The sequence below is a fragment of the Simochromis diagramma genome, unplaced genomic scaffold (assembly GCF_900408965.1).
Source record: "Simochromis diagramma unplaced genomic scaffold, fSimDia1.1 OVJJ01000421.1, whole genome shotgun sequence".
Classification (NCBI taxonomy): domain Eukaryota; kingdom Metazoa; phylum Chordata; class Actinopteri; order Cichliformes; family Cichlidae; genus Simochromis; species Simochromis diagramma.
In genome coordinates this window covers 6,898,158-6,965,957 of record NW_024387250.1, presented here as the reverse complement: position 1 = coordinate 6,965,957, position 67,800 = coordinate 6,898,158, and the positions used below count along the sequence as shown (strand labels likewise).

Below are 67,800 nucleotides of genomic sequence, written 5' to 3'. Positions count from 1 at the left end.
GGTGACTTTCCTTCTCTTCTGCCTCAGATCTCCCCCCCCCCCGGACCTGCGACCTCCCTGCCGTGTGAGTGTGAGCAAAGAAGACGTGAGCGAGTGTGAGAGAGCTTCCTTGTGATTCCCCGGAGTTTTGGATCCCTTCACTGTACATATATTGCACTGGCACTGTAAATAAACTACACCTTGGAGACACCTAACCGCTCTGCGTTTGAGTCCCTGTAACCAGATCGTGACATCTACATATTATACATATATCTATGCATTTCATTTTGTTTGACAGGTTTTAATCAGGTTGTTGTTATTTATTTCTTAGTTGCATTGCAGCATGTGACAATTAAAAGTTACACTTTAGCTGTTAGCAGTGGCTCATTCTCAAAGTAGCCATTCATTTAACCCAAATCCTCGAATCTCTCATATCCTATTTATGTTCCTCCATCTATACTCTTACTCTTTGATTTCATCTTCCTTCATCTCTTTCTCACTTCTCTACAGCTGGTGCTCCAGCAGCAGCCTTCTGTGACTGTTGTGGTCGCAAATTTTGAAGCCATCATGATAACCTTATCTTCACCAGCGATTTGGAGGTCCAGCTTTTTTTTCTTTTTCTTTTTTTTTTAGATCCAATTAAAATCAATGCATTGAAAATGATTCTGTGGAAAAAGATTAGTATTCTTGGAACAGTTTAATACACTGCATCATATGAACAGGAGGAAAAATACATACAAACATTTTACCTGAGAATTAAATAGCAGAAAGCAAGCAAAGCAAAACCCCAGGGTGTACAGGTTTAAGCGCATGCAGATTGGGACCAACCCCACCGGACAGATAGCAGTAAAAAAGCTCAGAGGGTTTTCCCAGGTCCTCTTTTAAAGGTGCCAGTAGTCCCACCTCCTGCTGCTGAGTAAGTTTCCCATGCGCCCAAAAACAGTAGGTGCAGGGTCAAGTATGGGCCAGGGCCATTTCCCAGAGGGGCACCCTTAGGCTACGTTCACACTGCAGGTCTTAATGCTCAATTCCGATTTTTTGATCAAATCCGATTTTTTTTGTCTGCTCGTTCACACTACAAATAAAATGCGACAGCAAACGCGCTCTAGTGTGAACGCTCAAAGCGGCCCGCATGCGCAAAAGAAGCCGTCACACACAACGCGCTCTGTTTAGACCCGGAGCAAACAATATTGTTTGACTGATGGCCCTTAATATAAAGACTTCGGACTTTACGTTTCCCAATTTTTGCTTTAAGTTATTTTGTTATTTACATAATAATGTAAATAACCTAATAATTATCCTTATTGCTGTTTTAGAGAGGAGCGGTGCTTCAAAGGATAGCTGCAGATTTCTGTCAGAATCTCCAGATTATGTACAAATAAAATGTTAACGTTTCTCCAACGTTGTCTTCCCAGCAGTTTCACCGGATGGCCAGGATGCGTTCGCGATGTCGTCTCGGGCGCTGATAATTGGCGTCTGTCTTGTGTCGGTGACGTAAAAGACGGATTTAATGCGACATGACCATTCACACAGCAGTCGCTTTCTGAATCATCGGATATGTACCACATACGAAAGTGACCCAGATTGGATTTGAAAATATCGGATTTGTGCCGTTCACACTGTCATACCATGATCGGATATGGGTCGCATAGGGTCAAAAAAATCGGATTTGATGCGCTTTCGCCTGCAGTGGGAACGTAGCCTAAGTTTAACCCTTTGCTTTGTCTTCTGACAGTAGGTCACAACATAGTGTGGTGGCAGATTTCTTTTCTCATGTATTAATCACATATTTCAACTATATCGCTTTAGTATAGTAAGAGTACTCCTGTCACCAGTTTGTTTGCATGAGTGTGATCATAAGTGGGGTCCAAGTTTTGCACCTTCACAGCAGACTCATTTTCCTCTTGAGGACTCTGGACATCCTGTTGCAGATGAGGTGACGGTTGGTCGGAGCTTTTCTTAGACTGAACAGTTAAAGATCTGCTAATAATTGATCTGCTGTGGAATGTTCTTTGTTTAAGAGTGTCTGTGTCTGCGTATAAGATGTAAGGGCAGTGGCCACAATTCAGAGATGGTCCTGCTGTTTCACTGGGATGTTCTCTCCACACTGCAATGTGTTTATTAAACCCAACTCAAATCAAGCTCACTGGTTGTGTTGCAGGTTATTGTTAAATTTTCCACAACAATAGTCAAAGGTCACACATTAGTACAGCAAATAGCATAGTTTCTTGTGATAATCTTACGATATACATGTGTATAATCGTAAGATTATCACAAGAAACTATGCTATTTGCTGTACTATACCCTGTTGCTGTACTATACCCATATATTTGATGTAGTTAGGTGAAGTATTATACACATGTATAATACTTCACCTAACTACATCAAATATATGGGTTAAATGCTTTATATAGTGATTAACACTCCAGTGTGGGTTAATATATATTGTTTGTTCGTGTGTGTGTGTGTACTTGATCACATAATCTTTACAGTGATTTCATGATGTTGTTTTCAGTATCTCTGTTACCATGTTACTATTTTCTAAGAGACATGTTTTTGAATGTGCTGCATGAAAAACGTTTATTGTGCGTGGGTGCGTGTCAAGGAAAAACATCTCGTGCCTAAGACTCTACATACAAAGTTACAGTATATGTTCAATGCAGATATATAGTGTATATAGGTATACATGTCATACAAAAATCCACCACGTTATGAGACCTTGTTACGAGGTGTTACTGGTACTACTGTTCACCATGCGGTAACAGCCCCACAGCTAACAAGTCGGTAAATTTGACACACTATTATTAGCTTACTTTTTGTTGTTTTCTCTCAGTTTTCAAGCTCCACCTTTTCGCCACTTCTTCCAAACTAAAGTTTTCCTACAACGTGCATAAGCGCACAGTGAAGATAGGGGAGGGGCTGGTCCTTTGTCAGCTCACTTTTGTGAAGTGTTTTACATAGGAGGAAGAGTGATTGCAACTGCAGTGGCAGTGACATACTTAGGGTTGAAAAATAGGAAGTTTATACGGTTTTGTCTGCTCACTTATCAATATGGCTCTCTGTCTAAGGGTTATTTATATCATCACTGGACTAACAGGTATGTGGCAGGGGCTTTTAAAAATTGCTTAGCATCTCTGTTGATTTTCAATTTCCAATAGCATAAATATTTGTAATAGCCTAGCAATAGAGATTTTATTTTATTAGCAAAACATTTAATTCTGAAAACATGTAGATAATCAAAAGAACTATTCTATTAAAATGTGCATTTGTTTCTTTGCAGGAGTTCACAGCATAACTACAGTCAGTGAAGTATCAGTGAAAACTGGGAAATCTATCTCCATCCCATGTCTCTATGAGTCCAAATACAAAAACCATGTGAAGTACTTGTGTGAAGGATCTAAATGGAGATCCTGCAGCGATGTAGTAAAAACAAACACAGCAGACCCTTCAGGAAAATATTCAATCTCTGATGATAAAAACCAATTTATTTTTACTGTAACTATAAACAATCTGACAAATGAAAACACTGATTACTGGTGTGTGGTGGAGATTAATAATGGACCGGATTATGGAGAGAATTTTCAACTGTCAGTTACCAGTGGTGAGGTTCCATCTTTGTTAACATTTTAAAGTTGTTGTTATTAAAAGTTAATAGAAATAGACGTGAAGTCTAAATTGCCAATGGTTTTTCACATCTGTAATTTTTGTCCTTCTATCCACTCATTACTTTATTTATTTTAATGTTTGTCCTTGAAGGGACCCCCAGTCTCTATGTGGATCATCAGAGGATTACAGGATATATTGGAGAAAGCACAACTATTAGATGTCACCACAGTTACTCTGGAGAAATGAAGTGGTGCAGGCTGGGCAGGAACTGTGTGACAGGATCATCTGGATCCATAGATGGAACAACAGTGACCACTTATATGAGAGACCCAAATGTTTTCACAGTGACAATGAGTGAACTACAGTCAGAGGACAGTGGCTGGTATTGGTGTGCTGAAGGGGACATTCAGATACCAGTATATTTAACTGTTACTGAGAAACCAATCACCAGTGAGTACTGCAAGTAATTATGAACTTGACACATGTATCAATTCCAGCCATTTATAAATGTTAGTACTCTCAGAGATATTAGGTCAATCATTGTTACAGTACTCTAGTACTGACTGTTGTTTTGTTGAATTATAGCTACTGCCCATACTTTTACTGGAGATGGAACAGTTACCACATTAAAAAATAAACAACAAAGGTCAGATATGTTTTATATTTGCAGTAGATTTAGCGACAGAACTGTTCTTTTGTCTAAAAATCTTTTACAGCTGAATATAATTGTTGTGCTAAACTAAATTATGTGTTCTCAAACTGCATGTTGCAGAGCTTCATTTGACCTCAAGACCCTCATCATCCGTCTGAGTGTGTTGATCTTTATTGTAATTGTGGTGTTGTTCATCTGGTTAATACTGAGACACAGTAAGTCTTGTTAAACTTTGATTGAAATCCAAACAATATTTACTTCAAAATCTTGAAACTGCATTAGGATTTATTCTGCATTGTTAACATAGAGTCTGTAACAGGTGCTTTGTTTTTTTGTAGAGCAGAGAAAAGCAGACTCATCAGCCACAGCAATGGTAAGTTATATTGATTTGTGTTCATCTGGACACAGCGTCCAGATTCAACTCTCTGGGATAATCTCCATATTATAAACTCTCCTTTAAGGCTCTGTATGAAAAGAGTTTGGAGTAACCAGGCTGACACCTTTCAATCTTTCACTAAATTACATTTTGTTTATCCTACACAGGTGGACCAGGAAGTAATATACGCCAATGTGGGAAACATTAGATGACTCTGCGGTGGTTGGATGCATCAGCAGGGATGATGAGACAGAGTACCGGGCTGTGGTCGACTCCTTTGTCACGTGTTGTGAGCAGAATCATCTGCAGCTCAACGTGGCAAAGACCAAGGAATTGATAGTGGACTTCAGGAAGACCAGGAAACACTTGACCCCTGTTTCAATCCAGGGGGTCAGTGTTGACATTGTGGAGGACTATAAATACCTTGGAGTACACATTGAAAATAAACTGGACTGGGCTAAAAACACCACAGCACTTTACAGGAAGGGCCAGAGTCGTCTCTATTTTTTGAGGCGACTGAGGTCCTTCAACATCTGCCAGAAAATGCTCAGGATTTTCTACGAGTCTGTTGTGGCCAGTGCGATCCTCTATGCTGTTGCATGCTGGGGGAGCAGGCTGAGGGTAGCAGATGCCAACAGACTCAATAAACTAATCTGTAAGGCCAGTGATGTTGTGGGAATGGAGCTGGACTCCCTCAAGGTGGTGTCGGAGAGGCGGATGTTGTCCAAAATAAAGACAATGTTGGATAACACCTCCCACCCACTCCATGACATGCTGGTCAGTCACAGGAGCACGTTCAGTGAGAGACTGAGATTACCGAAAAGCACCACTGAACGACACAGGAAATCTTTCCTGCCTGTGGCCTTCCCCCAGGGATCAATAAAGTATTCTGATTCTGATTAGAAGAAAATCACCCGAGGTAACCCTAACATACTACAACTATACATTTGTATTTGAGTATAAGCAGACTTTAACTTTTTTTTTCTTAAAGAATGACACGACTGTAAAGTGTTCTGTTTCCACTCCTTTTGTTTGTTCAGTTGTTACCATAAAGAAACAAGAGGGTAAATATTAAAAGACCTGAAACCAAACACACACGATTTCCCACATACTGTTTCTCTCTTTTCAAGTTATGTTGCTCATTGTCCTCATAAGACATGATTCGCTTTAAATTTGGTCACCTTGGTCTTTGCTTTTTCTTTCTAATCGTCATATTTGTTTCTGTTCTCAGGGTGAGGCAAAAGACACAGAAGTTACATGCAGCACATTAGCCAATCACTACTGAAATCTTTAAATATTAGAACTTTTGGCCTTTCTATCATTTTTATATCTACCTTTACTGGTGTTTTTGCAGGATATATGCTGCAATGTTTTCTTTTACTGTCAGCAGATCAATCACCGAGCCATTCAGTATTCCTGCATTTTAGAAAGATTTGCATTCTCCAAAGAGCTCACTGAACTGGTCCAGTAATGGCATTGTAACAGGACTGTAACTGACTGTTGCAACAAGTCCGTTTGTGAAATTTCTTCTCGCCTCGATCTTCCACAATCAACTCTAAGTTATGTTATTGCAACATGGAAAGATTTTGGAACCACAGCATCTCAGCAATGTATTGGTAGTACATGTAAAGTTACAGAGGAAGATTGCTGAGTGCTGAGGGATATAAGGTATTATCAATGTTTTGTTGACTTAAAACTCCAAGCCTGCTCTGACATCACCAAAAACCTTTTGCCAGGAGCTTCAAGGCATGGGTTTCTATTTTTCTGACCAGGGTTCTGAGTTTTCTTGGGTTTAAGTATAATTTTTGTTTCTTATTTCTCATGGATCATGTTTTTTGTGTCTTGTTTGCCTTGTCTGTGAAGGTTCTCAGTCATCCAGGTCATCGTAGTCAAAGGAGCTTGCAAAGAAAAGCGTCTGGACTTCTTTAAGTTGCTTGAAGACGTTTCACCTCTCATCCGAGAAGCTTCTTGGATGAGAGGTGAAACGTCTTCAAGCAACTTAAAGAAGTCCAGACACTTTTCTTTGCAAGCTTCTTGTTTGCCTTGTTTAGAGTTTTTGCTTTAATTTAGTTCATTATGTTGTAAGACTAGTTTATCTTTGATAAACTAGTCTTGATTGATTCCTTTCTTCCTGTTCATCCAATCCCTTCCTGTGTTTCCATGTCTTGCTAAGTCTCTGTCCCATTTTATTTACTTCCTGTTTTCCTTGTAATTGTGTGTGTGTTTAGATTTATGGACATTGTTTTCTGCCATTCAGTTTGTTTTGTGTGTGCCATAAACACATTCCTAAACTTTGTGGAAAAAAAACGTTGGAACACCAGCAAAAACCAGTGCATAGTTGCAATATTTTGTCCCGTCTTGTTGACATGTTTGCGTTTGATAACTTACTGCTTTTATTGTGTTAAAGTTTTTTTTCTTTTTTTATCATATGGACTGTCTTTATGTCCTCGTGTACATTGGTCACATAGCTTTTTCAGAAAACAAATCATTACCTAATGTAAACAGATGATGCTTAAGGGAAAAAATGTGAATATATAGATGAGCAGGGAAATAGTTGATTGTTTCATTCTTTTTTCATTCCTTTAGAATGATGAATGTTCTCTCTGTCGCCTCTAAAATTTTGGTTTTTAAACAAGAACTCAAATTTTCATTTGTGACTGATGGAGCATTTACTATTTACCAGTTCTGGTATTATAATTACAGATAAGCTAACATGGGATGATATTCATTGATAAGACATTCATTGCTAAGCTGTTTTTATGGGTATGTAATTAGACTTAATTTATTCTCACTACCTGTTAAAGCATACAAAACTGGAAGGATATATAATTGATTTTTTGTCATTTTTTACACATGTATAATCTCATATTTATGTTGTCTTTTTTATCATTAAAGATTTATGGATACATCTGGTTTGAAAAAAGAAAAGAAAAGCAGCCAATATCCAAAGAAAATATTAAAACGACCTTCAAGCGGCCTGAAGTACTCAAGATCATTAAAAAAAAAAGTCTGGAAGCAAAATACAAAGAAATAAGCAGTGACTCAAAACTTTTGCACACAAGTATGTAAAACTAATATTTAGACCTCGAGCTAATATTTATGCCACATAGGGAGAATCTCTCCAAACCCTCAGAACAACAGTTGTCTCGAATTTTTCCACAGTTACAGTTTCTGTAACCAGCATCTGCTTCAACAAATCTAATACTTTTATTGAATATCACACTCACTAGCTGATAGGTACATTTATGCATATCATAAAAAGAAAATGATAAAAAGAATTTTTTTTAATATGTTGCTTGGCTACTCATTCAATGTTCAATGTTGATTCACACACAAGGAGGCAGGCTTTATCCAGTGCAAAGAAGGGCAGGGTGTGTATGTGTGTGTGTGTGTGTGTCCATGCTCAACTTGTTGACAAACTTTGCAAGCTCTGACATCTAATTCAGTGTCACAGCGTTCAACTTACTTGGACTGTTGCTTCACCCTAACCCAGGAGTGTTAATTTCAAGAATACCACTGGTTAGTGCTCATTTTTGTAAATATTTTAAATAACTATAAATTTTTTTATGACAAAGCACAAAACAAAGTTTTATTTTATTTTTTAAAGGCTGAATATGCTCTTTTTCTTCAGAATATGGAATAAATGCGAAGACTGACTTTTCAATACATTTTCCACTTATTACTCTATTTATTTTGATTTTATTTATGTATTTATTTATTCTTAATTGATTTAATTTGTATTTATTTGTTTATTTTCATTAAAGGTACCACCAGTCTCTATGTGGATCATCAGACAATTACAGGATATTTGGGAGAAAGCATAACTATTAGATGCCACCACAGTAACTCTGTTCAGTGGCTTTAGTGTAATAAATGAACATCATAAACACAAACATTGTCAAGAGAAGTGGCACGGAGAGACATTGATGTTTCCCTGGATTACCTGTCATCACATCTGTGAGACGGTAAAAGTTTTTGAGTATGTGCATTTGGTGATAGTAAATCATCTTTTTTCTTAATCATAAATATAATTAAGTTATGTTTAATTGATATGGTGAATGAGAAATGAGGGTTGACTAATGAAAATTATGTTAATGTCTAGATTTTCTGTGCATAGACATGATCCAGCTTCGACCGTAGCAGAGAAATGTGTCACCAATTCAATATTATATATGATTCCTAATAAGAGAAATGGTATTAAGCATGATGTACTCGTTCACCAAAGAAACATTATTCATATGTGATTTTGCTGACAGTTAATTCTGCTTAATTGCTTCATACTGATCAGAATATCATCAGGTATAAGTTTTTCATATATATCGGATAAGACGATATCATTTAAATGATGATATTCCTCTGTATTTGAATTAACGAGAGATTATGTGAAAATAGATGTTCATGTGAGAATGAGCTAATGTGAAGTATACAGTATTCATCTGTGACTGATTGTTCATATGGAACAGAATTTTTTATGTTAAGAATGACATAGAAGAGAACAAAATGTAATTAAGTGATTTTATTGTTTTAAACTACGTATGTGGAAAAGTCAGATAGAGAAAAGATGATAAGGTGTAGCTGGGGATCGGTTGTTGTCAGTAAGGTAAATTTGATGTCACAATAGGTTAGGGCTGCACGAGTTTGCATAAAATGAGAATCACGATTTTTTTGGCTTAGAATTGAGATCACAATTCTCTCACGATTTTCTTTTCCAGTATAAATATTTATTGCACTTATTAACTGCACATCAACTTCGTAACAGTTGAGATTGAACATAAAAACAATAAATAAAAATAAAAACAACAAATGTCTCACATTTAGTCGTTGCCGCAAAATGTTGCACTGCTTGAAATTCTGTCTCCACCGTTGCTCGACAGTGCATGTATAGAGCAGGTAGTGCAACAATAGAAAAATAGTTGCGGGACGGCACTGTGTAGCGTTTGTCTAGGGTGTTGATCATTTTCCTAAATCCCTCGTTTTGCAGTGTTGATGGGAGCCATATCTTTGGTCAGGTGATAAGTGATAGCCTCGGTAATTTCTTTGTGCCTGCGGGAGTTCGACGGGTATGGGGAAGCGCTGTATAAGGTTCCCGTTATTGACGTTTGGGTGGTTGACCGGGACGGATTTTCTCCTGTCACTTGCTCGTCATCCCTGACGTGCTCTCCATTGTTTTTTCCCTGCTAATTTTAGCAGCCAGCTTCTGTACCGCGTGTTATAAGGCTCCGCCCTTGTCATTTGTTGAGCAGGAAGAGTGAGCGCTTGTTTTCATGCAGATTATGTCCCGGATCAAAATGCGGTACAATCGTCGTCGTCTTTTTTCTCTCTTTTTTGAAAAAATCGTTGTCATTTGGAAACGAGATCGCACATAAGTATGAATTGAGATCGCGATTTTCTAACGATTAATCGTGCAGCCCTACAATAGGTGATTATTATTTGATTCTGTTCTTGTTTTTCTCTGGCTAAATTGCTTTAATAAAATATCCTCCATTAAAGAAGTCTAAGTTGTGGACATTCCCTTTTTAACACTTTGTGAAACAGTAAGGGGAAAAACCCGAGTATTAATCCATTTTAGTGTGAGTCAGACTACTTGTTCTTTTTATTAAGAAGAATTATCATAAAAGAATTACAAAAATTTGAAAAGTCAATACCTACATTTTAAAATATTCAGTTAACAATCACTCAAAACAAATGTGACTTATTATAAATAATAATACATCTGAGAAACATTTTATAGATACGTGTTATTATCCATCTATCTTATGTATGAAATATTTTTGAGTTGTGTTATTATTTTTTGAAGCCTACAGTGGCTGTTTTACTGTAAGTCTGCTGTATATTTTGATGATGCCTCACCTGTATGATCCACTTTAAATGCTTGAATTATTTCATAACCATATTTGTTCAACGATTCAATGATTCAAGGAAGCTGTATTGTCATTCGCATCACATGTTTACATGAGGTAGAACGAAACTACGTACACACGGTTCCTGAGCGAAAAGAAACAGAATTTTAAAAAAAAAACAGATTAAAACAAAAATAATAACAGAAAACAATGAATAACAATAAAATAACAATAACAATATAAAACCGAATAACAAGTAATAAAGTAATACAAATAAATAGAGTGCAACAACCTGAGTACTAGTATGGAGTATAGGTATAAATACTTTAGCAGCAAAAGGGAATAATGACCAGCATTGATAAGGTGACGATGTCAGTAAGTGTCAGTAGTGATTAAGGAGCTATAATAACAGTTCTTGTCCATTATGCATTAAGAAGTCTCACAGCTTCTGAAATAAAGCTGTTTCTCAGTCTGGTAGTTTTGCATTTAAAGCTCCTCAGCCTCCTGCCTGAGAGGAACGGGACACAGAGTGGGCGTGCTGGGTGAGTGGGCTCCTTCATGATACAGGTAGCCCTCTTCCTGCATTTGCATAGAGCATAGAACACTCTCCACTAGTGATGTTTGATTCGTGAACGAATCGTTCAATACTCGAGAATCACTTTACTGACTCATGAATCATGATTCACAAGCCCAACTTTTCATTAATGAGCATCTGACACGAAAAAACGCAGACATCGCGAGGAAGGCAAGGCAACTGAAGAAGAACGGTAAAATACAACATACATGGGTAACAAATTGCAAGATTTACTTATTTCACACAGGAACAATATGAAAAAAAATCAACCTAGACGGGAAGCTCACTTAATTAATTCACTAATTAATTAACCAATTGCCAATTGATAATGTGAGTGAAAACAAATTTTTGGGAGTCGTAATTGATAACAAAATTTCATGGAAACCACACGTCAGACACATAAAAACCAAAATTTCCAGAAGCCTCGCAGTTTTGAACAAAGTGAAACCATACCTTGATAAAGATGCACTTCGTACTCTGTACTGTACCCTGGTTCTTCCATATCTTACATATTGTGTGGAAGTGTGGGGAAACACATATAAAAATACAACTAATCCATTAGTCACAGTACAGAAACGAGCACTGCGTATTATTCACAAGGCTGGTTATCTAGATCATGCTCACAAACTCTTTCTTCAGGCAAAGTTACTTAAATTCCAGGATCTGGTTAATTACAATACAGCTATAATCTTATACAAAGCCTTTAATAAACTTCTACCTACAAATTTACAAATTATATTTGAAATTCGAGAAAGGGTTTATAATGTGAGAGGCTTCGGGGAATTCAAATTACCCAGAACTCGAACAACCCATAAAGGTTTTTGTGTGTCTGTATGTGGTGTGAAAATCTGGAACAGTCTGAGTTTACAACTTAAATGCAAAAATATTCATAGATTTAAATTCCTCTACAAACAGTTGGTCTGGTCACAGTATAATCAATGATGGTTTTAGTGTGTTCTGTAATGTCTGTTCTCTTACCATTGCTGGTATGGATTACAAAAAAAAAAAAAAAGTGTGTGCATATGTATGTATATTTGTGTGTAGATATATATGTATGTATGTATATGTATGTGTGTTTGTCACTATGTAATTATTATTGCCTGTTACCTGTGGTAACGCAATTTATAATTATTATATATTCTGTATTTAGTTATGATGGTTCTAATTGTTGTTGCGAGCTGCCGTTGAGATGCTTGCATGTGCCCGGGGCTGTTGATGGTTTGTTTGGTTGTAACGATGGGCGTAGCTGTGGGAAGCTTATTGTTTTTTGTTGATGAATGAGTATAGGGGTGGGATTTAATAAGTTCTCTTCGTCCCACTCCTTTTCAGGTAATTTTTGTTTTGTGCACTTTATGTTCAATATATTGTAACGATGGTTAAGTGTTATTGTACAGTGACATGTTGGTGATCTCTGCACACTGTTGTTGTTCCTTTAAGATTCATGTTTGGTTGTGGTACAGGAAGGGGAGGGGGGACCTGGTTGTTTTTTGTGTGTGTGTGCCAGGCTGGAGAGAGGAGTTGTACGAGGGCGCTCTCCCCGGAGTTAGCAACCCGCTTGCTTATGTGCCGAATAAACGGACAAACTGAGACCCAACCGTCTGGTTCTTGTGAATGTTACATTGGTGTCAGAAGTGAAGAAAGAAAAAAGAACCCCAGAACGCCCGACACCCTGTTGCTGGCGACGCTTGCCGTGACGAGACGAGGATGTTGCCGGGCAAGATTAAGAAGGAGAGGGAGGTTCGTCCGCGCTCGCCCGCCCATGGAATGAGGGAAACGGCGCTGCGGCTGTCTGCCGAGGCTGGATTTTCTCCAGGTTTGACTAGGCTCGGGAACTGTTCGCACAGCGGCCGCGATTCCGGCGGGAAGGAGTCGATCTCGCTTGGCGCGCCGTCACGTGATGTAAACAAACATGGCGGCGCCCAGCAAGCTGCAGCGAATATAAAAATGCCTAAGTTCAGCGGAAAGACGCCATGGGAAGTGTTTATCGCACAGTTCGAGCTGTTAGCTGTCGCAGCTGGCTGGTCTGAGGAACATAAAGCTCTCCAATTGGCTTTGTGCCTGTGTGAGGATGCAGCTGCATGCCTGCTGCTGCTGACCGAGGAGCAGAGGGGAGATTATAATGCTCTGGTCGGAGCACTTCAGAGGCGCTTCGGGCAGTATAACCAACCAGTGCTGCTGAGGTCGGAGTTCCACAACAGACGCAGATTGCCAGGCGAGCCCCTCCACATTTTGGCCCATGAAATCGAGTGCCTTGCCGGAGGGCGTATGACAGCATGCCACCATCAGTGCAAGCGGAGTTAGCTCGGGACCAGTTCCTGCAGGCCCTGAGCCCTAAAGAGCTCCGTATGCAAACTCAGCTTGCTCGGCCGGCCACACTCAGTGCAGCCCTGGAGCTAGCGTTGGAGAGGGAGATGCTTGCAGGATCCTCTGGGGGCGCTGATGACGCACACGTGGTGAGGGCTGTGTCAGCACCTGTGGAACAGATGGAGACGCCAGCGGGCTTATGCAGTTTGGTGCAGGCGGCTTCGCTGCAGTCACCTTCCCCTCGGGCTGGCCCACACCGCCGACCACAGAGCTGCTGGGGATGTGGACAACCCGGACACCTCATCAGGCAGTGCCCCAAGCTTGCAGCGGTTCAGGGAAACGCCCACGGGCCCGTGTAGGCGGGAGTACACGGGCCTGGGAGAACGACATCCCCACGCCACCGCCACCTCCACCCGGTGCGGCCATCGCTGTGGGCTGGACCCAGGTTGGCGGCTTTTGCCATGTTACAGTGACGATCGCGGGGGTGTCCTGTACGGCCCTGCTGGACACGGGGTCCAATGCAACGCTGGTCCGACCCGATATTGTCCCAACCGGAGCTGCTGTGCAACCGACTAATGTGCAACTTAAGACTGTGACCGGTGATCTGGCCCCAATGAGAGGGAGGGGAGTGTTCCAGTTCAAGGTGGGGGACCTCGGTGTGTCTTATGCTGCCTGGGTGGCTGACGTGCAGGACGCCTGCATCCTTGGGCTGGATTTTTTACGAGCCATTGGCGGTGTACTGGACTTAGGCAAAGGCTTCCTCGTAATCCCTGATGGGAAGAAGGTGCCGCTTATTCCTCCCCCGGTCTGCACAGCATCTACCGCGGCGTCCACCTCCACCGCAGAGACCCCTGCAGACCCGCCAGCAGAACAGCGAGCGGAGGAGGAGGAGGAGGAGAGGCTCTTAGCAGTGAGGAGTATCTGGTCAAAGAACTGTGAGGGGCTGACTCCACAGCAGCAAGAGAGTCTATGGCAGGTACTAAAAGAGTTTAGTGACATTTTTGCCCTGAAAGAAAGTGATGTTGGCTTGACACACTTGGTAGAGCACGTCATTGAGACCGGGGATGCCCAGCCTATTAAAGTGCGCCCACGCTGCCTGCCCCTGGCCCATCAGGAGGCTGCGGACAGAGAGTTTTGTGAAATGATGAAGGCGGGCATCATAGAGCCATCTGATAGCCCGTGGGCCTCCGCGGTGGTGATGGTGCCTAAGAAAAAAAGTCCTAGGATGCGTTTCTGTGTGGACTACAGACCACTCAACAAAGTGACGAAGAAGGACTCTTACCCCCTTCCCAGGATTGATGAGTCTCTAGACTTAGTAGCCAGGTCCTCCTGGTTCTCCACCCTGGACCTGCGGAGTGGCTACTGGCAGGTGCCACTGTCCCCGGAATCCAGACCGAAGACAGCCTTCTGCACTAACAGGGGACTATGGCAGTTCAAAGTCCTGAGCTTTGGTCTTTGCAACGCTCCTGCGACCTTCGAGAGGCTTATGGACAGTGTGCTGGCTGGCGTCCCACGGCAACGGTGTCTGGTTTACCTGGATGACCTTCTAGTGCACAGGAGCTCCTTTGATGCTGCCCTGGATGCCCTGAGACAAGTGTTGGAGAGGGTGGCGGCTGCAGGCCTGAAGCTGCACCCCGACAAGTGCCACTTCATGAGGAGGGAGGTGGAGTTTCTGGGCCACAAGCTGGGTCGTGAGGGCATCAGCACGTTGGAGGAAAAAATTCACACCATTACCGAGTGGCCCACACCAGCAGACCAGAAACAGCTCAAAAGCTTCCTAGGACTGGCGTCTTATTACAGGAGGTTTGTGAAGGGCTTTTCCTCCATAGCCGCACCACTCTTCCACCTGCTGCAGAAGGACCGTGACTTCATCTGGACCCGGGACTGTCAGCAGGCGTTCGACACCCTCCGCAGATCGCTGACAGAGTCCCCAGTCCTTGCCCCCCCTGACCCCGCCCTGCCTTTTGTCCTGGACACTGACGCAAGTAATGTGGGGCTGGGAGCAGTGTTGTCGCAGGTTGGGCCGGAAGGGGAGAAGGTGGTGGCGTACTTCAGCCGGGTCCTGAACAGGAGTGAGCGACGCTACTGTGTCACACGACGAGAGCTGTTGGCTGTGGTGGCGGGGGTGAGACACTTTAAGTACTACCTGTGCGGCACAGCATTTGTTATCAGAACTGATCATGCTGCCCTTCAGTGGCTGATGTCTTTCAGGGAGCCAGAGGGACAGGTGGCTCGCTGGCTGGAGGAGCTCCAAGCCTTCAATTTCACTGTGGAGCACAGAGCAGGGACGCACCATTCTAACGCAGACGCCCTCTCTCGCCGCCCATGTGCTGCAGCTGGCTGCCGTTACTGTGAGAAGCGAGACGAAATAGAGCGGGAACTCACGACAATAGACGGAGCAGCACAGCTCGCCTGCAGGGCTCTTCTGGTGGTGGATGCAGCGGAGTGGAGGGCACGGCAGGAACAAGACACGGACCTGCTGCCGGTCCTGCAGTGGCTGGAGAAGGGGGAGCAACCCCTTTGGGATGAGGTCACTGGGTTTTCCATCTGTACCAGGGGGCTATGGGCCAAGTTTGCAGCTCTCAGGCTGAAGGAGGGGGTGTTGGAGCGTGCCTGGAAGGATCCTGCCACGGGGGAGGAGAGGTGGCAGGTTGTGGTGCCAAGGTCGCTGAGGCCAGCTGTGCTGGAAGCCTGCCATGGGAGCACTGGCTCCGGCCACTTTGGGGTCTCCAAGACTCTCCGCCGCCTCCGCCAGGGCTATTACTGGGGTCAACAGCGGAGGGACGTGGAGGATTTCTGCCGCAGCTGTGATGCATGTTCCTCACACAAAGGGCCACAGGACCAGTCCCGGGCTCAGCTTCAGCAGCAACCAGCAGGAGCCCCAATGGAGCGAGTAGCTGTGGACGTCATGGGCCCATTTCCTCGCACAGACAGAGGAAACCGCTATGTTCTTGTGGCAATGGACTATTTTACCAAGTGGCCGGAAGCATACGCCATCCCAGATCAGGAGGCTGAGACTGTCGCTGATGTATTAGTGGAGGGGATGTTCAGCCGCTTTGGAACAGCAGAGACCCTCCACAGTGACCAGGGGCGTAACTTTGAGTCAAAGGTATTTGCTGCCATGTGCGAACGCCTTGGGATTAGGAAGACCCGCACCACCCCACTTCACCCCCAAAGCGATGGGCTGGTGGAAAGGTTTAACAGGACACTGGCCCAGCAGCTAGCCATCCTTACCTCAGAACACCAACGGGACTGGGATTACCATCTTCCCCTTACCCTCATGGCCTACAGGTCGGCAGTACAGGACTCCACCCAATGTACGCCTGCCCTGCTCATGTTAGGGAGAGAGCTGAGAACTCCTGCAGAGTTGGCTTTTGGGAAGCCCCCGGACGCGCCAGAGGCACCACCGGGCCGGGACTACGCAAGGAAGCTGCAGGACCGGCTGGATTCTGCACATTCCTACGCCCGAGAGCAGCTGGCGAAGGCAGGCCTGCGCCAAAAGAGGAATTACGACATCACCACTAAGGGGAGGCACTTCCATGCTGGGGAGCTGGTGTGGGTCTACAGCCCAAAGAGGAAGAAGGGACGGTGTCCTAAACTGGATAGCAGCTGGGTGGGGCCTTGCAGCGTCCTAGAGCGAGTAGGAGAGGTTGTTTACAGGGTGCAGTTGCCTCCTAGGGGGAGGATAGTAGCGCTGCACAGAGACCGGATGGCCCCCTACAGAGGGCAGTCCCTCCCCTCCTTTCCAGAGGGACGTGTACAGAGCGTCCGTGACCCTGCTCAGAGGGACCCCCGACCGGGGCTGCGTTCCCCTCCCTCGGACTCTCCACCCCAAAGCCCCGAAGCTCCGCGTCCACCTCAGGGGCTCAGGAGGTCAAGGAGGGAACGTAGGCTACCACCCCGCCTCAGAGACTGTGTCGTTCCCTCGGGGACGAGGAACTTATTGCTGGGGGGGCAGTGTAACGATGGTTAAGTGTTATTGTACAGTGACATGTTGGTGATCTCTGCACACTGTTGTTGTTCCTTTAAGATTCATGTTTGGTTGTGGTACAGGAAGGGGAGGGGGGACCTGGTTTTTTTTTGTGTGTGTGTGTGCCAGGCTGGAGAGAGGAGTTGTACGAGGGCGCTCTCCCCGGAGTTAGCAACCCGCTTGCTTATGTGCCGAATAAACGGACAAACTGAGACCCAACCGTCTGGTTCTTGTGAATGTTACAATATGTATTTTGTTGTGCCTGAAATGAATAAATAAATGAATGAATGAAAAAAAAAAATATATATATATATCTAGCTTATAATTAAAATTGTGTGTGTGGGGGGGGGGGGGGGGGGGGGGGGACGACACAACAGCCAGTTTCGTAACAAAAGCATTTCTACTCTGAACTGGAAGAAAAAACCCTGAGTAGAAGCTCACATCAAGAAAATAGCTCCTCGGTTCAGAGTAGCATCGCTCTGTTAACATGCTAACAACACATTTGATCTACTCACCCCCTCCCTTCCTGTGCTGAATCATAGAGCAAACGAATCACTCACTCACTCACTAACCCCCTCCCTCCTGTGCTGAATCATAGAGCGAACAATCAATCAGCTCTCTGCCCTTTACCAATCCAGCCACGGGCCCATCCATCTGGCCCATCAAGACTCACTCTCATTTCATCAGTCCATAAAACCTTAGAAAAACCAGTCTTGAGATATTTCTTGGCCCAGTCTTGACGTTTCAGCTTGTGTGTCTTGTTCAGTGGTGGTCGTCTTTCAGCCTTTCTTACCTTGGCCATGTCTCTGAGTATTGCACACCTTGTGCTTTTGGGCACTCCAGTGATGTTGCAGCTCTGAAATATGGCCAAACTGGTGGCAAGTGGCATCTTGGCAGCTGCACGCTTGACTTTTCTCAGTTCATGGGCAGTTATTTTGCGCCTTGGTTTTTCCACATGCTTCTTGCGACCCTGTTGACTATTTTGAATGAAACGCTTGATTGTTCGATGATCACGCTTCGGAAGCTTTGCAATTTTGAGACTGCTGCATCCCTCTGCAAGATATCTCACTATTTTTGACTTTTCTGAGCCTGTCAAGTCCTTCTTTTGACCCATTTTGCCAAAGGAAAGGACGTTGCCTAATAATTATGCACACCTGATATAGGGTGTTAATGTCATTAGACCACACCCCTTATCATTACAGAGATGCACATCACCTAATATGCTTAATTGGTAGTAGGCTTTCGAGCCTATACAGCTTGGAGTAAGACAACATGCATGAAGAGGATGAAGTGGACAAAATACTCATTTGCTTAATAATTCTGCACTCCCTGTATTTGATATGAAACATACGTCAGAGACATTATCCTAAACTGGACTAACAAAGGATCATGAGTACACCATGAAACATACATTACATAGCGTAATGCTAAAGTTCATTGATCATTTTAATCATAAACTTGTTGTTGAAATATTTTTACTGAACATGCAAACATCTGCTGATGAAAATGTGTTGATTTATTGGTCTGTTATGAAGCTATTGCTATTTCTAATGTGTTTTATCACTTTCTGATGTTTTATTAATTAAACAATACATGTATTGTTGTGTTATCTGTAGCTATAGTATTTATATATATTTATTTATAGTATAGCAAATATATTTAATTATTACTGTTTAAAACACTAATATGTGACATGTATTAGTAGTGATGTTGTGCTGAGGGTTAAAATGCCTTTTTGTCTTTTGGTAACTACAAAATGACAAACCATTAATATATGTCTATGCTGTGCTCGTATTTATTTTACCCTACTCAAATTCAATTTATGATGCATTTTATTTTGAAAGATTTAAAATGGTTTTTTAAAGAACCACTCAAAAAAAGGTTCTTTAAAATGGTTCTTTAAAGAACCATTTTTAAAAAGGTTCTTTGAAAAACCATTAAAGGTGCCCCAAAGAACCATTTCTTGATGGTTCTTTGGGGCACCTTTAAAGGTTCTTCAATGAACCACTGAAAGAAATGGTTCTTCAAAGAACCATTGTTTGAAAGGTTCTTTGTGGCACCAAAAAAGGTTCTTCTATGGCATCAGTCTAAAGAACCACTTTTGGTTCCAGTTGGCACCTTTATTTTTCTGAGTGTAAAGAACAAAAATCACTCAAGAAATCTCATCCTCGTCACCAAGATTGTTGTGGAAAAATACACTGAGCATCGACCCAAACTGACTCAGATTTATCGAAAGAAACTTCAAACCTCTGCAAAAGGATCAACACAGCACCAACGGGGTTCGTACCAGCACTGACAAACAGGCAAAATAATAACAGCTCCTCTATAGCCATACAGATACAGTGAAACTGAAAGTGTTTTTGAATTTTATTTTCTGTAACTCATTTGATTTATTTAATAAATTAAATATTATAGTTTAGAGGCCGTTCTAATCTGATATTCCATTCTAGGCAAATTGACAGCAAATAAAACTAAGTACACTTTTAAAACTTTTTTATTATTATTAATTTTTATTTGAATTCAATTCAATTTTATTTATATAGCGCCTAATCACAACAACAGTTGCCTCAAGGCGCTTTCTATTGTAAGGTAGACCCTACAATAGTACAGAACCCAACAATCATATGACCCCCTATGAGCAAGCACTTTGGCGACAGTGGGAAGGAAAAACTCCCTTTTAACAGGAAGAAACCTCCAGCAGAACCAGGCTCAGGGAGGGGCGGCCATCTGCTGCGACCGGTTGGGGTGAGAGAAGGAAGACGGAATAAAGGACAGAAAAATGCTATAATGTAATGTGGTGAAATTATTATCAACCAGGTGGTTCATGAGACAATTATTTTAAATTAGTCTGGTTTTAACATTAACAATGAAGAATTATAATAAAAATGTAATGCATCTAGGCTACGTCCACATGTACCCAGGTATTTTTGAAAACGCAGCTTTTTAGATGCAGGTGTCAGGTAAACATTAACGTGTTCGTGAGAAAACCCTAGAGAAGAAATTAGGTCTCTTCAATGGGGCATTTCTTTTGAAACTTTTGACAATCACGTTGTCAATATTGTCTTGGCCATTAAACATTAACTCCAGGACAGTGTTTGGATTTTTCCACTTTTGCCGGAGTTCATTGTACACTTTCACACTGACTTCTTCAGTGTTCTCTAAGGACATTTTCAGGTTTTGGGACAAAATTTTAGCCAAAATCCTGTGGGTAAACCTTTTCATGATGGCTTTATCTGCACCTGGAGGCAATTTCCTTGCCTCATTTGCGTTGCTTATAGCGTGCAGAACCAAATCTTTAGTGAAGCTTTCAACAACTTTTACGTACTCTTCTCGGTTTTTATATATACTGAGTACTCTTTTTGGTAAGGCCAACAGGTGTTTTGTAAATGTTGGGACAGTAATATCGTCAAGCTGTTCCCTCAGACATAAAATCAAATACTTCTCCTTGCAGTTATGTGCTTTGCAAAGATTGGTGAAAATGTCCTTGTTTATATTGGTCAGCGTTTTTGGGGATAGATCCAAATCTTTCTCGTCAATCTGAGGCCAGATTTTTTCAAGCAGACGATTGCTGTTGGAGTCCAGAGTCGAGCACCGTGTGAAGTCCTTGTATTTAGACGAGGCTTTGCTTGTGGCCTCTGAAACTACCAACTGAATAACTTTAGAAACACAAATCTTTTCTTCAGACAGATAATCAGATGCCAGAGTGACATCATAAGAACCAATATCTGAATCGCCATTACCGACTGACACATGTATAGCATTCTTCACAGGCTTTTCCAGGGGGAAAGCTTCTATGTTGTCCAAGTCTTTTGAGTAGTTTTTCTTCAAACAGCTCTTCTTCGGTTCTACTGTGGCTGCGGTGAGGGTTTGAGGAGGAAACATCTGGGACGACACAGACGCTTCTTCCTCAGATGACTCACAGCTGAAACCTATTAAAATATCTGGATATACGCAAGGTGGTGCAGGTACACGATGCAGTGTTAGAATTTCTCTGTTTTCACTGTCATCTGTGGATGTTTCATCAAGACTGCTCTCCTCTGCAGTCAAATGCAGCTTGAGGTTTTCTGAGTCTGAAGAGTCCTCCAGTCCTGGAGTTTCTGTTTCTTCTTTATCACAGTGGTCATCTACAGAAATTTCTTTCGGGATGCTGTCCTTTGCTCCTGTTTCTTCTGTTTGCTCAGGGGACTCTGTTTGCACTGAGTGAAGAGAGAGCTCATTATTCTGCGTGGACACTGGATATCCCTTCTCCACGGTTGTGTCCATTGCATCCACTAACATGGATGCAACGGCTGCGGTTTGGATTTGAGGGGGAAACATCTGGGACGACACAGACGCTTCTTCCTCAGATGACTCACAGCTGAAACCTATTAAAATATCTGGATATATGCAAGGTGGTGCAGGTACACGATGCAGTGTTAGAATTTCTCTGTTTTCACTGTCATCTGTGGATGTTTCATCAAGACTGCTCTCCTCTGCAGTCAAATACAGCTTGCGGTTTTCTGAGTCTGAAGAGTCCTCCAGTCCTGGAGTTTCTGTTTCTTCTTTATCACAGTGGTCATCTACAGAAATTTCTTTTAGGATGCTGTCCTTTGCTCCTGTTTCTTCTGTTTTCTCAGGGGACTCTGTGTCCACTGAGTGAAGACAGGCCTCATCAGTCTGCGTGGACACTGGATCTCCCTTCTCCACAGTTGTGTCCATTGCATCCACTAACATGGAACAAAGTTTCAACATGTCTTTCAGCAAAGTGGAAGGCAGCTCAGTGTTGCAGTACTCTGGGTTGAACTGCAGAGATTGCCACTGTGGTACAATTGTACCAAAAAAGTGGTCACTTAAGGACTTCCATGTTTCCACTGAGGTGTTACTGTGTGGAGTTGTCATGTTTAAGTTTGTATTACTATTTCTCTGACTCTGAAATGTAGAAGAGGAAATAAATTGTTGGCTGGTTGGAGTTGGACTAGGCATGTGTGCTCTTTGTAAACCAAATGCTTGGGAGTCTGGACGGCCCCTTTATATAGGTTTAAGCCCCGCCCACGTTCGGCTGCAGCCACTGTGACGTCATCCACTTTCCTTTGAAGTTGAACCTTCAAAGGTTTGGGGGCGGGGTTTAAGCTAATCTCTGACACAGCTGCATGACATTTAAATGGCATAAACTATTAATTTAAATTACCCATTGTAAATGTTGTTCTTAAAGCAGACTGGTTAATAATAATTTCACCACATGATATTTTCAAATTATTTTGTATTTGCTTAAATAAATGCATAATTCAAAGACAAGTTCGGTGATTTTTCATTGTATATCAAATTACAGTTGGACATTTTAGGTGTTCCCTAAATTTTAATGTAGGCATCAGGAAATAGATATTTTTTACTTTGCTTCTTTTTATTCAGATTCAAGCTGAGTACGATTAAAAGTTGTTGGGGTTTGTTTTTACTTAGACTGAAGTTTGTATTCATATCTACTGATATTAATTCATTGTTATCTTAATATAGCTTAAGGTGGGGTGCATGCATACTGTAACAGCCACTATGGTGTGGTGTCCCTCTAAGACACCCAAGTCGAGGATTGATGGTGTCATCAGTGTGTGTCACTGGTCTCTCTGCTCTCTCTCTCTGTGATGGTGTGGACATGTGCTTGCACGCTAGTACATGAGGAGGGACGGATTTTATGTTTTACCTCTCCAGACACCTTTGTTTGCAACGTTATGGGTTGTACGAACACTGTGCGCTATGTTTGTTAAGCTGCAGCCGTTCAACCGGGCTTATATGGTTGATGAAGAGAAGGTATATTAAAGAACACACTGTGGAATCCCCAACGCCAGCGTGAGTGTGTATTCTTTTGGCTACCCTGCTAAGTGTTTTGCCGCCTCCTCTCAACCACTAAACGCAACCCGACGTTACAAAATGGCGCCCGAACATCTTCTCTTGGACCTCAGTATGCAGTATCTTCGAGCAGTTGATGATTGGTACATGAAAAGGTACGACGCGGCAAAGTGGCTGTCCGCCATGTTTCGCGGGAACGGACCAGGCGGGCCTGGACGAGGACGTCGGGAGGATCAAAGGGTCGCGGCGGTGCATTTCCATGGCAGCGACTGGAGCTGCTCCAGCGTGGTTTGTGGACTGTGGCGCCGTTCTCTGTTTGGCCTTTTCGTCGTGGCTCCATTGGATGTGCGTGGAGCTGCGTTTCCTGGGCGTGGGTTCGATGCGGCTTTGCCATAGTTCCTGAATTTGCATTTTTTTTCTTATGTATTTCGTGTTGGTTACTGTTGTAACATGACTGTTGTTTGGGTTTTCTGCAGTACTTTCTGGTACTGTTTTCACATATTATGCTGTCTGTTGCAAGTTTGTGAAGTAGAAGGAACGCAATGAAAGAAAAAGGGAATTTCATTCTGTAATTGTCCTGGCTATCCTAAGTTTATTTCCTTTTATTAACATTTGTTTAAATGGACATTCACCATGTGGGACACTGTCATGTATGCCAGTTTGTCAATATTGCACTGTACATTTCCCTGTTTTGGTTTTAACTTCTTATCCTGCTGACCATGTATGGAGGCTGGTTAAGTCTGGACTGTACCAATGCTGTACAGGTGTGTAACAATTCCTCCACGACCTGCTTACTACCTAAAGTAGCTATGTGTGGTGAAAGGGGGTAGCGGGAGGAGGGTCACCTCACTCACTCACTAACCCCCTCCCTCCTGTGCTGAATCATAGAGCGAACAATCACTCACTCACTCACTAACCCCCTCCCTCCTGTGCTGAATCATAAAGCGAGCGAGCGAGCGAATCACTCACTCACTCACTCACTCACCCCCTCCCTCCTGGCTCACAGCTTCTTCTTCTTCTTCTTCTTGGTTGGCAACCAATGTTAAGGCGCATTACCGCCCCGTGGCTCGCTCACAGCTCAGTGGACATTTATGGGGCGCCGTTTGTAAACTGAAACATGCCCTAAATCTTACAAAAACATGTTTTTTCGAGTCATTTTTTTACAACATTTAGTAAAACATTTGTAACTTTTCATATTTAAAACAGGATTTTAAATGTTAAATCTAAATGCTAAATGTTAAATCTAAATGTTATATATAAATCTAAATGTTAAATCTAAATGTTATATATAAATCTAAATGTTAAATCTAAATGTTACGGGAAACTAAATATTTAGCTAATATGCAAATTTATTGTACGGGTCAACGGAAATACCAAAATAAAAGCTTCAAGAAAACCTCCCGTGCTAAAGTGTGCCGGTCGTGGTCAGGTTCTGTGTTTGCGCTCCTATCACGGTCACGTTTGACTGCCATGAGCTGCTTCAACTATTCCCTACCAGCATGTCCAGCGATTTAGCTGAAAACATTGGAAGAGCCGTTTTGTCGGCCATTCAACGATAGTGCACCCTCGACCTCACAAACGACGCAGCACTTGGTAAGTTTATTGTATAGCATTTTGGACGGGTTGATAGCAGTGTTAGCAAAACTAGCAAAGCTAAATTACTTAGCTAGTCCTCAATTATTTCATTTGGTAGGCAGCAGACAGAGATCGAACATCATACAACTCTATTTATTTATTTGGTAGGTACGTAACAGTCGTTCTTGATGTAAATGTTTCCTTAGGAATCCAGCAATGCACCTGGACCAAGTAGACCTGCCGTCTCCACTGGGATACCATACCGCTCGGTAGGCCTTCTTACACATATCATTTAATTTATTTATCATGAAATTTCCCCTTGTGGGACTAATAAAGGTATGTTATCTTATCTTAGCTGACTGGTTTTGATATACAGTCAGGTCCATAAGTAGTTGGATACAGACACATTTTCTAATGTTGTTTCTGTACATTACCAGAATGAATTAAAAATGAAACTACTCCAATGCAGTTGAAGTGCAGACTTTAAGTTTTAATTCAGTGGGTTGGACTAAATGAATGCATAAAAATGTGAGGGGGAAAAATTAATTTGTAAAGGCTCTGCCAGGCCTTTACTGCATTGACTTTCAGTTGATGTTTGTTTGTGGGCCTTTCTGTCCTAAATTTAGTCTTCAACAACTGAAATGTATGCTCAATTGGGTTAAAATCCAGTGACTGACTTGGCCATTCAAGAATATTCTATTTCATTACTTTATTAAAGTCATGGGGTGCTTAGACTGTATGTTTTGGGTCATCTTCCACCTTTATTATGAAATGCTGCCCAATCAATGTGACTACTTTTAGCTGGACTTAAGCATACAAGTATGTCTCTGAACACATTCAGCTGCTTCAGTCCTGTGTCACATATTCAGTAAACACTACCAGTGCCACTGGCAGCCATGCACGCCCAAACCATCACACTGCCTCTGCCATGTTTTACAGATGATGTGGTATGCTTTGGATCGTGAGTCGTTCCACCCCTCTCCATACTTTTTTCTTGCCATCATTCTGGTAGAGGTTGATCTTGGTTTTATCTGTCCAAAGAATGTTTTTCCAAAATTTTGCTGGCTTTTACTAGATGGTTTTTTTTTTTTTTTTTTTTTTTGTTAAGTCCATTCTAGCCTTTCTATTCTTGAGGCTTATGAGTGGCTTGCACCTTGCAGTGAACCCTCTGTATTAGGGCTGTTCGATATGACGATATGAAAACATCTATCATTTCATATTATACGCTATCATTTGTTCTGTGGTGTCGCAAAATAAATTTTACGTCAATATTTTTCATCGTTTTGATGGTCACTGTAGTGGCTGTATTAATTTCTTAATTTTCTTTTTTCTGTTATGTTCTCTTTGACTGCATGTTGTCTGTTCACAGTAAAATTTTCAAAATGCAAACACTACGTCTCAAATCAATTCCAGGCCTTTTATCTGCTTAATTGGTAATGACATCATCATTTTAATATGGATACCCTAAATTAAAGCTGAGTCTGCACATCATGTCCATGATATATTTATGATTGGAAAATGTTTCAGTAAACGGGCAACAAAATAAAACTTGTTAGGGTCCAAATACACACTGACCTAACTGCAGGCCTTTTCTACTCTAATTGAGTGCTCAAAGCACTTTATACAACAGATCTCATTTACCCATTCACAGGCACAGATTAATACAAGCACTTTTTCTGTCCAACATTCGCACACAGTCATACTCAGATAAACCCATTGGTAGCTGTAGATTAGAGCACCTGGGGACTGAATCACCAGCTTGACCAAAAATCACCAAATGCTAATCTACAAGATACAAAAGATTCAGTTTTCTGTGTAATGGGTAGACAATAGTAAGATGGTCTGAGTCTACAGTTTGTTTGTTTGTTTTTAATGAACAGATAACAGAAACCTTACGGATGTATTATAATGCATAGGTGTCTATCTGTATCTGTGTTTGAATTCATTTCAGGTTCCTCTTCCATCAGTTCCTCAAGCTCATGCTACGCGCTCACATTTTGTGAGAAAAAAACAAGACCTGCAAACACTATACAAAAGATGTTGTGTGCTTGCCCTTGTCTTCAGCATCAACGTTTCTCATACCGAGAGGAGATTCACGAGCAAAACTAGCACAAGATGGCCTTATTGGGAAGATCTCCTTTACATCTGACTGGTCTGAAGCACAACTTAGAGAAGAAATAGCAGCAATCTTCAGAAGAACATTTGCACTGTCAACTGGCCAGACATTCCCTTTTGAGTATTTGAGTACAATTAGAGGATGTAACGAGTTAAACACTTTCTATTGCAGGTTTGAGACGGACAGACTCCCACGCCCCACCCTCCCCTCCCCAGGGACATTGCTTCAGACATTGACCCCCAACACACCTTCCACCTCTCCCCCCTTCACCCTGCCCCTCCCCAATCCAGACTCAACGACCACCACCACCCTCTCCAATCCAGACTCAACGACCTCTACCACACCTCTCACCCCCCTTTCCTCCTCCCTGAAACTCAGAATACACACTGAGGATGTGAGCCGACTATTCCAGAAACAGAAGCCCAGGAAAGCCCCCGGACCAGATGGCGTCTCACCCTCCTGCCTCAAAACCTGTGCTGAACAGCTGGCTCCCATCTTTACTCGCATCTTCAACAGATCCCTGGAGCTGTGTGAAGTTCCCTCCTGCTTCAAACGCTCCACCATCATCCCTGTTCCCAAGAAACCCACCATCACAGGACTGAATGACTACAGACCTGTCGCCTTGACGTCTGTGGTCATGAAATCCTTCGAACGACTGGTGTTAGTCCATCTGAAAGACATTACAGGCCACCAGCTGGACCCTCTGCAGTTTGCCTACCGGGCAAACAGGTCAGTGGATGATGCAGTGAACATGGGGCTGCATTACATCCTGCAACACCTTGACCGCCCGGGAACTTATGCCAGGGTCCTGTTTGTGGACTTTAGTTCGGCTTTTAACACCATTGTGCCTGAACTTCTTTCCTCCAAACTCTCCCAGCTCAGCGTGTCACCAGCTACCTGTCAGTGGATCACCAGCTTCCTGACAGACAGAAAGCAACAAGTGAGGCTGGGGGAGATCACCTCTGAAACCCGGTCCCTCAGTATTGGTGCCCCTCAAGGATGTGTCCTCTCACCACTACTGTTCTCCCTCTACACTAACGACTGCACCTCCAATAACTCTGCTGTCAAACTCCTAAAGTTTGCAGATGACACCACTGTCATTGGCCTCATTCAAGATGGTGATGAGTCTGCATACCGGCAGGAAGTTGAGCGGCTGGTACTCTGGTGCAGTCAGCACAATCTGGAGCTGAACACTCTTAAGACTGTAGAGATGACAGTGGAATTCAGGAGACATCCCTCAACTCTGCTCCCCCTTACCATATCAGACAGCCCTGTGTCAACTGTGAAGACCTTCAAGTTCCTGGGCACAACCATCTCCCAGGACCTGAAGTGGGAGACCAACATCAACTCCATCCTCAAAAAGACCCAGCAGAGGATGTACTTCCTGAGACAACTGGGGAAGTACAGTCTTCCACAGGAGCTGCTGATCCAGTTCTACACTGCGGTCATTGAGTCTGTCCTGTGCTCTTCCATCACAGTCTGGTATGGAGCAGCCACTAAACAGGACAGGAGCAGACTGCAGCGGACTGTACGGGCAGCAGAAAGGATCATCGGCACCCCCCTGCCCTCCATCCAGGATCTGTACCTCTCAAGAACCAGGAAACGGGCAGGGAAAATCATCACAGACCCCTCACACCCTGCACACAGACTTTTTGATCTGCTGCCCTCTGGCAGACGGTACAGAAGCCTGCAGACCAGGACCACCCGACACAGGAACAGTTTCTTTCCCCTCGCCATCTCCCTTCAGTTGACCTGTCACACTGCTCCCACTGCCAGACTGCAACTGCACCTTATGTACATTATGTAGTATTCATTCCACCTCATTCATTTCTGTATTTTATGTATATAAGTTTAGATTCGTTATTTATAGTTGGTTTACATAGCTTTGTGTATGTGTGTGTGTGTGTGTGTGTGTGTGTGTGTGTGTGTGAGAGATTTACATTGCTGTGCTTGAGAGCCACCATCTACCGGAACCAAATTCCCTGTATGTGTCTGCACATATACTTGGCCAATAAACACGATTCTGATTCTGATGTAAACGACTAATGAAACCAAATGTTTCTAGCAGTTTTCTTTGGGGTGGCCAAGAAGTTGGCTCGATTTGTTCCACCACCTGCCTCTATATAATGGCAGGGATACAAAAACCTGCACAGGTAAACATTTTATATTGCAGTGCAGAAATATTTATTGTCTAAAAAGTGAGTCTGTTCCCTTAACATAATTTTATTAATTGTATTAATTAATATTGCAGTTTCAGCAGGTGTAAACAGTTTTTAGTGCAGCCATGTGCCTCTGTGTTACCAGTGATTTGGTGCAACTGTATTTGATTTTATGTAGAACATGCTTTCTTTTCCCTCAGGAGGAACCAGAAGAGCTGTCTGACAGTGACTTTGAAAGTCCAGTCTGCCGGAGAAGACGAGGTATGTGACGTGAATGAAAACCTAGTGAGGTTCTAAGCTCGATGACCAGTTAGATTTTGTTACTGCAGTGCGTAATAATTCCTGGGGGGTTTGTTTGATGAGAGCATCATTAATTTGTCCGATTGGGGCGATCGTGGCTCAAGAGTTGGGAGTTTGCCTTGTAATCGGAAGGTTGCCGGTTCGAGCCCCGGCTTGGACAGTCTCAGTCGCTGTGTCCTTGGGCAAGACACTTCACCTACTGCCTACTGGTGTTGGCCAGAAGGGCCAATGGCGCGATATGGCAGCCTCGCCTCTGTCAGTCTGCCCCAGGGCAGCTGTGGCTACAACTGTAGCCTCCACGTGTGTGTGAATGGGTGGATGACTGGGTGTGTAAAGCGCTTTGGGGTCCTTAGGGGGGACTAGTAAAAGCGCTATACAAATACAGGCCATTTACCATTTTAATGTTTACGAATTATCACAGGTGATTACAGCCAAGGAGGAATATGTGCCCAACTTTCACTTAAACTAATATAAGGATATATAAAGGCTGTTAACATTATGAAGCAAGTCATGCTGACCTTCTTTCCTTTGTTCAGTGCATCATGCGTTGTCTACAACACCAGGTGAAAGTGAGGCCAAGCATCAGGAAACAGAGAGCTGCATTCAAGAGAGTGAAAATGAGGGCCAGGCAGAGGGACAGCAGATGTTTCCATATAATGTGGCAGAATTTGTGTAAGCTGTTGTCTAGGGGTTAAAGAAATCCTTCATTTTAGATGTTGTTTAGGATATTGTTTTGATGCAAGTTTCCAATTTGCATGTTTGGGTTTTTTTTTCCTGAATGACTGCAACTTTAGGATTTACATTTATTTATTTTTTTTAAAGATGTAGTGTGAGAAATTCTTCAAGGCTGACATGTTTTATGATTTCTAATATCTCTTATCTACTTAGCCCTATTTTCCTGGAGGAAGATGAAGCTCTTGAAGAGGCAATTCAGCGTAGCCTCCTAGAAGAGTCTGATAGACAGAGTGAAGTTCATATTTCAAGGTAAGATTTGAAAGTAACCTTTGATAATTGAATATCTTATTTGCATCTTCACTTGCATCATTTTTTTGCAGTTACACAATTACAAAGGTTTACATTTACATTACATTTCTGACTAATTTAATATGGACTATCACAACATAATTATCTGTTGTAACTCTGTGCACTTGAGTCAAATGTACAGCAAATTTCCATTTTTCCCCAAGATCTGTTTGTCATTGTCCCTTTTTTATATAGGTCTTTTAAGAAGCTCAGCAAAGAAGAAATTGAAGGTCTTCTTAGAGCTCATGGTGAGAAAGTCATTACACCAGGAACAAGACAACTCCATATCAGTCGAGCCAATATGTGGTCGACTGCTTTGCGTCAGTTCAAGAGACCCAAGTTTGCAGAAAGCTGTGAGATGCTTTATGTCACATTTGCAAGCGATGAACATGATACAGAGGAAGATGCTGCTGACCTTGGGGGGCCAAGGCGGGAGTTTTTCCGTTTACTGGTGAAGGCCATCTTTCAGGACAGTGGTGCTTTTGAAGGTAATATGATTTCATAGACAAACTAACTAACTTACTTACTCAAGGCCTAAAGGCTTGTTGACGACACTTGTTTTTATAATGTTACAAACGCAACAACCACCTGATCTGAACATTGTTTGACAGAACATTAACAAGTTAATAAATGACTACAGATAATAAATCTGTTATGTTCTGTGTGTCTGAAACAGTAAAAAAAAAAAAGTAATACATTTTTGTCTGTCAATCTCAAGATATCAGTTTGGGGTCTGTACAGAATATACTTTTTTGTGTGTTATTTTTCAGCTACACCAAATGGATGCACACTGAAATTTAACATCCTACACTTGCAAAATGGAGTATATCGAACCATTGGCAGGATGTTGTCCACAATAATAGTGCAAGGTGGAGAAGCACCTGCCTTTCTCTCTCCACATGTAGTAGACTACATTGTGTCAGGAGACATTCTTCAAGTACACCTAACACCGGATAATATAGGTGACCCTGAGTTAAGAGAGAATCTGAAAAAGGTGAATTGCAATATTATAACAAGAATATTGTAATATTTCCTATATTCACAAGTCTTCTGGTCTTCTTTTATAATATATAATAAATACACTTTTGGTTATTAGAGGCAATTCCATGTATTATATTTTCAATTTGTTTCCTTTTTGTTAAAAAAAAATTATTGGTGAAATACAGCCAAATAAACCAAAACAAAAACGTTTCGAGTCCAATTAAAATGAACCATCTGCAGTATTTGTGTACACTGGTAAAAAAAACAAACATTTAAAGTGTTTTTCTTAAATATTTAGGTTGTAAATGCAACAACTCAACATGATTTGGAGGAAGCAGTCAGCTGCTGCGACTCATGGCGATATCAAGTTGAAGGTCTTCCACTCACAGTCACCATGGCCAATAAAGATCTGTTCGTGAAAAATGCAGCTCTATACCTTGCAGTTCTGCAACGGCAAAGCTGTTTCGATCAACTAACTGATGGCTTGTCCTACTATGGAGTGAGATTTATTTTTTTTTCTGTATCAATTGGTCATTATTTTATAATCATTTAGAGTGAGCTACTTTTTGTATTTAAAACGGGAATTTAACCATTATTTAAACTTTTCTGTCTAGATTTTATCACTCCTGAGAGAGAACCCCAGTTTGCGTGTTCTGCTTGACCTATCGGGGGAGGACAAAGATCTGACAGCCAGTTTAATTGCTGGGGTTCTCAGGCCAAGCTATTCTGTCCTTGGGAGCAACAGAAGAGTTAGAGAGGAGCTGATGGTGGTCACATTTCGGGAATTTCTCCAGTGTGTCGAAAGTAAGCAGAAATTCACATAATGTAGTCTGGCCATGAAACAATTTGGGACACTAAAGTAAAACTTTGTCTTTTTATGTCACATGCACACACACAAAACAGGAATAAAGATGTATGATAGCTTACAACTGACAAGCAAGGCAAAGACAGAACCTCTGTATTTTTTTTTTTATAAAAACATTAGCCATCATTTAGTTGTTAGCTCCAGCTTTAACTATTTTAGTGTCCCCAGGTTAACGGTGGTTTTTCTTTGTTTTTAGATAAAGAGCTGAGAGACTCACTTGGAGAAAGAACTCTTACCAAGGATGAAGAGGCATTTGTGAAAGCTTTGAGGCCTGGTCACATCTTGGCTTTTGCCACCGGGAGCAGCAAGGTTCCAGCCATAGGTTTTCAACCAGCTCCTAAAATAACATTCATTCACGATGAACGCAAACATCTCCCGATTGCACACACATGTGCAAATGAGCTTCAGCTTTTTGTGAATGAAACAACAATGGCTGATGATGATGCTTTTCATTACTGCTTCTTAGTAGCACTCATGAATGGAGCTTTATTCAGCACCATCTAAACATGTTCCAAAAAAGTGAAATTAAAATGGTGGGTTTGTTAACTCTAATCCTGTTCATTAATTGTAGTTTCAAGTAACTTTGCTTCTTACAAGATACTTGAAATAAATTCTGACTGCATTTAATGTTGAAATGTAATAATTTTCAAAGCTTCAATAGATTTATAAAAATGCTAACTCTGTATTTTCAACGACAAATCAATAAAGTCACTGGTGTAATACAATTAATAATTTTAAGCTTTTTCTTTTTTTTAAACAAGGACATTTCAAAACAGTTTATGCACAGAGTATACTAAACATGCTTTGTAGAACAGGCCAGGATTACTTAGACATCTAACAGCAACATTTATTAAGACTATTGCAACTTTACAATGATTAAAACAATACTGTAGGTAATCTTGTGAATTGATTTAAAGACTGACTGTTCCGTGTTGATAATTTTCACTGTTATACTGTATTACACTGTTACAGTGTGAATTTGATCTTTACTGCAATCTGAATAACTGGTTTTACCCATAAACTAAAAGTGGTTGTACCCTTCTGAATAGCCTATGAGTCACTGTCAGTCATTAACTGAGTCCTTATGTGGCAGGAGGCATCACTGCTAGAGGGGAGGGGCTTCTGCAGTAGTGCAAAAAAATGCATTTACTGTACAGCATTTAAGAATATTAAGTGTCATCACTCTTTAGAACATCACTGGTATCCTGTGGTTGAGGTCACACATTTACAAGTTTGTTAAAAATATACTGCTGTGTTCGTTGAAACAATGTTTTACCATTATTGTTGTCTTCTTCGAAAGGGTGAATGCTTGTATATAGCTCTTGTAAATCGCTGTCATTTAATGGGACAAACCTACTTTCAGAGTTTGACAAGGAGGGTATGGAGACCTCTGCTGTAGAAAGTTCTGGGTTGTGACAATGAGACACATGAGTTCCGCAGGAAAAAAGCTGGATGGGAGTTCTATTACCTTCAGTGGAAACAGAGTGATTGTTATATCCAGCTTTGAATTCCTTCAAAGTGCGGTTGATTCGTGGTAGAAACACATATTGAAGGCAAAATAGGTCTGTTGCATTTTCTAAGTCTAGGATACCAAGTGATTCCAATTCATAAAATATAGGTGCATAAATGCGGCTACAGTTGTTGTTTAAGTCTCGGTTGAAACGCTCAATCCTCTGGTTGTGCACAGAACTTCCCATTAAGACAGAGCTTTCACCCCTGCTTGCTCGCATGTCCTCCCAAATCTGAGCATTCTGTCCTCCGTGATCAGTCCTGATATGCAGGGGTCTGCCAAATTGTCCAACAGCTGCAGTAAAGAGGGCTTTCACAGTCTCAGCTCGATTATTGCTGAAGCACTGAAGAAACATCAACATCCTGCTGTATCCATCTATTGCACCATGAACAACAAACTTCCAACGAATCAGTTTGTGATTTCCATCTATGTGCCATATGAAATTTGGATGAGGCACAGAATATACTCGCCGAGCAACTGCAGTTCTTCTCCTGGATAGAACACCAGCCGAGTCCACCCTCCGCAGTGACTTTCTTACGCGCCATCTTTGAACCACTATGTTTTTGGAACGCAGATGACCCATCAGCATCACTTCTCCAACATTTGGATGTTCAGTTTTTATCTGGGACACTCTGATCTAACTCATGGTCACTGATTACATTGAATTTTGACTCTGAGATATTATAGTCTTGCAGTAACTTATACAGAGTGGGCCTAGAGATGGAAAGGATAGATGCAGCTTCAGTAAAAGATGTTTTCAGGGAAAGAACATTTTCAAATTCCTCTTTGGAAATCTGAAGCCTTCCTTGGTAACCATCCTAGAACACGGCACAGAAAATCTCAATGAGCACAATTCTATAACAAAAGATGGGTAATTTGAGGCAATTGTACGGTGACAGATTAGCTAGAGAGTAATATTTTATCAATAGTTTTAAAATATGAAAGTGAGCAATCAAAAGACACTTCACAGCAAAAACAGTAATAAAATATGACGTAAAACTTGTGAATGTTGTTGGTGGTGATGTGACACTGCTAGTGATGGACCCCTAAGAAGATGAAATGTATGTAGAGTCAGAATCATTACTTTGACAGGTTTTAATTTAAGGTGACATATTACACCAAAGAAAAAACAAAAATCAGTCAGCTAAATGATATGTGTAAGAAGGCCTACCGAGCAGTATGGTATCCCAGTGGAGACGGCAGGTCTACTTGGTCCAGGTGCATTGCTGGATTCCTAAGGAAACATTTACATCAAGAACGACTGTTACGTACCTACCAAATAAATAAATAGAGTTGTATGATGTTCGATCTCTGTCTGCTGCCTACCAAATGAAATAATTGAGGACTAGCTAAGTAATTTAGCTTTGCTAGTTTTGCTAACACTGCTATCAACCCGTCCAAAATGCTATACAATAAACTTACCAAGTGCTGCGTCGTTTGTGAGGTCGAGGGTGCACTATCGTTGAATGGCCGACAAAACGGCTCTTCCAATGTTTTCAGCTAAATCGCTGGACATGCTGGTAGGGAATAGTTGAAGCAGCTCATGGCAGTCAAAAGTGACCGTGATAGGAGCGCAAACACACAACCTGACCACGACCGGCACACTTTAGCACGGGAGGTTTTCTTGAAGCTTTTATTTTGGTATTTCCGTTGACCCGTACAATAAATTTGCATATTAGCTAAATATTTAGTTTCCCGTAACATTTAGATTTAACATTTAACATTTAGATTTAACATTTAGATTTATATATAACATTTAGATTTATATATAACATTTAGATTTAACATTTAACATTTAGATTTATATATAACATTTAGATTTAACATTTAACATTTAGATTTATATATAACATTTAGATTTAACATTTAACATTTAGATTTATACATTAGATTAACATTTAGATTTAACATTTAGCATTTAGATTTAACATTTAAAATCCTGTTTTAAATATGAAAAGTTACAAATGTTTTACTAAATGTTGTAAAAAATGACTCGAAAAAACATGTTTTTGTAAGATTTAGAGCTAAATGTGGAAAAATGTTGCTGTTAATTTCGGCATGTTTCAGTTTACAAACGGCGCCCCATAGACATTTAGATGAGAAAATATATATTTGACACACTTAAGGAAAATACTAATAAAATACAAATAAACAAAATAAATGTTTATTAAGCAATTTTGATAGGAAATTGCTTAATTTTAGAAATGTTTTTGCTGTTTTTCGCGCTATAAAATAGTTGTGTTTTTTTTTAATCATTCATCTTAGCAGTGGGATTTACATGAAAAGAGAAACAAATTAAGTTTGAGTGAAAATGTAAAATTTTTGCACTCTCTGGTCAACTGACACAGTGAATCAAATGACTCAAAAAATCCGATTCACTTTGGTGAGTGACTCATTAAAACTCGATTCAGTAAAAAGAATCAAATTTACCATCACTACTCTCCACTGCACATCTATAAAAGGAGATGAGAACAGAGCTCTCAAGCGGAAGTGTTGCATCTTTACTTAAATTAGGAAATAGAATCAAGTGTTTCTCTGTTCACTCACAAACATGCCTGCCCACCTCACTGTTCTGCTCATCTTTAGTGTACTCAAAGGTCATCACAGGAATCATTTAAATACTTCATGTTTCACAAGCTACTGCCAGCAGATGACAAAACTAATGATTATAAAAATGTGTGATGACAAACACCAAAAAACCTTCAGTGTGACTATTAAAAATTTGACATATTAGGACAGTCATTAGTGATGTGTTGTGATGAGATCAGGCTTTCTGTAATTTACATTTTCACATTCGAGACAGGAAGAGGAAGTAACATAACATAAACTGGTTTAAAGTATTCTCAGTTATCCCCAATATAATACAACTATGTCTTTGTATTTAAAAATACCAGCACACTTTCCCTCCAAAGTGCAGAATAATAAAACTATTTAAAATGCCTCAAAGTGTAAAGCATTCAATTTCTATTCTGACATACAGGTCATTTAGTCAGTGATGTGGACAGCATGTGCAGTTAAGTTTTAATCATAAAAGATATGAAATTGTCAAATAGTAAAAGAAGTAAAAACAAATCAAACTGTTTCTTCCGTCCTGTGTTTCCTTCATTTGCTTGTTGTCCTAGTATGTCATGTTTCCATTGTGATTTAATCACCTTTTTGTTGCTTTTCCTTCTCAATTGTCATATTTGTTATGTTCTACAACAGGGTGAAAAACGGTCACAGAAAGCTAATCACCACACATTTTTTTAATACTAAACCTATAGTTGCTTTGTTATCCATATCTATGTTATTGGACTCTTTGTCACTCACTGCTGCAGCATGTTGTGTGCTCATATCATCTTGTAGCCTATTTTAGTCCCCTGTATATAACAACATTATAAAACCCTTATGCTTTATTCTTAAAAACATACAGCTTTATTGCACAGTTCTTTGTTACGTTTGGCTGTCTTTAACATCATTGACACGATGCCTGGTTTAAATGAAATAAAGAAGCATCAAAAGCATCAACATCAATGGATAATCCTGACCTCTAGTTTCAGGATTTATGAGAACTCACAGCACTTGTTTACCTTTTTTTGTTTTTAAATTTCACTCATGTACTGTCAGTGTTATTCAATATTATGGGAATGCATATTAATGTTTTCTTGTAGCAATAAGTAAATGAGTCCATAAAGTTGTCAAGTAGTGGTCGAGAGACCGCGGAGATTGGCTTTAAAAGTAAGACCCACCCACCTATTCTTCGCTCAGACGTCCTTACTTTCGTGTCAGGAGCTCGGATACCTTCTGATCGTCAGCCTTCCTTCACCGTAGGTTCCGTAAGTACTGTGTCTCTTTGCATTCTGCCATCCCGGTCATGTTCCCGCTCCGTTGATAACACCGATTTCTGTCCGAATCCGCGGTTTGCGCTCTTGGTGTTACTAAATTAAACTGTGTGCATCTTCCAACCCATCGCCAGGTCTTTGCCGCGTCTAGTCAGCACGCAACACGGGCGAATCCGTGCGTCCCCGTACTGACAAAAGCTTTTAAATGTTGTCGATGGTAATTTCTATACCTACTCTACAGCAAAAGATAAAAATAAAAAATAACATCTGATAGTAGAGGAATTAGGAGGAAGGAAGGATTGTTGCATTTGCATAAATTCAAAAATAGATTCAGACTTGACCATGTCTAATTCCACTCACAGCCATGGCTGCTCATCTCATCGTTCTTTTCCTCTTCAGTGTGCAAACAGGTTGGTGACCTCATTTTTCAAAGGTTAATGTCAGCAGATGAAAAAATTAATGACTGTTATTTTTTTTTGTATTATTCAGTTTTATACTTGACAATACTGTAATGTTTCTACATGTGCAACATAGTTGTGCAAGATAAGTAAACAAAGAATGTATTAAGTAAACATAACCATCAAAACACTTCTTTTTGCAGGAGTTCACAGCACAACTATAGTCAGTAAAGTTTCAGTAAAAGCTGGAAAATCTATCTCCATCCCATGTTTCTATCACTACCAATACAGAGACCATGTGAAGTACTTGTGTAAAGGATATTTTTGGACATCCTGCAAATATGCAGTGAAAACAAATGAAGCAGACCCTTCAGGAAAATATTTAATCTCTGATGACAAAAAAGAGCAAATTTTCACTGTGACTATAAACCATCTGACAAATCAAAACACTCATTACTGGTGTGGACTGAAGAATACAGCACTAGATAATGGAGTGTATTTTCAGCTGTTAGTTACCAATGGTAAGTGCCTATTTATATACTCCAAATTTTTTTTCTTAAAAAATTTGAGTTTTTCTTAGAATATTTTTAACAGTGACTGAATGTCCTTTTATTTGTCATTTAAACCTAATGAGAATTGATATGAAGTCAGAATTACCCATTATTTTTTCATTAATCCATTGTTTCCATTTTTGTATTCATTTTACCTTAAGGTACTCCCAGTCTCTATGTGGATCATCAGAGGATTACAGGATATATTGGAGAAAACATAACCATCAGATGTCACCACAGTAACTCTGGAGAAATGAAGTGGTGCAGGCTGGGCAGGAACTGTGTGACAGGATCATCTGGATCTATAGATGGAACAACAGTGACCGCTCATATTAGCGAACCAAATGTTTTCACAGTGACAATGAGTGGACTAAGGACGAAGGACAGTGGCTGGTATTGGTGTGCTGAAGGCGACATTCAGATACCAGTATATTTAAATGTTACTGAGAACACTAGTAAGTACTGCAAATTATAAATTCTACATGTATGTGAATCACATCCATTGTAAATGTTAGTACTCTAAGAGATACAGTGGGGCAAAAAAGTATTTAGTCAGCCACCGATTGTGCAAGTTCCCCCACTTAAAATGATGACAGAGGTCAGTAATTTGCACCAGAGGTACACTTCAGCTGTGAGAGACAGAATGTGAAAAATAAATCCATGAATTCACATGGTAGGATTTGTAAAGAATTTATTCGTAAATCAGGGTGGAAAATAAGTATTTGGTCACCTCAAACAAGGAAAATCTCTGGCTCTCACAGACCTGTAACGTCTTCTGTAAGAAGCTTTTCTGTCCCCCACTCGTTACCTGTATGAATGGCACCTGTTTGAACTCATCATCTGTATAAAAGACACCTGTCCACAGCCTCAAACAGTCAGACTCCAAACTCCGCCATGGCCAAGACCAAAGAGCTTTCGAAGGACACCAGGAAAAGTATTGTAGACCTGCACCAGACTGGGAAGAGTGAATCTACAATAGGCAAGCAGCTTGGTGTGAAAAAATCAACTGTGGGAGCAATCATCAGAAAATGGAAGACATACAAGACCACTGATAATCTCCTTCGATCTGGGGCTCCACGCAAGATCTCATCCCGTGGGGTCAAAATGATCATGAGAACGGTGAGCAAAGATCCCAGAACCACACGGGGGGACCTGGTGAATGACCTGCAGAGAGCTGGGACCAAAGTAACAAAGGTCACCATCAGTAACACACTACAACGGCAGGGAATCAAATCCCGCAGTGCCAGACGTGTTCCGCTGCTGAAGCCAGTGCATGTCCAGGCCCGTCTGAAGTTTGCCAGAGAGCACATGGATGATACAGCAGAGGATTGGGAGAATGTCATGTGGTCAGATGAAACCAAAGTAGAACTTTTTGGTATAAACTCAACTCGTCGTGTTTGGAGGAAGAAGAATACTGAGTTGCATCCCAAGAACACCATACCTACTGTGAAGCATGGGGGTGGAAACATCATGCTATGGGGCTGTTTTTTCTGCCAAGGGGACAGGACGACTGATCCGTGTTAAGGACAGAATGAATGGGGCCATGTATCGTGAGATTTTGAGCCAAAACCTCCTTCCATCAGTGAGAACTTTGAAGATGAAACGAGGCTGGGTCTTCCAACATGACAATGATCCAAAACACACCGCCCGGGCAACAAAGGAGTGGCTCCGTAAGAAGCATTTGAAAGTCCTGGAGTGGCCTAGCCAGTCTCCAGACCTCAACCCCATAGAAAATCTGTGGTGGGAGTTGAAAGTCCGTGTTGCTCGGCGACAGCCCCAAAACATCACTGCTCTCGAGAAGATCTGCATGGAGGAATGGGCCAAAATACCAGCTACTGTGTGTGCAAACCTGGTAAAGACCTATAGTAAACGTTTGACCTCTGTTATTGCCAACAAAGGTTATGTTACAAAGTATTGAGTTGTATTTTTGTTACTGACCAAATACTTATTTTCCACCCTGATTTACGAATAAATTCTTTACAAATCCTACCATGTGGATTCATGGAATTTTTTTTTTTTCACATTCTGTCTCTCACAGTTGAAGTGTACCTCTGGTGCAAATTACTGACCTCTGTCATCATTTTAGGTGGGGGAACTTGCACAATCGGTGGCTGACTAAATACTTTTTTGCCCCACTGTATTAAGACAGTCATTGTTACAGTACTCTGCTGATGATGTTCTTTTTTGAATTATAGCCACCACCCCTACTACTACCAGTATTACTATTCACACTGTTGATGGAAATGGAAAATTTACTACAATGGAGCAATGGAATAATTTTACAATAGTACAAAATGGACAACACAGGTCAGATTTTGTTCTTTTTTTATATGCAGCATTTAGTAATACTATACTTTTTAAGGGAGTCTGTATAATGATTTTTTATTTTGTTTTTTTTTTTTACGGACTAAATAAAGCAAATTACCTTTTTTTGAACTGCATGTTGCAGAGCTTCATTTCCTCCAAAGATCCTCATCATCCCTCTAAGTGTTTTGATCGTGATCGTAATTGTGGTGCTGTTCATCTGGTTTATACTCAGACACAGTAAGTCTCACTGAATTTTGATTTAGATCTGTGGAAAATTTACTAGGAAATCTTTAAAATGAAATGAATGAATATTTAGGTTATTCTGCATCGTACACAGACTTAATAACAGCAGTTTTATTTTACTAGAACAGAGCAAAGCAGAATCATCAGCCACAGCAATGGTAAGTTATACTGACTCTTTTTCCCCCTTCTGGGTATTGGTACATGATACTAAAAAAAAATAGGAAAAGTACATCACAGGGCAAACTTTCATAATGACAGTTTACTGATGTTTTACTTGTGTTATGTTCTTCAATGCAGGCTGGAGATGAAGTAACATACTCTGAAGTTAGAACCAAGAAAAAACGTTTACCCAAGGTAACCAACTACAGCAGTATCAAGCAATTAAATTTAAGAATTTTCATTAAACATTTCGGTCATCTGACAGTACATTAGATGTGTAAACTATTACAGATTCATTTCTAATATGTCTGAGAAAAATCAATCCTCATAGGGTAAACTGTTCTTGTGTGTTTTTATAACTTGAAAAATACAACGGCAGCTATCAGAAGAAATTAGATCATGAGTAAAAAAGCTGTATTTTGCTTCTGATAAGTCAAACCTTTATCTCTTTTAATTTTTTTGAATACTGATATTTTGTCAACAACACTGACACCCTGCACTTACAAAAGTGAGAGTGCTACAGTAGCAGAAAAGTCTGCTCCAGTCATGGAAATGTGGGAAAAATCACCTGAGGTAATCCTAACATGGTACAAATACACGTTTATCTTAGGAATACAAGTAGGCTTCTTCTTTTTTTTACTTAAAGCACAGCAGAAGTGTAAAGTGCTCAGTTTATACTTTTCATTTTTCAGAGTTCATTTGCTGAAAGTGACACGGAACTCGTGTATAGTTCTGTTGTTGAGAAACAGCGTAATAAAAGGGTAAATATTAAAAGACCTGAAACCAACCACACACCGTTTCTCACTTCCTTTGTTTCCTTTTAATTTGGTCACATTTTTCTTTGCTTTTATTCCTAATTGTCAGATTTGTTTCTATTCCCCAACAGGCTGAAGGAAAAGAAACAGAAGTTACATACAGCACATTAGCTAATCTCTACTGAAATGCTTTGACATTCAAACATTTATGCAATCTTAACTTTCTCTGTACCTGTGTTACTGGAGTCCTTGTGAGACAAATGATGTAATGTGTTATCTGATGCCATCAACATGTTATGTAGCAAATATTTTCTTCATCTTTTCAAAGATTTTGTAAAAAATCTATTGAGTTGTTCAAAAATCAAAGTTGTTGTCACAGGCTGGGTCTTTGACCCTGCATTTTGTGTTCATTTTGTTTAGTGGATTTTTTTATATTCTACTTCTTATTTAGTACTTATTGTTGGTATTATTAGTTAGGATTTGAGTTGACATTCCTTTATGTTAAGTTCATCTAGTTATCTTACAGCTCCTAAATTGCACAGTGTTTAGTCCTTTGTTCATCAGGTCTTTCTTTGTGTCATCGCCCCTTGTGTTTTAGTCTCCCTTGTTGGTTCATGCTGTCAAGTTAGTATCATGTCTGCATCACATCATGTTTCCTTTTTATTTTTTAAAATCTTGCTTCCATGTTTTGTGTGCTCAGTTTACACTTCTCCTGTGGTGTTATTATGGTCTAATGTGTCAGCTGTTTTCTCATGTGTTTTCACTTCCCCTAAACTCCCCTATGTGTATTTTAGTCTGTGTGTGTTCTTTCAGTCTTCGTCAGATCGTCTGTGTTACCACCCATCTCGTCTTGTCAAGTTTTTTTTCATGATTTTTTTGTTCTGGGCATGTTCACGTTTCTAGTTCATGTTTATTGATGTCATAGTTTCTCTCATGCCCTAGTGCAAAATCATGTTCATAGTTGTTCATAGTCTGTTCTAGTGTTCCCAGTTTAGGATTTAGTTTAGTTTTTGCTAGGGATGGGTATTGAAACCCGGTTCTTGTTGAGAACCGGTTCTCACTGTTTCAGTTCCTTGGAATTGTTTGCCATTTTTATCGATTCCAGTCGCCCTGAATGACGTCACCACGTTGCGGAGCATCATTTACCTGGCAGGAAACATGGCGGCTCAAACGCTCAAAAGTTTGGTTATACTTTACGAGAACAGATGACAACAGGGCAACTTACAATACTTGCAAAGTAGATATTTCATTTAAGGGAGGAAACACTACGAATATGCAAAAGCATTTGCTCACGAAACACACAATAACCTTAAATGAATGTTGTGTTTTTAATTCCGCTCCGGACTCGTGAATCTCAACCCAGCAGCAGCGGTAACGTTTGCACGTCCTCTCCCGTTAATGCAGCAGGTAAATAATCAACTAACAGTGCATATTATGTTAGCGCGATCTGCCTTATTACAAAACCTGCCATTACTGTGCATTTAGGTGACCATGATGAGAGAGACAGGCAGAGTCTGGCTGGCTCAGATGCTGGCAGTTGTCGCTGCAGTCTACCGTTAGCGTTTCCTTTCAGGCAAGGATAGACGAATGTCACCGAGCAGTGATTAAGTTTGTGGTCAAAGGCCATTTGCCACAGCAGATGCCCCGATTTTCAGTAAGTGAATGTGTTTAATTGTAGGCAGGGACATTACTGGATATTCTTGTGTAATTGCTACATAATAATTTATGTTATACTTTGTTATTGTTACAGAAGAATATTTATTTTATTGCTTTACATTTACAGTTTTTTTTCCTGGGGACCCTGTGACACCCCATTGAAGAGCCATAGGCTGGATCTCTTAAGATCTCACTGCTGGGTTTGTAAGGCCATGTTACTCCTAAATTTCTATCTTGTTCAAAGAGAAGATATAAAGCAAAGTTCTAAGCTAATCGACCTTAGTGTTCTCCTTTTTTTTTAAAAAAAGAATCGATAAAGAATCGAATCGTTAAACAGAATCGAAAATGGAATCGGGATCGTGAAAATCTTATCAATACCCATCCCTAGTTTTCGCTACGGCTCATGTTGCCTTGTTTTGTTTCTTGTAATCAGCTGTAATAAAGGCTTGTTTTCACTTTAACACTCAAGTCAAGTTCTTTGTCCCTTTGTGTCTGCTCTTTGGTCTGTTAAACTAAAACAAGAAGCATAGACCTGTCCTTTTGCTCTAAGCATCAACATCAACATTTGTATTTGTTGTACTTTGTTTATCTAGCTTCTAAATGATGTAGATGCTTGGTTCTAACCTATAACAATTTATAAAATTGATGTAACTAAAAATAAGACCACAAGGAACTAGTAGCAAGGCACGTTTGAAGTGTTGGATTTTGCATACATTTCAAAATACAGCCAGACTTGACAGTGGTTCATGTGGTTGTCCACACACAGGCATGGCTACTTATTGTTTTTCTTTTTCTCTTTAATGTACTTGAAGGTCTGTCACATGAGTTGTTTAAATACATCCTGTTTCAAAGGCTAACATCAGCAGATTATAATAAATTTGTCAGTAAAATCCAGTAATGTAATGGAGAATTTTTGAAGTAAACATAATCATTAAAATAAATTACATACATTAAAAAGTTATTTGTTCTTGTTGCAGGGGTTACAGCATAACTACAGTCAGCAAAGTCTCAGTAACAGCATAAAAATCTATGTCTCCATGATTCCCAATATAAAAACCTGTACTTCTGTGACACATGTCACTGGTACATGTGCTATAATGCAGTAAAACAAACAAGCCATACATTTCAGGAAAGTATTTGATTTCAAAAAAAAAAAATAGCGCATTATGCTATGCAGTTGAGATTTATGAAGGGGTTATGTTTAAATTAAACAAATGTATCTTTATGGCTCCGCCTATTTGTATCCATATGGTCATCAATCCAGTCCTTTTTAGTCACTTCAAGCGAGTTTACAGGACTGTGATGTTAAATTTCTTAGAATTACTGCTGTCCTCTTGGCTAAATTTCTCTTAAAAAACACATTTTTGATGTCAATGACACTTTTTGCCCAGATATAAACTGATTGCAGGGGCTGATAGGAGCTTCTAAGTAGGGTACAGTGGGGCAAAAAAGTATTTAGTCAGCCACCGATTGTGCAAGTTCCCCCACTTAAAATGATGACAGAGGTCAGTAATTTGCACCAGAGGTACACTTCAACTGTGAGAGACAGAATGTGAAAAAAAAATCCATGAATTCACATGGTAGGATTTGTAAAGAATTTATTCGTAAATTAGGGTGGAAAATAAGTATTTGGTCACCTCAAACAAGGAAAATCTCTGGCTCTCACAGACCTGTAACGTCTTCTGTAAGAAGCTTTTCTGTCCCCCACTCGTTGCCTGTATTAATGGCACCTGTTTGAACTCATCATCTGTATAAAAGACACCTGTCCACAGCCTCAAACAGTCAGACTCCAAACTCCGCCATGGCCAAGACCAAAGAGCTTTCGAAGGACACCAGGAAAAGTATTGTAGACCTGCACCAGACTGGGAAGAGTGAATCTACAATAGGCAAGCAGCTTGGTGTGAAAAAATCAACTGTGGGAGCAATCATCAGAAAATGGAAGACATACAAGACCACTGATAATCTCCCTCGATCTGGGGCTCCACGCAAGATCTCATCCCGTGGGGTCAAAATGATCATGAGAACGGTGAGCAAAGATCCCAGAACCACACAGGGGGACCTGGTGAATGACCTGCAGAGAGCTGGGACCAAAGTAACAAAGGTCACCATCAGTAACACACTACAACGGCAGGGAATCAAATCCAGCAGTGCCAGACGTGTTCCGCTGCTGAAGCCAGTGCATGTCCAGGCCTGTCTGAAGTTTGCCAGAGAGCACATGGATGATACAACAGAGGATTGGGAGAATGTCATGTGGTCAGATGAAACCAAAGTAGAACTTTTTGGTATAAACTCAACTCGTCGTGTTTGGAGGAAGAAGTTGCATCCCAAGAACACCATACCTACTGTGAAGCATGGGGGTGGAAACATCATGCTATGGGGCTGTTTTTCTGCCAAGGGGACAGGACGACTGATCAGTGTCAAGGACAGAATGAATGGGGCCATGTATCGTGAGATTTTGAGCCAAAACCTCCTTCCATCAGTGAGAACTTTGAAGATGAAACGAGGCTGGGTCTTCCAACATGACAATGATCCAAAACACACCGCCCGGGCAACAAAGGAGTGGCTCCGTAAGAAGCATTTGAAAGTCCTGGAGTGGCCTAGCCAGTCTCCAGACCTCAACCCCATAGAAAATCTGTGGCGGGAGTTGAAAGTCCGTGTTGCTCGGCGACAGCCCCAAAACATCACTGCTCTCGAGAAGATCCGCATGGAGGAATGGGCCAAAATACCAGCTACTGTGTGTGCAAACCTGGTAAAGACCTATAGTAAACGTTTGACCTCTGTTATTGCCAACAAAGGTTATGTTACAAAGTATTGAGTTGTATTTTTGTTATTGACCAAATACTTATTTTCCACCCTGATTTACGAATAAATTCTTTACAAATCCTACCTTGTGGATTCATGGATTTTTTTTTCACATTCTGTCTCTCACAGTTGAAGTGTACCTCTGGTGCAAATTACTGACCTCTGTCATCATTTTAGGTGGAGGAACTTGCACAATCGGTGGCTGACTAAATACTTTTTTGCCCCACTGTAGGTAGGGTAGGGTAGGTAGGGCTGGGTATCGTCACTGATTTAAAAAATAGATTCAATTCTGGTTCACAAGGTCCCGAATCGATTCGATCCACGATTCGATTCGAATCGGGGAAATTTTGCCTCAGACAGTCAGAAATATTATAATTCTGATCACTTATCAGTACATGTCGATATTTTTATATCTATAAAAAGAAAACTGACACTTGTGAGACTTTATCAAAGGTGTAAGCATCACAGCAGATTCCTTTGTGTCAAAGTAACTGAGGATAAAACACAGAAAAACATGAAGGCAGTTTTCCTGGTCTGGGATTTTATAGCAGATGACCTTAAAAATATTGTGCAGTCAAAAACAAAGTGAAGCAGAGCAAAGTTACAGAGGTTTGATTAGAGACACAGCTAAGCATTTTGAAATTTTTCATAATTTTAAAAAGTTTACATTTTTTTTCAGTATTGAACAGCAGAAATGAGGCTTTCTTGTCGGAAGTAAAAACAAAACCAAAACAGCAGCCAACACCGTAGACTGGTGGGTAATAAATAAGCGAATAATGCAAAAAACTTTTTAGATGGGAAACTATTACTGAGAGAGAGAGAGAGCTCTACATGAAGTGTGATTTTATCGTGGTGGAAGCAAAACAGCAAAAGTCAGAGGAAATTCGTGACGATGTTTATGTGAAGCGAAATGTGAAGCGTAGTTTGGATCGTCTTTGGCTGCTGGTTCAGTCAATATTGTTTGGAGAGAGATAAAACCTGCAGCTTCAGAATCTAGCACAAAAAGGACATAAACACAAAGCGCCTGCTGACGCTTCAAAATCAGTGAGCTGTCGGCTTTCAGCCCCGACGCCGTGTCCGCGTATGTGCCGTCGGGTGAGAAACATCTCAATTCTCCAAAAGGTGGCAGAATTTCTACCCCCTGAAAGCTGAGAACTCAGGTTATCAGGTTTCAAGGGGAGTCAAAGTTGGTCAAGTTTTCTTACCTTTTCATCAGTCTGTTTATCCACTGGTTTTTGGTTTATAAGGAAACGGGTTGTATAATTGTGCTTTCTCATAAAAACAAATGCTTATTTAGTTCTGTGATGTTCAACTTTATTTTTTATTATGACACCGAGAAAATTACGGTGGCCCCTAGAGACAAAGCACGTACAAACTCCAAAACACTTACAAACTGCAAAACACGTACAAATTTCAAAGCACGTACGAGCTCCGAAGCACGTGCAAACTCCAAAACACGTACAAACTCCAAAGCACAAACAAACTCCAAAACACGTACAAATTTCAAAGCACGTACGAGCTCCGAAGCACGTGCAAACTCCAAAACACGTACAAACTCCAAAGCACAAACAAACTCCAAAGCACAAACAAACTCCAAAACACTTACAAACTGCAAAGCACGTACAAATTTCAAAGCACGTACGAGCTCCGAAGCATGTGCAAACTCCAAAACACATGCAAACTCTAGGGGCATTGTTGAGCTCGATTTGCAAAATAAACAGGCAAGTTTGTTGCAAACACATGGAGTTGGATACCTGCGGAAAAGACCTGCAAGGAAAGAACAACCACACTCATATATATTAAAATCATTAAAAAAAAAAAAAAATGTTCATTTACCTGTTACTACCACAAACCAAATCCGGTCGTTGGTACTTCCTGGCTTGTGTAGCCACTAGGTAACAAAAGCTCAACACTGCCCCTAGCGTCCTGGAGCACTTCCGTTGTGTTTTGGAGTTTGCATGTGTTTTGAATTTTGTACCTATTTTGGAGTTTGCATGTGTTTTGGAGTTTTGTACGTGCTTTGGAGTTTGTACGTGCTATTTCTGTAGGGGCCACCGTAGAAAACAGATCTTCACGTAGAAAGACCTGTTGATGGAGATGGCAAATAGAGGAGAGAATGAGGGAAGGAGGGGGTAAGGTAGTGATGTGCGATACCACTGATTTCCTTTCCGATCCGATACCAAGTAATATTCAGGGTGGTATCGACGATACTGATCCGATAACGATACTTTGTACAAAAACTTATTTTATTTATTGTATCTCAAATTGTAGCGTCATAATGATTACAGGACATCAGATTACTTGTTCTTATCACTTAATAATGCAGGGTTCATCATATAGAAATAAAAAAAAATGAAGTTGTGCGCGATTTGAACACCTTGCCTGCCTGCAGCACTAAAGGACTCCGTGAGAGACGTCTGTCTCGCCCTAGCAGCACCTGTCCCTCTCATCCTCTTCAGTTTGCCTCAACATACGCTTGTCATATTCTGTGATATGATTTACTCTGAGGTGTTTGACTAGGTTAGTGATGTTGCCACAACCATACATGCCAACCCTCCCGATTTTCCCGGGAGAATCCCGAATTTCAGTGTCCCTCCCGAAAATCTCCTGGAGCCACCATTCTCCCCGATTTTCCACCCGGACAACAAAATTGAAAAACCACATCGCAAATTCATAGCGCGGCCCAGCCAATTCCAGTTTCCAACAATGGCGGCAGCTGCTTAGTTTTAATATTACTCTTATTTCTCTTTTCTGGGTCACAAAAAAACTTTTAACATATTTTCAGGTGAGGATGTAGCTGTGTAAACTTCAAATATCTGAGCCGACCGACACATCATTTTCAAACCCCCGCGGCCTTTCGCTACTCGTGTTAAACATGATATATAAGCCACTTTGATAGCTTAAAAATGTTATTGTTTGGCTTTTTCAGTGTTTTATTTGTTCGTGGGTAAATCGGTTTGGCTGAGATTAAAGTTATTAGATTAGATTAAATTAAATGTAACTTTATTAATCCATCCGGTGGGTTCCTCCGGGGTTTTCACACAGCTGAATAAACGTCAAACAGAAAACTGACTAAACAGCAGTGTGAGACGGTCGAGAGTTTACGTCAGCGCCCTGTTATATTTTAGATAGCAAGGAGCAGACGGCAGCATTTCACTCCACCGAGGGAGCTCGTGACGTACTACCCGGTACCACCGGGTCCTCAGGTGGAAGCAGCCTCTGAATTTGGACACCCCCGCTGTTTCCAGGCCGGCCAATAATAACGGTGACATTTAATGTATTTTATCTGATAAATAAACCCTGTAAAAATTATTTATCACCCCCCTCCCCCAATTCTGAGGTCTCAAAGTTGGCAAGTATGGCCACAACACCTCACTCTTGGAGCACTTTTTTGCCACATGTATCGCAAACCATGTCTCAGCTGTTTGTGGAGGTAAAATACGTCCACACATGATTCCAATTACGCTCAGCCATTGTTGTGAGTGCGCACACCAGTGGCTGCGAGACATTTATACAGCTGTATTTCGCACATAATTATGAAAGGCGGAAGAGGAAGTAGTTCCTTTGAATGTAGACAATCCGAATGTTATAGTTTCTTTCCAAGGTTCAAGGTTCAAGGTTCTTTATTTGTCACATGCATAGTTGTGATATTCTGGATTAGGCTCTTAAAAGGATCAGGACAGAAGGACGTGGATAGGTGCCTTTATTGAACAGCAGGACATCACACACTAACTTGTTGTTTCTTAGCGGTGCAGAAAACTACCCTTTTTTGTTGTTATATATTGGTCAACCAAGAACTAGCCCTGTAACAGGCACTTCTGTATTTTACCACTGGGGGGCAACAATTCACTCTATTACATTCCTCCCCTTTTAGATTCGTAATTGAAATAAGCAACCCTTTAAAGAATGTATTTCACTGCCCCCACCAAAAAGAAATATTCTGTGGCCCTTACGAACAATGAACAATGTAGCCATTACTTCCATTATTAACTCTTCACTTCTAAAATAACTGGCAGTAAATAACTAAAACATAACTCTACATTTTCAAAGATTCAGTCTCTTTGGGGGAACTCTGCGTCTCTCTGGGTATCTGCGTTCCACAGATGGGCTTTGGGTGGTTTCTGGGGTGGATACTGGTGGTTCATCGGTTGTCTGTTTAGGTGGTTCAGGAGGTAAGGAGTGTGATGTTAAAATCCCAGGTGGACTTGGTGGTATCTCTGGAACAACACTGTCCATAATCACTTCTGGCCGTCCCTCTGAAACCGGTGAAAATATAACTGGGGGTTTCTCCACAGTCTGTCTCCATGGTAACAGGTGATCCACGTGTATTGTGCGTGTTCTCTGTCCCTCTTGTATCAGGTAAGTAACACTTCCCATTTTCTTCAGAACTGTTCCCTGAGTCCATTTTGTTTCCCCCCCCCCTGAAGTTTCGGATACACACAGCGTCTCCCTCCGAAAAAACACGAACAGGTTGGGTTTTGTAATCATGGTGTCGCTTCTGCTCAGACTGTTTCTGTTCAATGTGTCTGCTTAGTTCAGGTTTCAGCAGGCTGAAGCGAGTCCGGATCTGACGTTTCAGGAACAACTCTGCTGGTGTACGACCCGTCACAGTGTGCGGTGTACTGCGATACATGATAAGGAAGTTTGCCAAACGATGACTGAGTGGCAATGTGGCCTTACCATCTGCTTCCAGCACATTTTTCATCAGAGATCGTTTCAGGATTTGTACTGACCTCTCTGCTGCCCTGTTTGATGCAGGATGATGGGCAGGAACAGCTGTGTGTCTGATCCCATTTAACTCCAGAAACTGATTGAATTCCTTTGACACAAGTTGAGGTCCATTGTCTGAAACAAGCTCTTCTGGAAGTCCATATGAAGCAAATAACCCTCTCAAAACCTCAATGGTGTTGTGTGAGGTAATGGATGGCATAGGGAACACTTCCAACCATTTTGAATGACTGTCAATGACAACTAAAAAGTACTGCTTGCCTTTTTCAGCGAAATCAATGTGAATCCGTTGCCAAACTCTCTCAGGCCACTTCCACGGATGGAGTGGTGCAACGGGTGGTGACTTCTGTACAGCCTGACAGACTGAGCAGCTTTGAACCAGTTCTTGTATATCACCATCACAGCCTGGCCACCACAGGTAACTGCGAGCGAGTGCTTTCATACGACAGATACCTGGATGTTCATGATGCAGGTCTTCCAGCACTTTCTGTTGGTAAACCGGTGGAATGATGACCCGTTGTCCCCAAAGAACACATCCTTGTTCTGCTGACAGCTCGTGTCTGCGTGTAAAGTAAGGCTTAAGTGATTCGTCTTGCATATAACTCGGCCACCCATTCATGGTGTAGCTCCAGACCTTGCTGAGGATTGGATCTTTCATGGTTGCTCTCTCAATGTCTTTAGCTACTATTGGTAGCTCTTCCACATGTGAGAAATAGAAGATACTTCCCTCCTCTGCAATGTTGTCTGGCGTATTCCGAGGTAGACGTGACAATGCATCTGCATTAGCATGTTCAGCTGATCTTCTATATTCAATGTCATAGTTGTATGCCATTAGAATAAGAGCCCAGCGTTGCATTCTTAGTGCAGCAAGTGTTGGGACAGCTGACTTTGGCCCTAGTATAGCCAGCAGTGGCTTATGATCTGTTATGAGGGTGAATTTCCTTCCATACAGATATTTATGGAATTTCTTTACTCCAAAAATTATGGCAAGGGCCTCTTTTTCTATCTGGGCATACTTTCGCTCAGCTTCAGTTAATGTTCTTGATGCGAAAGCCACAGGCCTTTCCTCTCCATTTTCCATGACATGAGAGATGACTGCGCCCAATCCATAAGGTGATGCATCGCAGGCTAACTTCAATGGCAGATTTGTGCTGTAGTGCACCAACACTTTGTTCTGCAGCAGTAGACTTTTTGCATCCCTGAATGCTTTTGCACATTCCATGGTCCAAATCCATTTAGCATCTTTTCTCAACAGGTTATGCAAAGGCTGAAGAATGGTGGATGGATTTTCCAAAAATCGACTGTAGTAATTTAGAAGACCAAGAAAAGACTTCAGTTCAGTGACGTTTGTTGGTTCTGGTGCATTTGCTATGGCTGCTACCTTTTCCTCTAAAGGATGCAGACCATCCCTGTCAATACGATGTCCCAGGTACTCCACACTGCTCTGAAGAAAGTGGCACTCGGAAAGCTTCACTCTGACACCATGCTTCTCCAGACGTGTGAGTACTTCCTCCAACCTCTTCAAATGATCCCTTTCAGATGAAGCAGTGATGAGGATGTCATCCAAAAAGCAGGTGACATGCTCCATCCCCTGAAGGATTTGATCCATCACAGACTGGAAAAGAGCCGGAGCACTGGAAACACCATAGCTGAGGCGATTGTACTTATAGAGACCTTTGTGTGTGTTGATGACCAGATACTTCTCTGATTCTTCATCTAACTGTAGCTGCTGATAGGCATGAGAAAGGTCAAGTTTACTGAAGGATGTTCCTCCAGCTAAAGTGGCAAACAAATCTTCAGTATTTGGAAGTGGATATCTTTCCTCTTCAACACACCGGTTGACACTGACTTTGTAGTCACCACATATCCTAATTGTTTTGTCTGCTTTTGGCACAGTAACAATAGGGGATGCCCACTCACTTTTCTCAACCTTTGAAATAACCTTCACCTTTTCCAATCTGTCCAGCTCCTTTTCCACAGCTTCTTTTAGTGCATAAGGAACTGGGCGAGCTTTACAGAAAATTGGTGTGGTGTTTGGTTTAGTGTGGATTCTAGCTTTAAATCCCTTTATGCAGCCTTGGTCATCCGAAAACACTGCCTGATGGCGCTGAATCACTTCTAGTACTCCTGGCTTTGCTTCTTTCTGCACCAGTACCTTGTGTACTGTGAAAATCTGTTTCCAGTTCAGCTGTAGTTTCTTTAACCAGTTTCGTCCAATCAGAGCTGGTCTGTCTCCCTGAACAACGATCAGTGGTAGGGTGATGTTTTGAGTCCCATACTGTACTGGTAACATAATATATCCACGCACAGCAATGTGTTGGCCTGAGTAGGACTTGAGCTTTAGCCCACTGGCTGGTTTTATAGGAAAATGAGTGAGATGCATCTGATAATACTTGTCTGATACTACCGACACTGCTGATCCTGTATCCAGCAGCATGGTGGTGTTCTTGCTCCCAAGCGCAACATCCACTGTGTATCCCTTCTCACTGGAGGTGATGGAGTACATTGAATAAACTCCAAAAAGTTCAGCTTCATCATTCCTACTTGAGCATTCATCCTCAGTTTCCAAATACTGAGTTTGCTGACTGAATTTTTTATTCCTGCAAGCACGTGCAATGTGTCCTATTTTTGCACAAACATGACACTTTTCACTCTTAAATTTGCACTCACGTGCTGAATGCTTTCCACCACAACGATAACATGGTTGCTTCATTCCTGTGTCTTTTTTAGGTCCCTTCCAGTTCTTTGGCTTGTTATTGCCCTCTTGCCTGTTCTGTCCTTTCCATCCTTTGTTGAAAAAATTTGGAGCATTTGTCAAGGCATTTACGTGGTGAGGGTCCTGGCGTCCTGAGAACTCCATCGTATTTTTCGAAGCGAGTTCCATGGATACGGCAATCTCACATGCACGTGGAAATGTAAGATCCTTTTCCGATAGTAGCTTGCGCTGCACAGCATCAGAACGCAGCCCACTAACAAAACGATCCCTCAGGGCCTCATCCAAATATTGTCCAAAATCACATGTGGCTGACAACTGCCTCAGGGCGACAACATAGTCAGAAACTGCCTCCCCTTCTTTCTGGTTACGTTTCTGAAAACGAAAACGCTCAGCTATCACCACTGGACTCGGCTTATAATGCGCACTTAACGCCCCAGTCAGCGCTGCATATCCCATGGTACTCGGTACCCTCGGAGACACAAGATTCTTTAGCAGCCTGTATGTATCTGGTCCGATCACAGAGAGAAACGTGCACACTTTCTTCTCATCGGAAACATCATTTGCCAACATCCATTGCTCCAACCGCTCCAAATATGACTCAAAATCTTCCTTCGATTCATTATACTCTTCAACACGGCCCACATGCATCGCCATGTTAGCTCACCAAAAGCTGTTCCGCTGCAGCCGTGAAGAAAACGTCTTGGTTTGTCTTTTTCATTACATGTGAACACAGCCCTTCTACAGCCTCTGTCACGCTGTGGAAATCTTTAGAATCCTCGTCGCCAGTTGTGATATTCTGGATTAGGCTCTTAAAAGGATCAGGACAGAAGGACGTGGATAGGTGCCTTTATTGAACAGCAAGACATCACACACTAACTTGTTGTTTCTTAGCGGTGCAGAAAACTACCCTTTTTTGTTGTTATATATTGGTCAACCAAGAACTAGCCCTGTAACAGGCACTTCTGTATTTTACCACTGGGGGGCAACAATTCACTCTATTACAATAGTTATACAAGTATAACACACAGTGAAATGTAGCCTGACACGCTCCTCGTCATGTGCAAAAATAAAATTGGGGGGGGGGGGGGGGGGGGGGTGTAGAGGAAAAACATTATATATATATATATATATATATATATATATATATATATATATACATATATATATGGTGAACAACAGTAGAGACAATACTCACGAATGCAGGCAGAGGTATACCTCTGCCCTGCTGTGAAACGCACGCGCTGTCTCCTACTGTTGCCTTTCCTGCTGTTGCCGTTCCTGCTGTCGGGACTGGGTCACTGCATCACGCTGACCAGTCCATCTCCAGATGAAGCGCCGCAACCCCACGATCAGGCAGCATGTCCCTCTTTTTCACCTGGCCTTCTTGTGTGCATTTCATTTCTGGGGCATCTCTCCTCCAGTGTTCAGCTAGCTTCCTTTTAATAGGTCTTTAGACAGCTGATAGGCCACCTCTGGACACACCCGTGCCTCAGCAGGTGATCCCTATCAGCTAGCGCCCAGCCAGTCCACATTGTATTAAAACAATGTCAAATAACACACTAAAAACATGCAATACAAACAGAATAAAATCATGCAAATTAAACTACACACAAATAAACACTAAAATCCAAATAAAACCAATATAAAAGATAAATACAAATTTACATTTTTTGACATATGGTCTTCATTTTAGTTACTTGTAGACTGGGTGTGAAGTCAGGCATCTACAAGATATACAAGTGTTTATTTTTTTGTTTTTGTTTTTTCACCTATGTTGTACGCATAAATTCAGATCATGAAAATAGATGACATGGACAAAACTACTGGGCCAACAACAAATTACACTTACAGGAGCAGCACAGCCATGGAAAACCATGTCATGAAGCTCCAGAAGGCACAGTTTTTATGCTAAGGTTAATACCAGCGGTTCAGAGCTCCGCAGTGACCGGATCAGAAGAGCGATGGCAACGTTTATGCAGTATATGCTTCAGAACTCGGTGAACCTTTTCTATAGATTTATATGGTTTACCACTTCATAGCTGAGACGCTTTAGTTCCTAAAATGCTTCCACATTACAATAATACTACTTACAGCTGATTGTGGAATATCTACAACTATCTAAGAGTGCACAGTCTAACAGTCTGTAAAGCTTCTTTATTACAAGAATGAAGAATGAAAAGATATGTCAATGGTCTTGAAAAAGAAAAAACAAAACAGCTCAATGCTTCTCTGAATAAATTTGCAGCTATGCAGGAATTATCTTGTTTACAAAACAGTTAAAAGGGTTAAGGTTAAAAGTTACTACATAACAAGTAAATGAAGGAAGATAACAGAGCAGCAAATACAAATACTCTAGTAATAAAAGATACAGAAAAAAGAGATACAACTCTTTAACATTAAAGTTTTAACATTAAAACATTTCAGCTAATGTGCTGTATGTAACTTCTGTGGTTTTTCTGTCACCCTGTTGGAGAACAGAAGCAAATGATAATTAGAGAGAAAAAGCAAAATATGACCAAATTCAAAGTGAAACATGTCATATCAGGACAACAAGTAAAATGATTTGATATCAAGAAAAACACAGGGAGTGAGATACAGTGTGTGTTTGGTTTCAGGTCATTTAATATTTACCCTTTCAGTACACTTCCGTACAACAACTGAACTGTAAATGATTTCCACATCACTTTCACCAAATGAACTCTGGAAGAGAAGAAATATAGAAATTGGACTATTTACAGTTCTGCTGTGCTTTAACAAAAAATAGATTAAACTCTACTTGTATTCTAAAGTGTAAATGTGTAGTTGTAGTATGTTAGGACATCCTCAGGTGAAATTTCTTCTGCATTTACAAATCTGGTGTGTCAGGTATCAGTGTTATTGACAAAATACCAATATTTAAATGAAAGAGAAGGGGTAGAGGTTTGAATCTTCAGAAACAAAATACAGCTTTGTGATTCATGATCTAATTTCTTCTGATAGCTGTTGTTGTATTTTGCAAGTTATAAAAAATACAAGAACAGTTTCCCATATGAGGATTCATTTTTCTCAGACATATCAGAAATGAATCTACAGTAGATTACATATCCAATGTACTCTCAGATGACAGGTATGTTCACTGAAAATTCTTAGATTTGAATTGCTTGATGCTGCTGTAGTTGGTAAGTAAGTAAGTAAGTAAGTAAAATTTTATTTATATAGCACATTTCTAGATAGAAATCACAAAGTGCTTTACAAGATATAACAGATTATAAAAAAAACAAAAAAAAAACAAGATACAAACAAAGTTAGCAAAAAGCAATTTTAAAAAGATGTGTTTTTAGCTGTTTTTTAAAAGTAATCAATGAATCAGCGGGTCGTAAGTCCTGAGGAAGGGAATTCCACAGTCTGGCGGCCACAGTAGCAAAAGCTCTATCACCCCTAGTTTTCAGTCTCGTATTCTGAACGACAAGTAGGCCCTGACTACTCGACCTCAGAGACCTACTAGGGGCATAGGGCTGTAAAAGTTCAATAATATATGGTGGTGCTTGTTGTCGAAGAGCCTTAAAAGTTAAAACCAAAATCTTAAAATGGACTCTAAATTCGACAGGAAGCCAATGTAACTGCATAAGCAACAGTGTTATATGTGAATATTTAGAAGCTTTCGTCAAAAGTCTTGCTGCAGCATTCTGAACGATCTGCAGACGCTCCAAAGAACCTTTGTTTAAACAAGTAAACAGGGAATTGCAATAGTCCAGTCGTGATGAGATAAAAGCATGAATAACAATCTCCAGTTCGGTATAGGATATTATAGAGCTCAATTTAGAAATATTTCTTAGATGATAAAAGCAAGACCGAACAAGAGATTTAACATGACTATCTAACGTAAGAGCAGGATCAAGGATAATCCCTAAGTTCCTGACAGATGGTTTTACAAACGTTGAAAGAGGACCAAGAGCATTTATTATACTGGGTATATGTCTATCTGGGGCACATAAGAGGACTTCGGTTTTATTTTCATTTAGTTGGAGGAAGTTTGTTGGTTACCTTGGGTGAACGTTTTTTCTTGGGTCTGACTTCAGAGTGTGTTACTTCATCTCCAGCCTGCATTGAAGTACAAAACACAGTTAAAACATCTGTCAAACTGTAATTATGAAACCGTTTTACTTTCTCTATTCTTTTAGTATCATGTACGATGCCCACATAGAAATAAATCAGTACAACTTACCATTGCTGTGGCGGATGATTCTGCTTTGTTCTGCTCTAATAAAACAAAATGACTGTTACTGATTCTTTGTAGCAATGCACAATAACTTAAATGTTGAACTATTTCTAAAGGATTTGCAAATAAATTTGAAATGGATTTTAATCAAATTTCTAGTAGACTTACTGTGTCTCAATATAAACCAGATGAACAGCATCACAATTACAATCAAGCTCAACACACTCAGAGGGATGATGAGGATCTTTGGGTCAAATGAAAGTCTACAACATGCAGTTTATAAACAGAATTTAAATGAATAAGTAATAATAGCATCTGTAAAAATGTTTGTAGAATCGTTCTTACACAAAACATTTTACCACTAAATACTGCATAAAAATATAAAGAAATGAAGAAAAAAAATTATCTGACCTGTGTTCTTTATTTTCTTCTACTGTAGAAATGTTCCATTGTTCCATTGTAGTAATTGTTCCACTTCCAGTAACAGTATGAGTAATACTACTGCCAGTAGTAGTAGTAGGGGTTGTGGCTATATTTCCAGAAAGAACATCATCAATACAGTACTGTAACGATTATTATGCTAATACCTCTTACAGTCCTAACACTTAGAATATGTAGAATTCATGATTTTTATTTACATGTATTATTACCTGCAGTAGTAGTACTAGTAATTGGCTTCTCTGTAACATTTAAATATACTGGTATCTGAATGTCCCCTTTAGCACACCAATACCAGCCACTGTCCTCTGACTGTAGTCCACTCATGGTCACTGTGAAAACATTTGGTTCGCTCATATAAGCGGTCACTGTTGTTCCATCTATGGATCCAGATGATCCTGTCACACAGTTCCTGCCCAGCCTGCACCACTTCATTTCTCCAGAGTTACTGTGGTGACATCTGATGGTTATGCTTTCTCCAGTATATCCTGTAATCCTCTGATGATCGACGTAGACATTGGGGGTACCTTGCCGGTAAAACAAATAAAAAGTGAACAGATTTAAAAAAGTGCTCAATAAAAAATTCATTGGTAATTCAGACTTCACATCTAATGAATGAATGAATAAAAATAAGAGCACACTCAGTCATTCTGAAAAACTTACATGTTGTTTATTTTTCTGAAGGAAATGATAAAATATTTGAAATGTGCATGAAAATAGGCACTTACCACTGATAACTAACAGTTGAAAATACTGTCCATAATCCTTTCCATTATCAATCTCCACCACACACCAGTAATCAGTGTTTTTATCTGTCAGCTTGTTTATAGTAACGGTGAAAATTTTCTGGTTTTTGTCATCAGAGATTGAATATTTTCCTGAAGGGTCTGGTTTGTTTGTTTTTACTACATATCTGCAGGAGCCCCATGTATGTCCTTTACACAAGTACTTCACATGGTCTATATATTGTGACTCATAGAGACATGGGATGGAGATAGATTTTCCAGCTTCCACTGATACTTTACTGACTGTAGTTATGCTGTGAACTCCTGCAACAAGAACAAATAAATAAATATAAACAAATTAATAATCTTCATGTTTATGTTTAATTAAAACATTCTTCTTTCACTTGTCTCTTGTACATGTGGACACTTAAGAGTATTGTTAAGTACAAAAGTGAATAATACAAAATGTCTTTAATGTAATAATCTGCTGAGATTAGTCATTGAAACATGAGGTATTTAAATGATTGCTGTGACCAACCTTTGAGCACACTGAAGAGGAGAAGAACGATGAGATGAGCAGCCATGCCTGTGAGTGAGAAGAATTAAAACACATGAACCACAGTCAAGTCTGGATCTATTTTTGAATTCATGCAACGTGCAAATGCAACACTTCAAACTGCCTTCCTCCTAGTTCCTCTACTATAAGCTGTATTTTTTTTTCTGCTGTAGACAAGATATAAAAATTATCATCCACAATATTCAAAATCTTTATGAACTCATTTACTAATAAGAATATGCATTCTCATAATATAATAACACAGAATAACACTGAAAGTGCAGGAATTGGGAGTAATATAAAAACAAAAATGTTTAAAATGCCCTATGAGTTGTCACAAAATCTGAAAATAGAGGTTAGGATAATCCTTTGATGCTGATGCTTACAGCTTATTGGGGATAATGAGATTATTTTATTTATGTGATGTTATCACCTCTTCCTGACTGAGAAAATATAATTTACAGAAAGATTAAACAGTGTCAGCCTGATCTCACTTGCAACACAGAATGCTTTGTCTCGCATGTTAACTCTCTGAATTACCCCTAAGTGTCAGTTTCAGAGGGCTTCGCAGCACTCAGCATTTAATCCCAGACATATTTACTTATTGAGTATAATATTTCACATTGTAATTTATTATTCTTTTAGTACCATGCTCACAAGGAAATAATTCGGTGCAATAAACAGAGTGCAGCCCTGTGGTTTTTTTTTTACTGTGACAGATCAAAATGTCCATGAAAATGGCCTCGAAATTATTGTAATAAATTTACAATAATTATTTACCTTAAACAGGTAACACTGTGTTAAAATGTCAAAAAAATACCAAACAACTAAATACACAAAATCTTTATTTAAAATCGATGTCATGAAAGTTACGTTCTCTTTCTTGGTTATGTTATATTCCTGGACATTTTTAACACACTGAGAGGCCGTTAATGACTGTTTTGCTGTGTTTTTGGCTTAAAAAAACTAATAAAAAAAAAGTTTACTTCTGTTAAAGCTGTAAAGGATTTTCCCTCATTTGCATCTTTTAAGGCTGCCTTGCACCTGGAGAAAGCATGCCCTTTCAGTATTTAATTAAATTTGTATTAACATTTCAATTAAAAGCTACTTATTTTGATGAACTGCTGTTAATTATATTTTTGTAAACTTTGAAGATTGCATTGAATGATTGGCCCAACAAAATGTCAACACCACCTTGTCCAACAAGAACTTTTAGGTTTAATCTAAAGATATGCTAATATTCAAAGATTTACAGACCCAGAATTCATTTTTCAAAATTTCATAATTTGTAAAAACAGAGAAAAACAAAAAAACAAGAACTTCCTTCAAGTAACTAAAAAGAAATCACAGTATAAACAATACGAACACAGAATAAAAACTCTGCAGATCTGGCTCTAAATACCTTCCTGGATTGCCATGTGGGCTCCTAATGACTTCATCCTGACTCATTTGAGTGTCTCTATCTCTCATGAGAGATACACATACTTTCCCAGTGCTCCCACCCCTTCTGGCCCACAAACATCTTTCTTTAATACTTTTTTTACATGATGTTTACTTTGTATTTTTCTTTTCTAGGCTGAAACAGACAGAATACCAGGACTCACAGATAACTGGTTACTAATATTTTTATATTGATTTTTCACAAGGGGTCCACCTGAGACTGATTCAAGATTTGGAGTTAAATGTGCTGCTACTCTTTAGAATATTTCAATATAAAGTAGTAATCTGACCAGTGGAAAAACCAACATTGCCATCCAGCACATGCGGTGAAAATGTGTACAAAGAACAAACACTTCAGTGTGTGAGAAACAGTGTTGATGAAGCATGTACCCTCTGTGTGGTTTGCTGAACTACAATAACCACAGAGCTATACCACATCCTCATCATCACATTTAGCAACTTAGCTCTGAGCAGAGGTGGAAAAAGTACAGACATTCTGTGCTTAAGTAGAAGTACAGATATTAGAGTTAAAAACATGAAGGTGGTTTAATCAAAATGATGTGGACAGCATGTACAGTTATGCTTCAATCATAAAAGATATGAAAAGGGCAAATATTAAGCTTTCCATTCAAATTTATTACCTTTTTTGTTGCTTTTCCTTCCTAATTGTCATATTTATTTCTGTTCTCCATCAGGGTGAAAAAAAGGTCATCTTAGTGCATTTAATCATCAATGAAATATTTCAATACTAAGCTTTTTTGCCTTTTTATCTGTCCCTAAGTTATTGGACTTACTGCTGCAATATTTTGTTTCCTGTCCTAGTGACTCTTTTCATCTCTTTTACAACAACAAAGCTTTATTCTTGCAAAGCAGGAAAGTTTATTGCACAATTTCTTTGTTACCATTTCCTTTCTTTAAGATCACGTGATTTCTGGTTTAAAAGAAATAAAGAATTATCAAAAGCATCAACACCAAAGGATAATCCTGAACCCTATTTTCAGGATTTGTGAGAACTCATCCTGTTTAATAGAGTTTGTTTTTTTTACTGTTTTTGCTTCCTGCACTGTCAGTGCTATTATATATTATGAGAATGCATATTATTGTTTACTTGTAGCAATGTTGTGGATGGTAATTTTCATACTTAGTTTACAGCAAAAGACAGCAGAAAAAAACACCTTATTGTATGACGAACTATCAGGAAGGCAGGTTTTAAGTGTTGCATTTGCATGTTGCTTAAATTCAAAAATAGAACCAGACTTGACTGTGGTTCAGGTGTTTTCATTCTACTCACTCACAGGCATGGCTGCTCATCTCATCATTTTTCTTCTTCTTTTCAGTGTGCTTAAAGGTCAGTCGCAGGAATCATTAAAATACTTCATGTTTTTTTTCAGGTTAGTGTCAGTAGATGATAAAAATAATGGCTTTTAATAATTTTTAGTTTATTCTGTTTTGTACTTAACAACACTCTAAGAGTCTACATATACAAGAGACAAATGAAGGAAGAATGTTTTAATTAAACGTAACCAATAAAATACTTTGTTCCTGTTGCAGGAGTTCACAGCATAACTACAGTCAGTAAAGTATCAGTGGAAGCTGGAAAATCTATCTCCATCCCATGTCTCTATGAGTCACAATATATAGACCATGTGAAGTACTTGTGTGAAGGACATATATGGAGCTCCTGCAGCTATGCAGTAAAAACAAACAAACCAGACCCTTCAGGAAAATATTCAATCTCTGATGACAAAAAAGAACAAATTTTTACTGTGACTATAAAAAATCTGACAAATCAAAATACTGATTACTGGTGTGTGGTGGAGATTGATAATGGACCGGACTGCGGACAGTATTTTCAACTATCAGTTACCAGTGGTAAGTGCACATCTCTATTAACATTTCAAATTCTTTACAATGTCGTTTTTTGGAAAAAAAAACAAGAAAAAAAAAAACCATTTTTTAAGACTGAGTATGCACTTGTCATTCAAAGCTAATGAGAATCAACATGAAATCTTAATCACCTATATTTTTTTTATTCAGCACTGAAAAAGATATTGGCATTTTGGGTTTTTTACTTTCTTTAAACTGAATTTTACTTGAAGGTACCCCCAGTCTCTACGTGGATCATCAGAAGATTACAGGATATATTGGAGAAAACATAACTATTAGATGTCACCCGAGTAACTCTGGAGAAATGAAGTGGTGCAGGCTGGGCAGGAACTGTGTGACAGGATCATCTGGATCCATAGATGGAACAACAGTGACCACTCATATGAGAGACCCAGATGTTTCCACAGTGACCATGACTGGACTAAGGTCAGAGGACAGTGGCTGGTATTGGTGTGCTGAAGGGGACATTCAGATACCAGTATATTTAAATGTTACTGAGAAACCGATTAAGAGTGAGTATTGCAAGTTATCAAAGATTTTACATGTAAATGAATTCAATACTTTTATAAATATTTGTATTTTGGGTTTATAACTGTTACAGTACTCTTGTTATAATGTTCTACTATGTTCTACTTCTATATCTACTACTCATACTGTTGCCATAAGTGAAACAATTATCAAAATGGAACAATTCTACAGTACAAGAAAATAAAGAACACAGGTCAGATATTTTTTATATTTATTTGCAGTATTTAGACGTAAAATATTTTAAGGGATTATGCATACAAATTTTTACGGACACTATTATTACTTGTTAAAGTAAACTAAATTATGTTCTCAACCTGTATGTTGCAGAGCTTCATATGACACAAAGATCCTCATCATCCCTCTGAGTGTGTTGGTCTTGATTTTAATTATGGTGTTGATCTGGTTTATACTGAGTCACAGTAAGTCTTAATGGAGCTTGATTTCAATCCACACTAAATTTTCTAATAAATATTAAGAACTGAATTAATAGTTAGGTTATTGAGCATTGTTACAGTGAGTCAGTAACGGCAATTTTGTTTTGCTAGAGAAGCGCAAAGTAGAATTATCAGCGAAAGCAATGGTAAGTTATGCTGATTTATTTCTCTGTGTGCACGGTACATGATACTAAAAACATATTTATCGCAGATGTTTTAATTGTGTTATGTTCTTCAATGAAGACTGGAGAGGATGTAAGATACTCTGAAATTGGACTCAAAGAAAATAGTTCACCCAGGGTAAGTGCTATCAAGAAATCAAGTTTCAAATTTTCAGCAAAGATTTCATCTGAGTGTTTGCTACAGATCTAGACTATTTGATAATGAAAATCCTCATAGGGTAAACTGTTCTTGTGTGTGTGTGTGTGGGGGGGGGGGGGGGGGGGGGGTTACAACTCACAAAATAAAACAACACCTGTCAGATGAAATGAGAGCATGAGTCACAAAGCTGTATTTTGCTTCCGGGGATTCAAACCTCTGTCCCTTCTTGTTCACTTAAATATTGGTATTTTATTAATTTTGGCACCCTGCGCTTGCTACAGGGCACTCATTTCACACAGGTGGACAAAGAAGTGATATACTCTGAAATTAAACCTAAGGAAAAAAGTTCAACCAAGGTAACCAACTGCAGTGCTATCAAGAAATGTTTACAATTTTCAGTGAACATATTGGCCATCTGAGAATATACAGTAGGTGTAGACTTCTTGATGCATGCTCAATCATCCAGGTAAGTAAATCTCCAAAAGTCGATTCTGTTCATGTGGATGTAGCGTTTTCAGTGGGAAAAACGTTTTGTCACTCATCCAAGTGACCTCTTCAGTCTCAGCTGACTGCAGGTTTCCCCAACCTTATAAACAGTACATTTGCATAATGACCGAAACTAGAAGGAACAATGGGCTGGAAGTTCAGTTCCTTGACCACAAATACTCATGACCATTGATCAACAACCACCGATCAAAGACTGCTGATCAATGGCCATGAGCACCATTCACATAGAGTTGGGGAATGGCTGCAATCACAGCATTGTAAGATGGCGAAAGATGTACTCTTAGGCCCCCTCCTCGAAGAAATGGTCTTTCCCTTTTCACGTAAATGTCTCCCATTACTGATGGAAATCTTACAGTCTAAGAAGGCTAACCTGCCACTTTTCATATCCTCTCTGGTGAATTTCATGTGTCAGTCCACCGAGTTAATGTGATCCGTGAAATGTGGTACGTACTGAGATTTAATTTTCACCCAGGTGTCATCCACATACCTGAACCAATGACTTGGTGGTGTAGGATAACAAAGCCCTCTTTTCCACTTCGTCCATGTACAAATTGGCCACGATGGGTGAAACTGGGGAGCCCATGGCACACCCATGTTTCGGACTGCAGAACTGACCCTTGTATGTGAAGTAGGTGGAATGAAGACACAGTTCCAAAAGCAAACACACTCGGTCGATGCTGAGGTTGGGGTCATCCTGTAATCTCTAACGAACTACCTCCAACGCTGACTGGGATGCAAGTGAAAAGAGATGTAACATCGTACGAGACCATGGTTTCATCTGCCATCATAGTGACATCTCTCACCTTCTCAACAAAAGCCAAGGTGTTCTGGATGTGGTGTTCAGAGCTGCCTACCAGCGGGGTGAGATTCGAAGCCAGAAACTTAGAGATGTTATAGGTGACCGAGTTGATCATACAGACAATTGGTCTTAAAGGTGCACCCTGTTTATGTATCTTTGGTAAACCATACAGACTTGGTGTAGACTCCCCTGGGTACAGCCTGTGGTATGAGGTCATGTCGATAGCCTTGTCTTGTTCTAACTGCTTCAGACAGTCTATCAACCTCTTCCTGTAACCACTTCCTGGGTCTCGTTTCAGGGGCTCATAAGTATTTTCGTCACTGAGCAATGACACAATTTTCTCATGATAGTCTTTCTGGTTTCGCAAAACTGTGCACCTACCCTTGTCTGCCGGAAGGATGATAATGTTGTTGTCATTACTAAGTAATGTGAGTGCCTTCCTCTCCTCCATGGTGATGTTGTCTGCTGGGGGCTTTGCATTCCTGAGAGAGGCCGAAACTTTCGTCTGTAGTTGCTCTGCTTCCACTTCTGCAATATTGTTGTTTCGACATTGCAGTCAGCTTAGACTGAAGAAGTCAAAGATGAGTGACGAAATGTTTCTCCCACTGAAAACGCTAGGTGCAGATGAATAGAAGCAACTTTTGGAGATAGGTTTAGTCTATTAGAGATTGATTACTAATATGTTACCTCATATACTAAACTGTTCTTGTGTGTATTTTATAACTTGTAAAACACAGCAACAGCTACCAGAAGAAGACATAATTCATGAAGCTATATTTTCCTTCTGATAATTCAAACCTTTAACTCTTATAATGAATTTAAATATTGATATTTTTCAACCACCCTGACACCTTGCAGTAGTACTAGAGTGCTTAAATATTGTAACACACTACGGTTGCAGGTTTATATATAGGAATACTTTTTTTCTTAAAGCTCAACAGAAGTGTAAAGTGCTCACTTTCTATTTCTGTTTCCCCGTAGAGTTTATTTGCTGAATGTGACGTGGAACTCACGTATAGTTCTGTTGTTAAGAAACAGCGCATTAAATGGGTAAATATTAAAAGACCTGAAGCCAACCACACACTAGATGTCACTTCCCTTTATCTCTTAATTTTTTTCAATTATTTTGCTTGTTGTCCTAGTGTTTCATGATTTCTTTTTTTAATTTCGTCACATTTTTCTTAGCTTTTTCCCTAATTGTCCCATTTGTTTCTGTTCTCAAACAGGATGAAGGAAAAGATACAGAAGTTTCGGAGCATTAGAGCATATTAGCTAACAAGCGTTGAAATGTTCAAACATTAAAATCTTTTTGCAGTTTTTACTTTTTTATCTGTACCTATATTACTGAAGTATTGTCAGATAAATGCTGCAATGTGTCAGGTTGTGATGTAGTAGCTTTTTTCTTCTCCTTTTAACTGCTTTGTAACAAATTTTATTCTGCATAGCTGCAGATTTATTCAAAGAAGCATTGGCCAGTTTGCTTGTTCTTTTTCAAGATCATTGATGTGATTCTTAGTTTTGTAATAAAAAGGGATTGTAATCATCAGCATCAACATTTCTATTTGTCTGTTAGATATATTATGTATCATTATGTTTATGAATATATTGTTTGTGGTTTGTATTGGAACCATGAAGAGGCAGCTAGGAAAGCTGCAACCACCAAGTAACTGCAGAGGGTCAGGCAAGTCCCGAAGAGTCAGCCGAACAGGCTATTAACACCTACGCTCTGCCCCTGATCAGGTACCCTGCTGGGATAATAAGCTGGCCAATAGAGGAGATGGAAGCCACTGACATTAAGACCAGGAAGCTCCTGACCATGCATTGGTCACCCCAATTCCAGCACCCTGAGGCTGTATGCTAAGTGGAAGGAAGGAGGCCAGGGAATGGTGAGTGTCAGTACCACAGTCCAGCATAAGACAACAAACATCCATGAATACATAAGGAAAATGGCTCCAACTGACTGCATGCTCAGTGAATACCTCAGGCAGCAGAAACCCAAGAAAGAGGAGGCAGCTTCATGGAAGGACAGGCCCCTGCACGGTACGTACCACTGGCAGATCAAGAAAGTGGGTGACAACCAGAAGTCCTACCAGTGGCTAGCCAAAGCTGCACTGAAAGACAGCACAGAGGCACTAATCATGGCAGAATAGGAGCAAGCTCTGAGCAAGAGATTCATAAAGG

At 40.3% G+C, this 67,800-nt stretch overlaps 5 protein-coding genes and 1 long non-coding RNA gene across 11 annotated transcripts; 4 read left to right on the top strand and 2 right to left on the bottom strand.

The window, feature by feature from the left end:
- The first annotated feature begins 2,643 nt into the window (after window positions 1–2,643).
- Window positions 2,644–4,902, top strand: LOC120714926 (polymeric immunoglobulin receptor-like). 2 transcript variants are annotated; one of them, XM_040001542.1, is made up of 6 exons: window positions 2,646–3,580; window positions 3,736–4,035; window positions 4,171–4,231; window positions 4,358–4,452; window positions 4,576–4,610; window positions 4,781–4,902. In XM_040001542.1, exons 1-6 carry the CDS (start codon window positions 3,238–3,240, stop codon window positions 4,823–4,825), a joined length of 879 nt encoding a protein of 292 aa, XP_039857476.1. In that variant the 5' UTR covers window positions 2,646–3,237; the 3' UTR covers window positions 4,826–4,902. The 2 variants fall into 2 exon arrangements, with proteins under 2 accessions (XP_039857475.1, XP_039857476.1); XM_040001541.1 differs by having other exon boundaries at window positions 2,644–3,580; window positions 4,576–4,854.
- A 6,813-nt stretch (window positions 4,903–11,715) lies between these two features.
- On the bottom strand, window positions 11,716–25,056 carry LOC120714924. 3 transcript variants are annotated; one of them, XR_005691525.1, is made up of 2 exons: window positions 24,645–24,655; window positions 11,716–11,897 (listed from the first exon to the last, which is right to left on the bottom strand). XR_005691525.1 is itself a non-coding variant. In XM_040001539.1 (2 exons), the coding sequence occupies exons 1-2, from the start codon at window positions 24,732–24,734 to the stop codon at window positions 20,269–20,271; spliced, it is 1,611 nt and encodes a 536-aa protein (XP_039857473.1). In that variant the 5' UTR covers window positions 24,735–25,056; the 3' UTR covers window positions 19,985–20,268. The 3 variants fall into 3 exon arrangements, 1 of the variants encoding a protein (XP_039857473.1); XM_040001539.1 differs by lacking the exon at window positions 11,716–11,897 and adding an exon at window positions 19,985–21,789 and having other exon boundaries at window positions 24,645–25,056; XR_005691524.1 differs by lacking the exon at window positions 11,716–11,897 and adding an exon at window positions 21,796–22,268.
- LOC120714923 (G2/M phase-specific E3 ubiquitin-protein ligase-like) lies at window positions 24,597–32,867 on the top strand. Its single transcript, XM_040001538.1, has 12 exons — window positions 24,597–24,714; window positions 24,903–24,965; window positions 26,648–26,955; window positions 28,847–28,965; window positions 29,172–29,232; window positions 29,808–29,943; window positions 30,160–30,255; window positions 30,490–30,782; window positions 31,065–31,288; window positions 31,574–31,774; window positions 31,890–32,079; window positions 32,337–32,867. Exons 4-12 carry the CDS (start codon window positions 28,858–28,860, stop codon window positions 32,642–32,644), a joined length of 1,617 nt encoding a protein of 538 aa, XP_039857472.1. The 5' UTR covers window positions 24,597–24,714; window positions 24,903–24,965; window positions 26,648–26,955; window positions 28,847–28,857; the 3' UTR covers window positions 32,645–32,867.
- A 27-nt stretch (window positions 32,868–32,894) lies between these two features.
- On the bottom strand, window positions 32,895–35,369 carry LOC120714925. Its single transcript, XR_005691526.1, has 3 exons — window positions 35,073–35,369; window positions 34,822–34,884; window positions 32,895–34,468 (listed from the first exon to the last, which is right to left on the bottom strand). It is a non-coding gene; the product is annotated as an uncharacterized LOC120714925 (long non-coding RNA).
- Window positions 35,370–37,391: 2,022 nt separating this feature from the next.
- On the top strand, window positions 37,392–42,983 carry LOC120715164 (polymeric immunoglobulin receptor-like). 3 transcript variants are annotated; one of them, XM_040002002.1, is made up of 9 exons: window positions 37,392–37,881; window positions 38,073–38,390; window positions 38,582–38,875; window positions 40,616–40,727; window positions 40,870–40,964; window positions 41,094–41,128; window positions 41,268–41,324; window positions 41,822–41,890; window positions 42,016–42,983. In XM_040002002.1, the coding sequence occupies exons 1-9, from the start codon at window positions 37,836–37,838 to the stop codon at window positions 42,067–42,069; spliced, it is 1,080 nt and encodes a 359-aa protein (XP_039857936.1). In that variant the 5' UTR covers window positions 37,392–37,835; the 3' UTR covers window positions 42,070–42,983. The 3 variants fall into 3 exon arrangements, with proteins under 3 accessions (XP_039857936.1, XP_039857933.1, XP_039857935.1); XM_040002001.1 differs by having other exon boundaries at window positions 37,403–37,465; window positions 37,834–37,881; window positions 41,822–42,983; XM_040001999.1 differs by having other exon boundaries at window positions 41,822–42,983.
- Window positions 42,984–62,094: 19,111 nt separating this feature from the next.
- LOC120714760 lies at window positions 62,095–67,144 on the top strand. The gene is made up of 10 exons (XM_040001128.1): window positions 62,095–62,491; window positions 62,695–63,015; window positions 63,243–63,542; window positions 63,730–63,751; window positions 63,886–63,977; window positions 64,104–64,138; window positions 64,236–64,292; window positions 64,613–64,669; window positions 66,601–66,669; window positions 66,846–67,144. Exons 1-10 carry the CDS (start codon window positions 62,260–62,262, stop codon window positions 66,879–66,881), a joined length of 1,221 nt encoding a protein of 406 aa, XP_039857062.1. The 5' UTR covers window positions 62,095–62,259; the 3' UTR covers window positions 66,882–67,144.
- Window positions 67,145–67,800: the final 656 nt, after the last annotated feature.

Excerpts from the sequence above, each read along its gene's own strand:
- LOC120714923 (XM_040001538.1), top strand. The coding sequence starts at position 28,858 with ATGAAACCAAATGTTTCTAGCAGTTTTCTTTGGGGTGGCCAAGAAGTT. Across the intron at positions 30,256-30,489 it reads AGTGAAGTTCATATTTCAAG|GTCTTTTAAGAAGCTCAGCA; the intron begins GTAAGATTTGAA and ends TTTTTTATATAG. Across the intron at positions 31,289-31,573 it reads TAAGAGAGAATCTGAAAAAG|GTTGTAAATGCAACAACTCA; the intron begins GTGAATTGCAAT and ends TTAAATATTTAG.
- LOC120714924 (XM_040001539.1), bottom strand. The coding sequence starts at position 24,734 with ATGCTATACAATAAACTTACCAAGTGCTGCGTCGTTTGTGAGGTCGAG. Across the intron at positions 21,790-24,644 it reads GACAAAACGGCTCTTCCAAT|CTGTATTTGACTGCAGAGGA; the intron begins GTTTTCAGCTAA and ends GAAAACCGCAAG.
- LOC120715164 (XM_040001999.1), top strand. The coding sequence starts at position 37,836 with ATGGCTGCTCATCTCATCGTTCTTTTCCTCTTCAGTGTGCAAACAG. Across the intron at positions 37,882-38,072 it reads CCTCTTCAGTGTGCAAACAG|GAGTTCACAGCACAACTATA; the intron begins GTTGGTGACCTC and ends TTCTTTTTGCAG. Across the intron at positions 41,325-41,821 it reads AGAAAAAACGTTTACCCAAG|AGTTCATTTGCTGAAAGTGA; the intron begins GTAACCAACTAC and ends TTCATTTTTCAG.
- LOC120714760 (XM_040001128.1), top strand. The coding sequence starts at position 62,260 with ATGTTGTGGATGGTAATTTTCATACTTAGTTTACAGCAAAAGACAGCA. Across the intron at positions 62,492-62,694 it reads TCTTTTCAGTGTGCTTAAAG|GAGTTCACAGCATAACTACA; the intron begins GTCAGTCGCAGG and ends TTCCTGTTGCAG. Across the intron at positions 63,752-63,885 it reads CAAGAAAATAAAGAACACAG|AGCTTCATATGACACAAAGA; the intron begins GTCAGATATTTT and ends TGTATGTTGCAG.
- LOC120714926 (XM_040001541.1), top strand. The coding sequence starts at position 3,238 with ATGTGCATTTGTTTCTTTGCAGGAGTTCACAGCATAACTACAGTCAGT. Across the intron at positions 4,232-4,357 it reads TTAAAAAATAAACAACAAAG|AGCTTCATTTGACCTCAAGA; the intron begins GTCAGATATGTT and ends TGCATGTTGCAG. Across the intron at positions 4,453-4,575 it reads CTGGTTAATACTGAGACACA|AGCAGAGAAAAGCAGACTCA; the intron begins GTAAGTCTTGTT and ends GTTTTTTTGTAG.